At 43.8% G+C, this 72089-nt stretch overlaps 1 protein-coding gene across 2 annotated transcripts; it reads right to left on the reverse strand.

Moving 5' to 3' along the window:
• Positions 1-8991: 8991 nt before the first annotated feature.
• POMGNT2 (protein O-linked mannose N-acetylglucosaminyltransferase 2 (beta 1,4-)) lies at positions 8992-43487 on the reverse strand. Of its 2 annotated transcripts, none has more exons than XM_040353066.1 (2): positions 43018-43487; positions 8992-10949 (listed from the first exon to the last, which is right to left on the reverse strand). In XM_040353066.1, the coding sequence occupies exon 2, from the start codon at positions 10877-10879 to the stop codon at positions 9125-9127; it is 1755 nt and encodes a 584-aa protein (XP_040209000.1). In that variant the 5' UTR covers positions 10880-10949; positions 43018-43487; the 3' UTR covers positions 8992-9124. The 2 variants fall into 2 exon arrangements, with proteins under 2 accessions (XP_040209000.1, XP_040208999.1); XM_040353065.1 differs by lacking the exon at positions 43018-43487 and adding an exon at positions 17025-17151.
• Between the last annotated feature and the right edge of the window lie 28602 nt (positions 43488-72089).

Here is a 72089-nt window from a genome sequence, read left to right on the forward strand (position 1 = left end):
ACATGTTCGGTCATCTGTACGGGGCCTAAGACGACCCTTTTGTATTTAAAAATATGCCTCAGAACTCGGGAGTCGTCTTATACGCCGGTACCTTTATGCAGATTATCAGTCAGATTGTGGGCATCCATTGTTCAAAAGCCGCGCCTCCTCCTTGTGCTGTTCCTTGATAGGCGAAACACTCAGTTTCCTAGCAGAGCCTCTGTTCAGTGTTCCACCTATCACGGATGTCTTCTCATCCCCGGCCTCGGACGAGAGGACATCCGTGATAGGCGGAACACCGAACACAGGCTCTGCTGGGAAACTGAGTGTTCAGCCTATCACGAAACAGCACAAGGAGGAGGCGTGGCTTTTGAACAATGGACGCCCGCAAACTGACTGAGACTCTGCATGTCAGGGATAAGGTATGGGATCGTCGAGGTGAGGCATGTACTGGCACAGTGAGGCATGCAATGGCACAGTGAGGCATGAAAAAAGCTCAATAAAGCCTGTTCCTGTCAGCGGTTGTTCCGGCTACCCCTCAGCTTCCAGAGAGTCTAGTAGGAAGAAGGTCATCTTATACGGCAAGTATATCCCCAAACCAACATTTTAGCTGGAGAATTAGGGGGTCGTCTTATACGCCGGCAAATACGGTAATACTGCCACAGTCCTACCCCTCCCTCTCTGAATTCTTTCCTAAAGTTAATCTATCTCCTCCTATCATAGCATACAATCCAAAGTATCCAACCATCTCTTCCACATATTCTCAAATTTCACAGGACAGCACTCTATGCAAAAAGATATAATTTTCTTTATTTGTGTTCTCCACTCTGCTATTGTTGGTGGATACATTGACATCCAATTTTGTTTTATTAGCTAAAGAGCCTGGAATAGACTCACTGGGCCAGATTCAGATAGAATTGCGAAAGTTTTGGCGGGCGTAGCGTATCTCAGATACACTACGCCGCCGTAACTTAGAGCGGCAGGTCCCGTATTCAGAAAGAACTTGCGCTCTAAGTTACGGCGGCGTAGTGTAACTTGTCCGGCGTAAGCCCGCCTAATTCAAAGTAGGCATGTAGTGGGCGTGTTGTATGCTAATGACTCGTGACCCCACGTAATTGACGCTCTTAACGAACGGCGCATGCGCCGTCCGTGAAAGTATCCCAGTGCGCATGCTCCAAATTACGCCGCAAATAGTCAATGCTTTAGACGTGAACGTAACTTACGCACAGCCCTATTCGCGTACGACTTACGCAAACGACGCAAAATTCGACGCTGTCCCGATGCCCATACTTAATATTGGCTACGCCCTTATATAGCAGGGGTAACTTTACGCCGAAAAAAGCCTTACGTAAATGACGTAAATCAATGCGCCGGGTACACCTACGTTTCTGAATCGGCGTATCTAGCTTATTTGCATATTCTACGCGGAAACCAACGAAAGCGCCACCTAGCGCCCAGCGTAAATATGCACCCCAAGATACGACGGTGTAGGAGACTTACGCCGCTCGTATCTAGGCAACAGTGAGGCGTATCTGATTCTATGAATCAGGCGCAGAAATGCGATGCCTCACACTCAGAGTTACGACAGCGTATCTGGAGATACGCCGTCGTAACTCCTTTCTGAATCCGGGCCCTTGTTTTTGGGATACAAGTAAGACCTGGAATCCTAGATTCCTCTATCATATTTAGAAGACAGATACCAGGTTCTGTCGGCAACTCTGTCCCAAACAGATTAATAATAGAGACAACCCCCTGCCAATATCGGTGGCGTTTGGGGCATCTCCATAACATATGTATTCAATTAGCTGGGCCCCACTTACCGGTACATCTAGGACAAGGTATCTCTACGTTGCCATTTAAAATAGTTTCTCCGTGTATGATAAGACCTATGTAGGATAAAGAATTGGGTTTGTTTTTGCGTGGGAGATGAGGAAACCAAGGGTACTGTTGACATAGGCTTAGGCCCCACATCTCATACCATTGTGTCCCTGCTAGAATATCCACCGATTCTTGAAACTTATTATAAAGTACACAATATAGTCGAGATATGAGGCCTTGCTTATCATCCCTTTTGACCAACAATATTATTGTAGATTGGCTACATTTTAATTCATGGTAGTAGGCCTGCACCTGTATAGCATGCCTAAGTTGGAAAAAAAATTGGTTTGGAATTCCATATTCATTGCTTAATTGAGTAAAGGTTTTTATCACATCATCCTGAAATAATTGCACCATATATCTCAGCCCCTTAATCTTCCATAAATCAAACCCCTCCAATTTCATGAATTCTCCGTAATTGGAGTTTTTCTATATTAGAGTAAAAAGAGTATACCCAGTAACACTTGTAATGTTTTTCATTTCCTGACAGATTTTATCAAATAGTTTACCCGTTAAGTAACTTTTATCCCGTAACTGGATTCTTGTCTCCAGCAATGATATTAGTGAGTATTCACCATATCCCTTTAGTAGCAGACGCTGTAAAGGGTCAGAGTCTAGCATGGGGGACAGCAAGCCTCCCTTTATCTTTAGCCAACATTAAATTGGTCAGCTTAATACAGGGTTGTTCTTCCCACCAGATAAATTCTCTAAAAAGAGATTCCATCTTCTTAAACCAAAATGATGTAAGCCATATAGGGGAATTGTGAAGTATATAAAGCAATTGTGGGATCCAAATCATTTTAATAAGATTGGCTCTGCCAATCACTGTCAGTGGCAGTTTGCACCAGCTCCAGCATTTATCCATAAATGTAAGTAATAATGGTTTAAGATTCAAATCAATATAATTCTTTCATGTTCTCTCTACCTCTAAGTATTTCACTGTATGCTTAATTTGTAGTTGAGAAGCTAGTTCTTGTAGGAGAGTTTTCAGGTCATCTAGTGGAAGCAAAATAGATTTTTCCCAGTTGACCCGAAAATAGCCCAAATGCAGAAATGAGGCTCATGAGTTCCATTAATGACTTAGAGGTATCCCCCAAAAAGATAAGAGCATCATCTGCATATAGGGCTACTTTATCCTCTCTGCCTGCATGGCACCTCTTTAGTTGAAGGACGGTGCTCTTACCCAGGGTGGACTCTTGGAGTATGGAGGTGTTGGTGGCACACAAAACATTGATGTGAGGGTTGGCTCTGGGAAGACACTGTCATATGGCCTTGAATCAGCACAACATGACAATGGGGTTGATTTACTAAAACTGGAGAGTGCAAAGTTTGGTGCAGCTCTGCATTGAAACCAACCAGCTTTCAGGCGTTATTGTCAAAGCTTAATTGGACAAGCTGAAGTTAGAAGCTGATTGGCTATCATGTACAACTCCGCCAGATATTGCTCTCTCTCCAGTTGAGTAAAATTAACATATGTCTCGTTAAACATAACAGCTGCACCACCATGTTACAATTAGCAATAAAAATACTAGATATCCTATCCTCCTTACCCCAACGTCTTAAAGCGGAGGTTCACCCCAATAACAATTATATCAGACCAACTTCCTTATACTTGTAACAAGTTTTTTTAGGCTGTACGTACCTTGTAATCTATGTTTGCAACCCGGCTTCCGGGTAGTTCTCCCCGCGGGAGTAGGCGTTTCTCTGCCGAGGAGGAATGTCACCTGGGAGGTTGCCCAGATGATTAACGTCCGTTCCCCCCGGCGGATAAGGCCCCGCCCCCGTATTGCGTAGGCGTGCACGAGTCACGGCGTTTCCGAAAGAAGCCGAACGTGCAGAGCTGTGAGTCGGCTCTATACGGCGCAGGGGAACGGACGTCAATCATCTGGGTGACCTCCCAGATGACATTCCTCGACAGAGAAACGCCTACTCCCGTGGGGAGAACTACCCGGAAGCCGGGTTGCAAACATAGATTACAAGGTACGCACAGCCTAAAAAAAAAAAAATTGCGGACTGTACTTGTTACAAGTATAAGGAAGTTGGTCTGATATAATTGTTATTAGGGTGAACCTCCGCTTTAAGCTGGATACACACTATACAACATTTGTTGTTTGATTTCCTTTAGATTGCCTGATTCTATACATATTGAAAAAGTGTTTAGGTTTGACCTCATATTATATGGTTTTGGTAAATCTAAAGAAAATTGTATATAGTGTGTATCCAGCTTTAGTCTGGGAAATTAGTATGATCCCCTTTATTTCACATTTAGTTATTTTAGATATTATACAGGTGACCTTTGCTTCACTATTTTCACTTCTTCCCATGCATGTACTGTAATTCAATGTATACTAGGGCCGAAACAACTAATCGATTAATCGACAACTAATCGATTATGAAAATAATCGATTACAATTTTCATAATCGATGAATCGGCCAGTAACATAATGGGGTTAAAAAAATTAAATTGGCCTTTTTATAGTACAAAAAAGCAAATCGCTACTGTAAATATTACTTTCACTGTCCCACAGTAAAAAATGAACCCCTTACAGTAGCAATTATTTGCTCTTTTTGTATTTATTTTTGTTTTTTTAACCCCATTATGTTACTAAACATCTCAGGCCTGGGTCACACCTCTGTGTTTTTTGGTGCTTTTTGCAGAAACACACTGCAGTTCATTTACATGTTTTCCTATGGGACACGTTCACATCAATGATTTTTTTTTCAGCTGCTGCGTATTTGGAAAGGGCAAGGAGTTTTTAACACAAAACGGTGCTATTTTTTTTTTTTTTTTGGTTCAATATACTTCAATGGAGAAGCTGCAGAATAGCATGTAATGTGTTTTGTAATCTGCTCAACAACAAATTGGGCCCAAAAAAATGTCAAAATGCTAATGGTTTTTTTTTTTCAGGCTATTATCCGATTAATCAAAACAATAATCGGCCAACTAATCGATGTGAACATTAGTTGCAGCCCTAATGTATACTATACCTCCCAACTTTTTGAGGTGGGAATGAGGGACACCTATCAGCAAAAGTATGCAGGCATAGGACACACCCCTTGCCACGCCCCCTTAAAGGAGAATTGTACAAAAAAACAAGATTAGTTAAACCAACAAGTGCTTTTTTTTACCACTACTATTCCTTAATATTGGCTTTTGGAATTTACAAATGCAATTTAGAAATCAGATGAAAGGTTTAGCACTGAAAAATACTTTTTTGATAGATAAAAAATGCATTTTATATACATCTATATAGATCAGACCGAAATGAGGAAAAAAAAAAAAAGAAGGAATGAGGGAGAGAGGGACATTTCTCAAAATCAGGGACAGTTGGGAGCTATGGTATACCACACAATTTTGTCGATTTTTTTATTTTCTTTATTCTCCTCTGAGGCATGGTCTGATTGCGGTTGTAACCTGTTTTCCTGTTGTTTTTTGTATAATACTTGAAAGCTCTTAATAAACATATCTAAAAAAAAGGAAAAAAATTAAAAACACTAGCTATCAGGACTAAGTATATAGGGCCAGATTCACAAAGGAGATACGACGGAGTATCTCAGATACTCCGTCGTATCTCTCAGAGTATCTATGCGACTGATTCATAGAATCAGTTACGCATAGATATCCCTAAGATCCGACAGGTGTAATTGTTTTACACTGTCGGATCTTAGGATGCAGTTCCGCGGCCGCCGCTGGGGGGAGTTTGCATCGTAAACCAGCGTCGGGTATGCAAATTAGGAGTTATGGCGATCCACAACGGATTTTCGCGTTCGCTACGTCGCCGATAGTCTAGTTTCCCGTCGCAAAGTTAGTCGTCGTTTGGGGTGCCTTAACTTTACACAGCAATCGTATTGCTGTATAAAGTATGGCCGTCGTTCCCGCGTCGAAATTTAAAAATTAACGTTGTTTGCGTAAGCCGTCCGGGAATACGGAATTACGCTACGGGCGTCGCCGTTCGAAAAAATGACGTCACTTCGCGCAAAGCACGGCGGGAGTTACGAAACGGAGCACGCGCAGTAGGTCTGGCGCGGGAGCGCGCCTAATTTAAATGGCACACGCCCATTTAAATTACGCGGGCTTACGCCGGAGGCCGCCGGCGTAGTTTTCATCGCAAGTGCTTTGTGAATCAGGCACTTGCGATAAAAATTTGCGGCTGTGTACATTACGTGTGTACATTACGCCGCCGCGATTCTACCTGAATCTGGCCCAATATTCCAATTGTTGTCCCTTCTACAGTTTAACAGATGTCTGCACTTAAAAGCACACACAATGGGGGTTGTTATTTATTAGCGGAAAATCTACTTTGTACTACAAGTGCTGTCGCTGTAGATCTGAGGGAGATATGACTAAGCATTAGTTGTTAATGTGAAACGCGTCAGCTGTCTATCCCACTGTATGCTGTTGTGTGCTGTGCATTTTTTTCCTTTTTACAATAAAGAGCACGTCTTTTTTCAACAAGACTTTTTGGAGTGCGGCTGTCCATCCATTCTCCCACCTGCTTAATGCATGGAAATTTTTTTTTTTTAGCTTGTTCATGATTGGATGATAAATTCAGCAGAGCTTCCCTTTATTTCAGATCTTCCCCTCAGATCTACAGCGACTGCACCTCCAAGTGGATTTGCCTTTCGTAAATAACCCCCGATGTCCATATAACAGAAAATAAAGACCAAATGTAACATTTACATTTTATAATAAAAATCTATATTTGTTGTTCTAATGCACACAACAGCATATGAAACAAATTTTCGTAAAACTTAACACACCTACAATAAAGACTCTTGCAATGAAAATCTTATGTATAAATATACAAAATAGTTATACAATTTAAGATTACTGTAACAAAAGAAAAAATATTCTTTAAATAGATGCAAAACATATTTATTGACCTGTCCTATAATAACTTAACATACAACCAGAATTTTACATTAGCCACACTGTAACATACACTCTGTACACAATCTATATCAAAACATCTTAATAAATTATTCAATGATGTATATACACAATTTACATTAAGCACTTCGCCTTTTTATTTTTGCCATAGTGTCTAAATGCAACATTTATTATTTTAAATGGGACAAAAATTAACTAAAATCAGACATCCGAGATGTTTACACACAACTTTGAGAGCCCATTCACATCTAGGCGACAAAACGCCCGATGCCGGTCGCTTGTGCCGCTAGAGGGGAGAATTCCCATTGCTGTCTATGGAGATGGTTCACATCGCCGTACGCCTGTCGCCTGAAAAAAAGTCCCGGACCCTTTTTTTCAGGCGGCATTGGCGTTCGGCCATACAAAGCAATGGGAAGGCTTTCTGAAAAAAAAAAAAAAAAGTTACACACTCGCAGCAAAATACGCCGCGTACGCGCCGTATCTTGTCGCGGAGGTGTGAATGCAGCCTCAGGCAATGCACTTGTTGCCCTTTGCTGTCAATTTTATTTTTTCATGGACAGACTGATACATTGTACTGGGCAGAGATTTTTTTTTTTCTAAAACAAACGTCATAATAAAAGCATCATAAACAAATGTACTTTTAAAATAAGGAGGGAATACGAACGTTCCCCCTGCCTGTTCTGCCAGTAAGCTGCTCGGTTCAAAAGAAAAATTGAAATGTGCAGGAAAACACCACTCTGGGAGTGTCAAAGCCTGGGTTCCCCCATAGCTCTCAATGGTTCCTCCTGCTGTTCGTTTCACTACTACTGTAGTGACTGAAGGTCAACAAGAGGAACCAGTGAGAGCTTTTGAGGACCCAGGAGATCAACACAACTGGATATGTTTCCATAAAAAGAAGGTTCCCACTGAAAGGGACAGAATTTCAGCAGTGTAGAAGATACGTTTTCTTGATCTTATTTTGCAGGTACACTTCAAAAGGTGAAGTAGGGCCAAAGCTTGTTGGCCCTAGTTCTCCTATGGATCAAAATAGTGTAGTTCATTCTGCACTCCTGTGACCTGTTTTCAGCCAACAGCGGGATAAAAACTGCTGTCAGCTGACACCAGTCAGTCTATCCAGGCCACGGAAGGATTCTAACTTTAAAGTCGGGATCCACCCAGATGCATAGACTGGCAGCTGGCTCTCTACTCACTGAAGACTAAGAACTGAGCGATCAGTGGTCTTTGATCGCTCAGTTCTCAATCTTAGAAGCAGCGGGATCGATGCTACTACCACCTAGGAATATATATTTTTTTAACAACCCCCATACTTCCCTTTTGTGAAACCTACCATATTTATCGGCGTATACCGCGCACTATTTTGCCCTCAAAATCGTGGGTGCGCGATATACGCCGATACCCGCTTTCCCGTCGCGAGTTTGAATACTGCGCCGGCATATACCGAGCGCAGTACACTCGTGTATCTTCGGGCAGTCTCGGCACTTCTCGCGCTGACGTCCTGAGCGTACAGGACGTCAGCGCGAGAGTTGCCGAGCCTGCCCGACGATACACGAGTGTACTGCGCTCGGTATATGTCGGCGCAGTATTCAAACTCGGCGCGGGAAACGAGCGGGGAGGACGCGAGGACGCCGGACCCGACGAAGAGGACACCCGAAGCCGCAGACGGACCCCGGACCCGACGAAGAGGACCCCCGGAAGCCGCAGAAGGACCCGTACCCGACGAAGAGGACCCCCGGAAGCCGCAGAAGGACCCGTACCCGACGAAGAGGACACCCGAAGCCGCAGACGGACCCGACGAGGCCGCCCATGGACCATATACCGCGATAAATACGGTAATCATGACAGAGTCACTTTAAATGGTAACTACTATTGTTCCATTCATAAGCATATATATAGTTGCAAAATATAATACTGTTCTGTTGTAACCAACCCCATTTCTGCTGTCAGGGGTTTAAAATACTAAGGAGAATACAATTTAGTCTGATTACTTGCTTAGTTACTGCATTTTGCACAAAAGCCATGGCCTTTATTAAACAAAAGCCATGGCATAGGGAACATTTAAACATACAGAGTATGCAAGTCCAGGTTTTTACTATTGGGTACATATTACCAGTGCTCCAGCTGTATAGACCAGTGTTTCTCAACTCCAGTCCTCAAGGCGCCCCAACAGGTCATGTTTTCAGGATTTCCCTCAGATGAAACGACTGGGGTAATTACTAAGCCAGTGAAACTGATCAAATCACCTGTGCAAAATAATGGGAAGCCTGAAAACATGACCTGTTGGGGCGCCTTGAGGACTGGAGTTGAGAAACACTGGTATAGACCATGAAAGAGAGAGCGATAAATTCACAGACGGTGTTAGCCATATGTTCGGTTTTGTTATGTTTTACACACTAAAACTTCTGCAAAGGGACCGAGGAGAGTTTTATTGAAAATGCAGCGGATCCACACTAAATATGTTGTAGATGGTTTAATGTTTTCAGAGAACGTGTGGTTCTGATAAGATAATATATAAGGCATGTATGTGTTTTCACCTTGCTCTTGGATCCATACTTCATATTTTACATCTCTGACTTTCAAGTACTTGAGATTCCATGGAATCTGCCAAGACACGGACAGCTTGGTTACACTGGTGCCCGATGAAGAAGCCTGACACTTGCATTCCCTTACTCTGCCAGGATACAATCCATTTGCAAACTTTTGTTTCCGAGAACCGGGCTTTGTTTTAACAACACCTCTTATGACTTTGATAAGTGATGAAACGTCTACTTTTGTGTCCTGGTAGATACGGAAAAGCCACTCAGGATTACGGCAACAGAGGTGACGTGGAACTTCTTTACTCTTCGTTATTCGTTCCTGCTCAACGACGCTCAGGTGTGCAAGGCCACCTTGTTCCCAGGACCTTTCAGGATAAGTGACCGTATTCTTCTCCTCGGTGTTCTGCCAAGCGGCATACTGGAGTTCCATGCCTGGAAGGGTTGCTAGAGTTTTGTATGGTGTGTAATGATCTGGGTTTATGGCATAGGGGAAAAGCTCTACTACAGCTGCACCTCTTGGCAGAAAAAGGGACATAACCAACTGTGCCCCATGCATACTCACAAGCATAGATGCATTACTGATCAAACGCACAATTTCAGCAAATGAATTGTCTTCTAGAGAAACCGTTATTGTTCTCATTTGAAATTCCTGAGCTAAAGCAAGGAGTAATTCAGCCTCATTTACAATAAGTCTATTAATTGATCGAGTGAACAGCACTATGTAATCCTCTGTCGTACTCTGATCGGAACTTATGTTTAGCTTTCCCAACATGAACTTTGCAAAGTGTCTTATTTCGTTGCCGGAGACCAACATGTTTGCCTTTGGACCCTGCGGCTGGACAAAGCCATACTGATACCATGTTGTGATTTTCGTTAGTCCCACATAAGCTTTAGTAAAGCAGAGGAGCCTACCTAAAGACTTCAACTGCTCTTTCAACAAAGGCTGTTTGTTGCTCATAAACTTGTAGAGGTCAAAGTGTGAGCCTTCGCCCCATCCTTCCATAAAAAAGAGTCGAGAGTCCAGGTCTAGGTCTGGAAACTGCTGCATGGTGTAGAATATTGGTAGCAAATCATCATGAAAGACATGCATTAGGTTGTCTGGATTAAATCTATTCATTATGAGCGCAACGTCTGGCACAAAGACAGGCTTGGGCATAAATTTTAGGGCAGCAGCTGGAAGCTCTACAAAGTTGAAATATTGGGTATTGTGATCATCTACAGAAGATAAGTCTAAAAGAGCAGGTTGGAAGCGCCTAGCGCCTAGGTTTGGTAGCATAATCGATGCGTTGCTATGAAAAAAGACAAACTCTTCAGCTTCGGTGGAGAAACAAAGCGACTCGAAGCGACACACGCGGTCTGTATGCATCCTCCCAGTACAAACCATTTTAGTGCCATCTTCCACAAGTGCATATAAAGCTGCATGGTAGTCAATGCGTACTTGTGACAGCTCCTGGGACTGACGGGTGAGGTCCAACTCCTCCTCAATAATAGAAAACTGCTCCCAAAGCTTGACATGTTTCCACAACACTGCTGCCAGGATGGATACAAGCAAAGCATTAAACACTGCAGATATGTTCATTCTGTAGAAATACCACATTGAGATATCCAAAAAACAGCCTAGCAACAGTGACTGTCATCATTCAGGCAACTTAACATTGTAAATAGACCTGGTGGAGAAGAGAAAAAAAGAGTTTAGATTATCAAGGTTTCCATAGAATACCATGTCAGTGTTTTCAAACAATACAAACATGCCATAATGTACTGTATATGAGCTTAACCACTTCCATACTGGCCACTTACGCCCCTTCCTGCCCAAGCCAATTTTCAGCTTTCAGCACTGTCGCACTTTGAATGACAATTGCGCGGTCGTGCTACACTGTACCCAAACAATTTTTTTATCATTTTGTTCCCACAAATAGAGCTTTCTTTTGGTGGTATTTGATCACCTCTGCAGTTTTTATTTTTTGCGCTATAAACAAAAGAAGAGTGACAATTTAAAAAAAAAACACTATTTTTTACTTTTTTATTTAATAAATATCACAATTTTTTTAAAAAAAAACGTTTTTATTCCTCAGTTTAGGCCGATATGTATTCTACATATTTTTGGTAAAAAAAAATCGCAATGATCATATATTGATTGGTTTGCGCAAAAGTTATAGCGTTTACAAAATAGCTGATAGATTTATGGCATTTTTATTTTATTAATTTTTTTACTAGTATTGGCGGCGATTTGCGATTTTTTTTACTGTCACCGTGACATTGCGGCGAACACATCGGACACTTTTGACACGTTTTTGGCGCCATTCACATTTATACAGCGATTAATGCGATAAATATGCACTAATTACTGTATAAATGTGACTGGCATTCAAGGGGTTAACACTAGGGGGTGAGGGAGGGGTTAATATGTATACCTAAATTGTGTTCTAACTGTGGGGAAAGGGGGGTGAATGGGGGAGGTGACCGATGCTGTGTCCCTATGTACAAGGGACACAGATCCGTCTCCTCTCTCCCCTGACAGGACGTGGAGCTCTGTGTTTACACACAGAGCTCCACGTCTTGTCCCTGTAGCCGCCGATTCCGAGTGCCTGGCGGACATCGCGACCGCCAGGCACGCGCATCGGCATCTCGGGGATGCGCCGGGCGCGCGCGCTCGCGCGCCCCCCAGTGGCCGCAAGAATACAGGACGTCAAATGACGTCCTGTTGAATTTTCAGAGTAACCGTGGAGCCGTCATTTGACGATGGCCCGGTACTCTAGTGGTTAAAGGAAAAAAAATGTTTGCCTAAAATTAATGTCTGCAAGGTAGACAGACAGAATAGTGTAATGATTCTGTTAAAAAACAAGTAAATACCTATTAAATTCCTTCATCTATATCACCTCCGGCGTTCTAGTTTCTGTTCTCTCATTCACTTCCTGGTTTGCATCGCTCGTTCATGTAAGAACTACATTTCCCAGTATGCATTGTGGCACGCCCAGTAATTCACACCTCCTTAAAGTCTCTAACACGTAGAGAGTGTCCTGCCGCACAGATGTAGTTCCCAGGAGGGGGCGGGCATGTCACCGACCACCGCAGTAAAGCCTCCCTTCACGGTGGTGAGTAACAATCAGACAAGCAGGAAGTGAACAGAACAGAGAAGAAATAGAGCAACTTCTGAGCAAAAACGAACAATGAGGAAGTGAAAAGAGGAATGTCTGCAGGTAAAGGATGCTTATTATGAAAAAAAAAAAAAATCCTTTACAACCCCTTTAACCACTTCAATACTGGCCCATCGTCATATGACGTCCACAGATGGGATCTCTCATCCTGGGTGGACGTCATATGACGTCCTGGGCTTTGCGGGGGGGGGGATATCTGAATGATGCCTGCAGCTAGAGGCATCATTCAGATATCCATGTCTTCATCCGGTGATCCTGCGCACCATAAGAATGATCATAGTGGCGGTTCCGCCGCTTGATCGTTCTTATAGGCGGCGGGAGGCGACATCCCCCCCCTCCCGCTGCCATCCGGTGCTTCTCCGGGCTCTCCCGTGCCATCGGGGGCCCGGAGAAGGAATCGTCCGGTGCAGGCAGGAGGCATAGAGATGACTGGTGACCAGATGGTCACCAGTCATCTCTATGACCATCGGAGGCCCGGGCGCGATGTGATGACGTCACGCCTGGGTACCCGTAAGTAAACAAAGCCGCGATTGCGGCTAGTGAGCAACACTGATCATGAGATCAGTGAAAAAAATTTCACCGATCTCATGCTTTCCAGCCTGGAGGAGAGATGTGGGGTCTTATTGACCCTGCATCTCTCCACAAAGAGGACCTGTCACACACATTTCCTATTCCAAGGGAATTCCTTGTAATAGGAATAAAAGTGATAAAAAATAAAATAAAATAAATTATAAAAAAAGTGTAAGAAAAGAAAAAAAAATAATAAAAAAATTAAAACGCCCCTATCCCCGGTAGCTCGCGCGCAGAAGCGAACGCACACGCAAGTCCCGCCGACATATGTAAACGCCGTTTAAACCACATATGTGAGGTATCGCCGCGTGCGTTAGAGTGCCAGCAACAATTCTAGATCTCCTCTGTAAATCTAAACTGGTAACCTGTAAAAAATTTCAAAGCGTTGCCTATGGAGATTTTTAAGTATCGAAGTTTTGGCGTCATTCCATGAGTGTGCGCAATTTTAAAGCGTGACACGTTAGGTATCTATTTACTCGGTGTAACATAATATTTCATATTTTATAAAAACATTGGGCTAACTTTACTGTTTTGTTATTTTTAAAATTCATTAAACAACTTTTTTTTTTTAAAAAAGGCGTTTGAAAAATGATTGCGCAAATGCCGTGCAAGATAAAACGTTTCAATGACCGCCATTTTATTCCCTAGGGTGTCTGCTAAAAAAACATATATAATGTTTGGGGGTTCTGCGTAATTTTCTAGCAAAAGAATGATGATTTGTACATGTAGGAGAGAAGTGCCAGAATAGGCCCGGTATTGAGGTGGGTATAAAAGCCCTGTATTGAAGAGGTTAAAGGAAGTGTATAGACTTTTTCAATGCTTTATAGACATGTGTGTGAAGGTCATTACTCAATATGTTTCTGTAAAGAGGAACTAAAGCAGGGGTAGGCAACCTGGGGCCCTCTAGCTGCTGCAGAACTACTATCATGAATCCGGGAATAAGTGTAACTGCCAGCCTTGCAATGCCTCATGAGAAATGTAGTTCCACAACAGCTGGAGGGCCCCAGGTTGCCTACCCCTGAACTAAAGGAACCAAAAATCCCTCCAGTGAACCAGTGCATACAAAGTGTTGTCTCATCCCATTACATGTCACAAAATTAATTACTTGCCCACTGGGCACTTTTACCCCTCCCTGCCTTTAGTGCTGTTGCACCTTGAATGACAATTGCGCGGTCATGCGGCACTGTACCCATATGATATTTTTATTTAAAAAACAAAAATAGAGCTCTCTTTTGGTTGTATTTATCACCACTGGGTTTTTTTTAAAGTTTTTCTTAGTTTCTGTTATACAATTTTGCAAGCAGGTAATTTTTCTCCTTCTGAGGTTGCACTGATGAGCACTAATAGGCTGAACTGATGAGGCAGCACTGTTGGGCACCGATAGGTGGCACTGTTCACCAGGAAACTGCAAATACAAAGTTTGACAAATTTGCTTGGAATCTAGGAGCCAGCTAAAAAAGTTAGGAGCCAGAAAACGCGCCCGTCCCGACGAGCTCGCGCTCATGCGACGGTCCTCCCAGAACTAGCCAACCGCTCTGTAGCCATCATTTAGCTAAAGCGTGTTTGGCAAGTGGTTGTAAACCACAGACATGAAATATGAACAAAGCGTCTCCCTCTATAGTGTGTACTTGTCTCAATTCAGGGCACCAAATGTAATTTCTGTCTTCTGCTTCATTCCTCTGCTATCAGCATGAATCACATCTGACAAGTTTTCCTGACACTAAGAGAAAATGGTGACAGGGGTGGGAGCTCCAGCTAATCGATAGCCTCAGCTCTCTTTCTGTGTAAAGGGGAGCGGGGGGAGGGGGGTTCCTTCCAATTAGGTCTCAGAGCTGCGATATTCAGCCGCTAGCGGGGCAGTTTTACCCCCCACTAGCGGCCGAGGAAGGGTTAAAACCCTGCAGAGGTGCATTGCCGGCAGTATAGCCGTGCTGTCCCCATTGATTTCAATACACACCTCTCCTTCACCGCTCCAAAGATGCGGCTAGCAGGACTTTTTTCTCCATCCTGCTAGCGCACCGCTCCAGTGTGAAAGCCCTCGGGTTTTCACACTGGAGAAACAGCAGCAGCTGTTTAGGGTCGGTTTGCAGGCGCTATTTTTAGCGCAATAGCGCATTGAAACCGCTCCAGTGTGAAAGGGGTCTCATTCTTGCTGGTAGTTAGAATCTTTAATATTTGCAAACAAAATGAAATTTCCTATTTAGAAAAATAAGCTGTCAGGTTAATAAAACAGCGATATCAGAACCGATTCAATCATACAGTTTGTAGTGTACATAGATTTGCAAAACAATGGGATAAAGGAATGGTCCTGAACTTTGGTTCATCTCATGGTTACTGTGAAATTGTATGAATGCATCAATGCAGTGCATGTTATCTCAGCTTGCCGAGCTTGGATTCATTGAATGAGTTTACCAAAAACGTTAATATTGCAGAATATACAGCCTCATGCTACATAACCAAGCTCCATTTCATGCTGAATAAACTAAATTATTAATGTATCTAAAATAGATTTTTACTTCAAAAGCATTTTATTAAAATAAATTTGATAAAAAAAAAAAAAATCAGGATTTAACCACTTGACATCCTGCCCATAGTCATATGATGTCCAGAGATGGGACCCAATGCGCGTGCCTGGTGGCCGCGATGTCCGCCGGGCACCCGCGATTGCCCGCAATCACGGCAGGACCGTGGATCTGTGTGTGTAAGCACACAGATCTACATCCTGTCAGAGGTGAGGAGACCAATGCTGTGTTCCCAGTACAGAGGAACGCAGATCGGTCTCCTCCCCTTGTGAGTCCCCTCCCCCCTACAGTTAGAATCGCACATTAGGGAACATATGTAACCCCTTCAGCGCCCCCTAGTGTTAACCCCTTTCCTGCGACTTACATTTACACAGTAATCAGTTTTATAGCACTAATCGTTGTGTAAACGTGAATGGTCCCAAAAATGTGTCAAAAGTGTCCGATATGTCCGTCGCAATGGTAATGGTCACAATAAAAAATAAAAAAAATAAAAAAACGCAGATCGCCACCATTACTAGTAAAAAAAAAAAGCCATAATTCTATCCCCTATTTTGTAGACGCAATAACTTTTGCGCAAACCAATGAATAAACGCTTATTGCGATTTTTTTTACCAAAAATATGTAGAAGAATACATATCGACCTAAACTGAGGAAAAAATATATTTTTTAAAAAAAATAGTGATATTTATTAAATCAAAAAGTAAAAAATAGTGTTTTTTTTTTTCAAAATGGTCGCTCTTCTTTTGTTTATCGCACAAAAAATAAAAACCGCAGAGATGATCAAATACCACCAAACGAAAGCTCTATTTGTGGGGGAAAAAAACAAAGATTTCATTTGGGTACAGCGTTGCATGACCGCGCAATTGTCATTCAAATTGCGACAGCGCTGAAAACTAAAAGGTGGTCTGGGCAGGAAGGGGGTGAAAATGCCCGGTATTGAAGCGGTTAAGTAACGCAGCGGCATATCACAAAAAATTGCCTGGTCACGAAGGGGGGGGGGTAAATCTTCTGGAGCTGAAGTGGTTAATGGCACCCAAAACGTGGCCAGCAGACGAGCATTTCTGTGTGCGACAAATGCACCAAAACTGGCGGTTCATAACTGTCCACAAAGGTACATGCACTTATTTAACGTACGTAGGAAAGCTCAATCAAATGAATGAACTGTTGAATGCGGATAGCATGAAAACATGGCGAAAAAAATACACGCTTTTACGTAACGTAATGTGAATGTAGACTACGTGCACTTTATTTCTGTACACAATTAACTAACATCTACAAAATGACAGGTTCCCTTCACTCAGCTGCAACATCAGTGTTCTGGAACAACATGAGCCAGCATGTGGCAAGGCATCATGGGACTTGTAGTTCCACAAACACTTGGCGTCCCACAGGCTGAAAACACATTAGACGATACTGTTCTACATGGCATGCATAGAAGACATACTGCGCAGACTCCGATCCCCGCACTGTACTGAGAAGGAAATCATCTTACTTGTCTCCATAGAACACAACCACCCGGCTCTGAGCCTACAGCATGGACAGCATACATGGCCCCTCCCACACAGGAGGCTAGTCACGTGACGGTGATGTCACCGCAGGTCCTTGAGCTCTCTACAGTAGTGAGGGATGCTGGGAGTGTGTGAGAGGGGGGGTCACACCTACATCTAAGGAAGGGGAATGGAGGCACGTGGATGGAAGGCAGTGTCTGCCAGTGCCAGTCCATTTCATAAGCAGTACCAACCTACAAAAAGATCCTTTCTGTGGAAAAACACAATCGAAGTGAGACCTCCACTCTGCTATACAAGATCTGAGAACCCCCTATTAGTTTATACATTCAATCGTTTTTTTACTTATTAACCACTTGATCTCTGGAAGTAATGATCTCTGTAAATACCCCCCTTCATGACCGGGCCATTTTTTGCGATACAGCATTGCGTTACTCTGACAATTGCACGATCATGTAACGCTGTACATAAATAAAATTGATGTCCTTTTCACCACAAATAGAGATTTATTTTGGTGGTATTTGATCAACACTGGGTTTTAAAAAAATTTTATGCTATAAACAAGACCAACAATTTTGGCCAAAAAAATAAAATAATTTTTTACTTCCTGGTAGAAAACATCCAATAAAAAAATAGAAAAAAAAAAAAATCAAATTTCTTCATCAATATGTATTCTGCTACATGTTTTTGGTAAACAGAATCCCAATAAGAGTATGTTGATTGGTTTGTGCAAAAGTTATTGGGCCAGATTCAGAGACATTTAAGTTGCTCCCCTGCGACGTAACGTATCTGATTTACGTTACACCGCCGCAGGTTTTCAGCGTAAGTGCCTGATTCACAAAGCTCTTACCTGTAAACTTGCGGCGGTGTAACGTAAATGCGCTTGGCGCAAGCCCGCCTAATTCAAACGGGGCGGGCACCATTTAAATTAGGCGCGTTCCCGCGCCGAACGTTCTGCGCATGCTCCGTGTTTAAATTTCCTGACGTGCTTTGCGCGAAATTACGGAGCCCTGACATTTTTTTTGAACGGCGACATGCGTTACGGCGTTTCGTATTCCCGGACGTCTTACGCCAAAAAAATGTAAAATCGAAATTCGACGCGGGAACGACGGCCACACTTTAACATGGCTGATCTAAAGATAAGCCATGTTAAAGCAGGTGTAACTTTGCGGCGGGTAAAAACGACTAGCGGCGACGTACGAGATTGCGACGAACGCGCGGATCTTCGTGGATCGCCGTAACTAGTCATTTGCATATTCTACGCCGACCGCTATGGAATCGCCACCTAGCAGCCGGCCTAGAATTGCAGCCTAAGATCCGATGGTGTCCTTTCATCCTGCGTTTTTATAATATAAATCTGGTCACTTACTATTTTACAATCCGCCGCCGATCAGCATAGATATTCAAAAAAGAATGTCCACACCGTTGTCATTTTGCTTGTGAGCACCTACTTCCTGGAAGTCTTGGATGGGGAGTGATAATTTGGTAGCGCACTGCATCCTGGGAAATGATGACACGCATTTCCCAGGAGCATTAGAGGGAGATGATGTCAGGATTCTAGTTGATTCCAAAGGCAGATTTTTTGAGACCGCATAGCAACAGGCATTTCCAGATGAGTAAACATTTTTTTTTTTTTTTTTAGGTCTAATGAGCACAATAATGAAAAAAAAAAAATAATTGGGATGGAAACTCCACTTTAATCTTCCAGTTTAACTCTGGGGACCATTGTTAAGAAAGGTGAGTGGTGACATTTTCAACATTGGCCCAGGCCAATTTACAGCTTTTAGTAATGTCACATTTTGAATGACATATTACTCAGTCATGCAACACTGTATTCATATGACATTTTTATAAAAAAAATTTAGATAGATATAGCTTTTTTTTTTTATGGTATTTAATCATCAGAGGTTTTTTTTTTCTTTTTTGCTCAATACATTCAAAAATAATGTTTCTGTTATAAAAGTTTGTAAATAAGTAATTCTTCTTCTTCACTGATGGGCAGCTGCACTGATGTGGATGTGCACTGATGGGCACTGATGAGGCTGCACTGATAAGCTGCACTGATGGGACTGTACTAATGATCGAGGGACTGATTATCAGTGTAAATGCTGTACTCACAGATCGGCTCTCTTTTGCTCACACGTTGTCTCTGTGTGAGAAAAGAAGAGCTGATGGCAGCCATTAACCAGCAAAGTCTCTTTACATTTGTAACAGCTGTAATTGGCCCTTTACTCTGATCTATGATCCAGGGCTGTCTTAATGAGAGGGCACACCTGGGCACTGCCTAGGGGCCCCAGCTGCATGAGGGGCCCCTGCACTTTTCCCAAAGCAGCTGGTCCTTGAGCCCATGCTGCCCCGAAATGTGGGGCTCCATGATGGCACTGAGAGTGATAGATACACTGGGGAGGCAGTCTGCCTCCTACCTACTTGATGTCCGTTTACCTGCACTGTCATTGTTGTAGGCAGGGCCGATCCTAGGCAGGGTGCACAGGGTGCTTTGCACCCAGGGGCCTGCAGAGGTGGGGGTGCCGAAGTGGCAGAGTTCTCCCCTCCCTCCTTCTCTCCTTGTTTGTGTCCGTCCAGAACTGATGTGTCTCTGACCGTCTCCTGTACTATGTCTGCAGTCTCTGACCATCTCTTTAACCACTTGACCACCGGGCCTATTCTGGCACTTCTCTCCTTCATGTGAAAATCAAAATTTTTTTGCTAGAAAATTAATCAGAACCCCCAAACATTATATATTTTTTTTTAGCAGACATCCTAGGGAATAAAATGGCAGTCATTGCAATACTTTTTGTCACACCGTATTTGCGCAGCGGTCTTACAAGCGCACTTTTTTTGGATAAAAATCACTTTTTTGAATTAAAAAATAAGACAACAATAAATTTTGCCCAATTTTTTTATATATTGTGAAAGATAATGTTATGCCGAGTAAAATGATACCCAACGCTTAACCAATACTGTCACGCTTAAAAATTGCGCCCGCTCGTGGCATGGCGTCAAACTTTTACCCTTAAAAATCTCGATAGGCGACGTTTAAAAAATTCTACAGGTTGCATTTTTTGAGTTGCAGAGTAGGTCTTAGGGCTAGAATTATTGCTCTCGCTCTAACGATCGCGGCGATACCTCACTTGTGTGGTTTGAATACCGTTTTCATATGCGGGCGCCACTCGCGTTTGCGTTCGCTTCTGCGCGCAAGCTCGTCGGGATGGGCCGCTTTAAAAAAAAAAATTTTTGTTTTCTTATTTGTTTTTATTTAGTTTTATAATTTTTTACACTGAAATAAAAAAAAAAAAAATTGATCACTTTTATTCCTATTACAAGGAATGTAAACATCCCTTGTAATAGAAAAAAGCATGACAGGTCCTCTTAAATATGAGATCTGGGGTCAAAAAGACCTCAGATCTCATATTTAGACTTAAATGCAAAAAAATTAAAAAAAAATAAAAATGTCATTTTTTCAAATGACAAAAAAAAAAATGTTTCTTTAAGAGGCTGGGCGGGACTGACGTTTTGACGTCACTTCCGCCCAGCAGAGCTATGAGGACGGGTGAAGGAGATTTCTCCTTCAGTCCCGTCCCCGCTCAGCTGCCGGACACATCCGATCCCCTCCGCCGCTACCGACGGCTCCGGTAAGCGGCGGAGGGCGCGGGAGAGCGGCGGGAGGGGGGCCCTCTCCTGCCACCGCGAATCCGCCGCGGAGACCGCCGTTATCGTGTACACCACCGCCCCCTGAAAAGATGAATATCTCGATTGTGGCAGCAGCTGCTGCCGTTACCGAGATATTCAACTTTAAAAACAGGACGTCTTTTTGACATGGGGCGGTGGTCAAGTGGTTAATCATGTCTGTAGTATGTCTGGGGGCTCTTTCTAACAGACTCTCTAACAGAAGCCCTCTCTGTGTCCATCAGAGAGGCCCCCCCTCCAGGTCCCAAAAAAGTACTCTGCTTCTCTTCCTGTATTTTGTTTATTGTTAAGAGATCATGTAAGGATCCCAGGGTAATGAAGACTTTGTGGGGGAGCATCTCTGTGGTTGAGTCATTGCCATAGATACATTTGTAAAGGGGAGGAGTTAGTAAAATTACCACGCCCATGTGGGGGCGCAATAAATATTTCTGCACCCAGGCGCCTGTGACCCTAGGATCGGCCCTGGTTGTAGGGGCCCCAGAGCATTTCTTTGCCCAGGGGCCCATGATGCTATTAAGACGGCCCTGCTATGATCAGGACACAGCAGTCACAGAGGGTGACTGATGCACCATGGATGTCCCCCTAGAACTGGAGGCCCTTTGCTGTAGCACACAGCACGCATATTCCTTTAAAGCTGAATTACAGGTATCCTTTAATACTTGTATAGCAAAAATATCCATACCTGCAATGCATAGATAGATTGTGTCCATCCCTGTCCTACCATGCTGAAATCATAGGCATCATTGTTTGTTTTTTAACCACTTCCTACCGGACGGACGTCTATGGACATCCTTAATTTTGAGCTGGGATATCTGAATGATGCCTGCAGCTACCGGCATCATTCAGATATCGTCTTTTAGAGCCCGGCAATTCTGTGCACCGTAAGAATGATGCGCCACGTTTTTACGGGCGGCGAGAGGGGACGCCCCCCCTCCCGCCGCCCTCCGGTGCTTCTACCGATTTACCGCTGCGATCGGTGAGTCGGAGAACAGATCCGCCGGCCCCAGATGCCTACCATAGAGATTTTCGGCAGACCAGATGGTTGCCGGAGTATCTATGATTGTTCAGGGGCCGGGCGCGATGTTATGATGTCATGCCCGGCCTCTGCATTCAAAAAAACTGTGCCGCTTCGGCTGTGAAGCGGTGATCGTTTTTTTTTCCTGTTATTTCAGGCTTCCCAGCCTAGAAGTGAGATGTGGGGTCTTATTGACCCCCGTATCTCACCGTAAAGAGGACCTGTCATGCTTATTCCTATTACAAGGGATGTTTACATTCATTGTAATAGGAATAAAAGTGATCACATTTTTTATTTAAAGTCTCAAAGTAAAAAGTTTAAAGTAAGATTAACAATAACTATTAGCGATAGAGGAGATTAGGAAAAGTGGAGCCCCAGGTCTACTCCTAGCCATAGATGCCGAAAAGGCCTTTGATAGGGTAGACTGGGGCTTCATGCAAAATACTTTAGAATCAATGGGCTTTGGCCCGAGATTGAGAGGATGGGTAAGAGCTTTATATAACAGACCGACAGCGAGAGTCAAAGTCAATGGGTGTTTATCAGAGCTGTTTGAAATGAAAAATGGCACCCGACAGGGATGCCCTTTATCACCCATGTTATTCACGTTAGCATTAGAACCCCTCCTAAGAACAATAAGACAAAGTTCGGATATCGCGGGGTTAATATCCGGGGGCGAGGAACATAAGATTGCTGCTTATGCAGATGACATATTATTTTACGTTATGAACCCCAGGACCACGCTACCTAACCTGATGGAAATAATAAATGAGTATGGTAAATTATCCAATTTCAAAATTAACCCCGCGAAATCAGAAATTTTGAGTATTAACATTCAAAAAAAAGATAGAAGTGCCTTACAAAAAGATTTTAAGTTCGCCTGGAAAGAGGAATTAACATACCTGGGAATTAAGCTAGCAATCTCTAGAGAGAGCTTATATAAAATTAATTTTATGACGTTATTAAACGAGGTTAAAACCGAGTTAAATAGAATTGCTCCGGGGCAATTGTCCTGGACTGGAAGAATAAACATATATAAAATGACAATCTTGCCAAAGATACTTTACAAATTACAGATGCTTCCGATACCAATTCCCCAAACCTATTTTAAAAAATTACAATCACTCCTTGTAAGATTTATTTGGAGGGGGAAAAAACCACGGGTTAAAATGAATATACTGATTAAAGATAAATCACAGGGAGGGTTAGGGGCACCGGATATTAAAAAATATCACCAAGCAATTGTAATAACACGCCTCATGGATTGGGCAAGAAATAATACAGAAAAAAGGTGGGTACATTTAGAAATCACGACGAGTAAACTACCACTGGGAAAACTAATCTGGGTACCGGCACAGTATAGAGGAATTAATTTAGAAACGCACTATATTACGAGATATGCTTTAACTATATGGGATCAAATTCACAAAAAAAATAAATGGGAATATAACTCACCCCTACTCCCTTTAACGGATACACAGTATTTCTTACCAGGAGAAAAAAATAGGTTTGGAAAATGGATATTGCAAGAAAATATAAAACTAAAAGACGTTATGAGGTCTAACAGGCTTTTAACAATTCAGGAATTAAAAAATAAACAGGATATGATTCTTATTAATGAATGGCGCTATATACAATTAAAACATTTTTTTGATAGTCTTCCCCAACCAGTTAGAGCAGAAACAAATTTACTCCCTTTCGAAAATTTATGTGAAGGAAAAACGGAGAAGGGCATCATCTCTAAAATATATCAGATATTAAATGAAACAAAATCACAGAATGTTCTACCATATATCGCGAAGTGGGAGGAAGAGTTGGGATCCCGGGTAAATGATTTTGAGATCAATCAAATAATAACTAGGGTCCATGAAACCTCAATAAATAATGATACCAGGGAGCTAAACTATAAATGCTTGGTTCAATGGTACCTTACACCAGATAAATTACATAAAATTTCAAAATCTACCTCACAACAATGTTGGAGAGGGTGTGGTGAAGTGGGCTCAATGGCGCATGTTTGGTGGAAATGCACCAAAATAAAAACATATTGGAGGGAAATAAGGAAAAAGATCCAGGAAATTACAAATAATGACCTCCCAGATGACCCTTGGGTATGCGTATTACATGGATCACGAATTCCCACAAAACAATACTTGAAAACTTTGGTTCCACAACTCTTGAACGCAGCAAAACACCAGATAGCGCGTAATTGGAAGAAAAAAGAGAGCCCTTCCCTGCACGGGTGGTGTAACAGAGTGGAGGAAATTTATAATTTAGAACATCTAAGATTTAAAGATGAGGCGAACTGGGAAGAATTTGTAGAAAAATGGGAAAAATGGAAAAAATTTAAATACACAATAGGTTTCGTTGAGGCTATGGATATCCAGTGAACTAGGGGGAGACAGGTATGTTTTATGTTTTATGTTTTTTGATTCTTTTCTTTGGGTTTTTTTTTTTTTTTTTTTTTTTTCTCTCCTTTTGGACACGACTTGGATAAGCACGTACTGATAGGATTGATGTGGGAGAGACCATCCGGGCCCAAGAGATTCCGGGAGGCCTCTCGCACACATACAAGCAAGAACCAGGGCGCAAGGGACAGTGATGTAATTAAGAAAGGGAAGCTGGGGTATAATATTGGCTCCGAAACTATCAAATTAATAAATAGATACTGGCAGGGAAAGATGAGGGAGGGGGGAGGGGGGGAGGGTTAGGATGGGTAGTTTTTTCCCATACAGATCTCCAGAGTGATGTGGTTTCTCTGAAAATTAAAGTGGAAATGGAAAGGGAGGGAAAGTAATTTTTTCCTTTTTGAAATATTTAAACGGAAAGAAAAGAAAGAAAGGAGGAAAAAAAAAAAAGAAAAAAAAAAAAAAGAAAAAAAAAAAAAAAAAAAAAAAGATGGATAATATATATATATATCAAATAAAAGATTACCACCCACTTATGATGCGATACCATAGAGGAGATGATATCGGCATGTGAAGTATGGGCCAAGAGTCTGGCTCCCTCCTCGCCTAAAAGATCCTTTTTATCTTTTGGTGGAGTCTGAAGTGGGAAAAAAAGAAAAAAAAAAAAAAAAGAAAAAGGAAAAGAAAAAAAAAAGAGAAAAAAAAAAAAAAAAAAAAAAAAAAAAACAATAACAGAAGTGAACACATACGTAAGTCCCGCCCACATATGAATACGGTGTTCAGACCACACATGTGAGGTATCGCCGCGAACGTTAGAGCGAGAGCAATAATTCTAGCCCTAGACCTCCTCTGTAACTCAAGGCGATTTTTAAGTACCGAAGTTTGGTGCCTCATCTTTCACATTATGCAAAAAAATTGGGCTAACTTTAATGTTTTGTTATTTTTTAATTTATGAAACCATTTTTTTTCCAAAAAAAAAGGCATTTGAAAAATTATTGAGCAAATACCAATAAAAAGTTGCTATGACCGCCATTTTATTCCATAGGGTGTCTGCTAAAAAAACATATATAGTATTTGGGAGTTCTGAGTAATTTTCTAGCAAAAAAATATGATTTTTGCATGTAGAAGAGGAGTGCCAGAATAGGCCCGGTAAGGAATTGGTTAAAGCGAAGCTCCACCCTAAAGTGGAACTCCCGCTGATCGGAACCCTCCCCCCTCCGGTGTCACATTTGACACCTTTCAGGGGGGAGGGGGGTGCAGATACCTGTCTAAAGACAGGTATTTGCACCCACTTCCGGCCACACAGTCTCGGGCAGACTGCGGGCATGACGTCACCTCCCGTCGCCCCCCGTTGTGTTCTGGGAACACTCGGCTCCCAGTACACAGCGGGAGCCAATCGGCAGGCGTAGCGTGACTCGCGCATGCGCCGCAGGGAACCGTGCAGTGAAGACGGAGCCCTTCACTTCCTGGTTCCCTCACTGAGGATGGCGGGGGAGCAACAGAGTGACAAGCGATCGCTCGTCCTCTGCTGCGGACGGTGCTGGACTCCAGGACAGGTAAGTGTCCTAATATTAAAAGTCAGCAGCTGCAGTATTTGTAGCTGCTGGCTTTAAAAAAAAAATTTCAGCGCACATCCGCTTTAAGATAGTGCTGGCATTGTATGTTTCCTATATTTTATACATAAATAACATGCCTATTGTCTATAAATCGTATTCTCGTATTCCTAATGAACATAAATAATATTGGTAGCAAAAAATACATACAACATTAAACAATACAACTAAATTTTTTTTTTATAAAATTAGCTCAGGGTTTTCAATTTGAAAGCCACAATATCGTTTTTTACAAATCTGTTTTATATTGGACTATAAAGACAGATCATAGGCTATATCATGTAACAGTGATGATGGTCTACTAAATAATGCATCTCTAGCAATGTAATACTATTATTTTCTAGGGTTGGAACCAGCTAAAACACATTAATAAATGAACAAATAAATGCAATTTGGGAAGGAGATGGTGGAGAAGTGTATGATAGGCGAGGCAAAATGGAATATGTAATGTTAGACTCCATTAACTGCAGCAAAACAATATAGAGTTTAAAAATCTAAAATCCAAAATGAAAGTGGAGAATTGCCTGTAATTTAATCCAAATAGCCTAGAAGACAAAGCTAGGTGTTATTTCCTTTCTTGTAATGTGATAAAATTACTTGAACAATCAATACAAAATGACATAGTGATGAACACCCCTCCATGTTAAAAAAAAAAAAATATTCCATTCCAACAGCATTATGGCTAAACTAAATTGGCATCTGTGTTATTCGTTTTCCCCACGCTGACAGTTGACTGCAGTTTCTAACAGGTTGCCATTTTCATTTATGTAAAAACCCCCTCACTAGTGCTGTGTAATATTTAAATAATGGGCCAGATTCAAGAAGCAATTGCGCCTGTGTAACCATAGGTTACACAGCGCAATTGCTTACTTGCTCCGGTGTAGCGAATGCTCCTAATTCAGGAACATCGCTACGCCGACTGCAGCCTAAAATCTGCGTGGCATAAGGCTCTTATGCCACGCAGATTTTAGGCTGCATTCTTGCGTTGGCCGCTAGGGGGCGCTCCCATTCTGATCTGTGTATAGTATGCAAATTGCATACTAACACCGATTCACAACGTTGCGCGAGCCCTGCGTACGCAAATTACGTAGTTTGCGTACGTCGGGTTTCGCGTAAGGTTACACATCCTAATTCCCGCGTCGCAATATTTAAAATCGACGTCGTTTGCGTAAGTGAATCGTGAATGGCGCTGGACGCCATTCACGTTCACTTTGAAGCAAATGACGTCCTTGCGACGTCATTTGCCGCAATGCACGTCGGGAAAGTTTCCTGACGGAGCATGCCCTCTACGCTCGGCGCGGGAGCGCGCCTAATTTAAATGATTCCCGCCCCCGGCGGGATCATTTACATTGCGCGCGCTTACGCCGGGCAATTTTGCCGGCGCGCCCTCGCAATTTACGGAGCTACTGCTCCGTGAATCGAGGGCAGCGCAAAATATTTGCGGGGGCGCAGGGCAAAATCGTTGCCCTGTGCCTCCGCAAATAAAGCGCAAATGTACCTGAATCTGGGCCATTGATTACAGCTTGCTAGGATGCCCCTGCAACCATCTATTAATGCACAGTGTTGCAGTTGTCCACATTCAATTGTGTATAGTCCTGGAATGTTTGTGTCAAAATCTTGGCAGCCAATCATTTGCAAACCCAATAAGAGATAGTAGTAAAGATTACACTGGGAAGTGCAGTCACTTAGCTGGATTCAGGTAGGGTTACGCCGGCATATCAGTAGATACGCCGTCGTAACTCTGAATCTACGCCGGCGTAAATTTAAGCGTATTCTGGAAACCAGATATGCTTAAATTAGGCTAAGATACGAGCGGCGTAAGTCTCCTACGCCGTCGTATCTTAGGGTGCAATTTTTCCGCTGGCCGCTAGGTGGCGCTTCCGTTGAGTTCGGCGTAGAATATGCAAATGACTAGATACGCCGATTCACGAACGTACGTGCGCCCATCGCAGTAAAGATACGCCGTTTCCATAAGAGGTACGCCGGCGTAAAGATAAAGCTGCCCCCTAGGTGGCGTAGCCAATGTTAAGTATGGCCGTCGTTCCCGCGTTGAAATTTGAAAATTTTACGTAGTTTGCGTAAGTCGTTCGTGAATGGGGCTGGACGTAATTTACGTTCACGTCGAAACCAATACGTCCTTGCGGCGTACTTTGGAGCAATGCACACTGGGATATGTACAAAAACGTCAATCACGTCGGGTCACCACCCATTTACATAAAACACGCCCCCTCATCTTCATTTGAATTAGGCGCGTTTACGCCGGTCCCATTTACGATACGCCGCCGTAACTTAGGAGGCAAGTGCTTTGTGAATACAGCACTTGCCTCTCTGACTTATGGCGGCGTAGCGTAAATACGATACGCTACGCCGCCGGAAAGATACGCCGCCATACCTGAATCTGGCTAACTGTATCTTAGGCCCGGTACACACGAGCAAACATGTACGATGAAACCGGTCCGTCGGACCGTTTTCACCGTACATGCCTGCCAGAGGGCTTCTGTACGATGGTTGTACTAACCATCGTACAGAAGTCAGCGCGTAAACAATACGCAGGGCGTGTCCGCGTCGTCGCCGCGACGATGATGCGGCGATGACGCGGAGACGTGGGCGGGCCTGCCATTTAAAGGCTTCCACGCATGCGTCGAAGTCATTCGACGCATGCGAGGGACGGCGGGCGCTCGGACATGTATGGTAGGTCTGTACTGACGACCGTACATGTCCGAGCGGGCAGGATTCCAGCGGACGGTTTTAAAACACGTCCAGGAATATTTGCCCGCTGGGAAAAGGCCCGGCGGGCAAATGTTTGCTGGAATTCGGCCCGCTCGCGCCTACACACGACCGAACATGTATGCTGAAACTGGCCCGCGGACCAGTTTCAGCATACATGTTTGGTCGTGTGTACGGGGCCTAAGGGGTAGATCTGAAATGAGGGGAAGCTCTGCTGATCTTATTATCCAATCATGTGCAAGCTAAAATGCTGTTTTTTATTTTCCTTGCATGTCCCCCTCTGATCTACAGCGACTGCACTTCCAAGTGCACTTTACACTTGTAGTTTGCACTTGTAGTAAATAACCCCCATTATCTTTTACTTTTTGCTATAATAAATATCCCATTTAAAAAAAATATATATATATTTTTCCTCAGTTTAGGCCGATGTGTATTTTTCTACATAATTTGGTAAAAAAAAAAAGAAAAAAAAATTGCAATAAGCGTATATTGATTGGTTTGCGCAAAAGTTATAGGCCCGGATTCAGAAAGGAGTTACGACGGCGTATCTCCAGATACGCCGTCGTAACTCTGAGTGTGAGGCGTCGCATCTCTGCGCCTGATTCATAGAATCAGATACGCCTCACTGTTGCCTAGATACGAACAGCGTAAGTCTCCTATGCCGTCGTATCTTGGGGTGCATATTTACGCTGGCCGCTAAGGACGCTTCCGTAGATTTACACGTAGAATATGCAAATGAGCTATATACGCCGATTCAGAAACGTACGTGCGCCCGGCGCATTGATTTACGTCGTTTACGTAAGGCTTTTTTCGGCGTAAAGTTACCCCTGCTATATGAGGCGTAGCCAATGTTAAGTATGGACGTCGGGACAGTGTAGAATTTTGCATCGTTTACGTCGTTTGCGTAAGTCGTACGCGAATAGGGCTGTGCGTAAGTTATGTTCATGTCTAAAGCATTGACTATTTGCGGTGTAATTTGGAGCATGCGCACTGGGATACTTTCACGGACGGCACATGCGCCGTTCGTTAGGAGCGTCAATTACGTGGGGTCACGATTAATTACCATACAACACGCCCCCTACCAGCCTATTTTGAATTTGGCGGGCTTACGCCGGCCCATATACGCTACGCCGCCGTAACTTCAGGCGCAAGTTCTTTCTGAATACGGGACTCGCCTCTCAAAGCTACGGCGTCGTAGCGTAACGCCCGCCTAAAGATAAGCATTTCCTTCTGAATCCCGGCCCTAGCGTCTACAAAATAGGGGGTACTTTTATGGCATTTTATTATTATTTCTTCCTGTCCCTCAGTCACTAGGACAGGGACTGAGGGGAAATCTCCCTAATTGGGAGACAGAGCAATACAAACTTGAAAGAGGTTCTATCTCTTCATCGCTCTGTCTAAAATAAAAAAAAATAAAAAATTGAGCTGGTCTTAAAGTTCAGTTAGGTATCAGGGAATCATTTCGATACTATCCGGTCTATTTATGAAAATTTATGAATGTCACGCAGCATTCTCACAGCAGTAATAATTACTGTATTTATTGGCGTATAACACTCACTTTTTCACCCTGTAAATCAGTTGCAAATAGTGTGTGTGTGTGTTATACGCCGATACTGCAATTTTGGCTGCCTCGGAGAGAACAGGGTGGGGGGCGGGACGAGCGCCGTCAGATTACATACAGCGAGAATCTCCTGTTTACTCAGTGGCCTCTGTAATAGGAAGTCCCATCTCCTGGGCCAGCATTGGACCAGTGTTCTGTCTCTCCTAGAAGCCGGTCCAGTGAGGCAGGACTTTGTATTAAAGAGGCTGTCGAGTTAAAGGGGTTGTAAAGGTACAATTTTTTTCCCCTAAATAGCTTCCTTTACCTTAGTGCAGTCCTCCTTCACTTACCTCACTCATCCTTCCATTTTGCTTTAAATTGTCCTTATTTCTTCTGAGAAATCCTCACTTCCTGTTCTTCTGTCTGTAACTCCACACAGTAATGCAAGGCTTTCTCCCTGATGTGGAGTGTCCTGCTCGCCCCCTTCCTTGGACTACAGGAGAGTCAGGACACTCTCTACATTGCAAATAGAGAAAGGAGCTGTGTTAGTGGGCATCCTGACTCTCCTGTAGTTCAAGGGAGGGGGCGAGCACAACACTCCACACCAGGGAGAAAGCCTCACATTACTGTGTGTAGTTACAGACAGAAAAACAGGAAGTGAGGATTTCTCATAAGAAATAAGGACATTTAAAAGCAAAATGGAAGGATGAGGTAAGTGAGGGAGGACTGCACTAAGGTAAAGGAAGCTATTTAGGAAAACAAAATTGTACCTTTAAAACCCCTTTAACCACTTAACCCCCGGACCATATTGCTGGTCAAAGACCAGAGCACTTTTTGCGATTCGGCACTGCTTCGCTTTAACTGACAATTGCGCAGTCGTGCGACGTGGCTCCCAAACATAGTTGGCGTCCTTTTTTCCCCACAAATAGAGATTTTTTTTGGTGGTATTTGATCACCTCTGCGGTTTTTAGTTTTTGCGCTATAAACAAAAATAGAGCGACAATTTTGAAAAAAAATTATATTTTTTACTTTTTGCTATAATAAATATCCCCCAAAAATATAAAAAAAAACAATTTCTTTCCTCAGTTTAGGCCGATACGTATTCTTCTACAAAAAAATTGCAATAAGCGTTTATTGATTGGTTTGCGCAAAAGTTATAGCGTTTACAAAATAGGGGATAGTTTTATTGCATTTTTATTAATATTTTTTTTTTACTAGTAATGGCGGCGATCAGTGATTTTTTTCCGGTACTGCGACATTATGGCGGACACTTCGGACACTTTTGACACATTTTTGGGACCATTGGCATTTTTATAGCGATCAGTGAAGGCGTTAACACTAGGGGGCGGGGAAGGGGTTAAGTATGTTCCCTGGGTGTGTTCTAACTGTAGGGGGGGTGGACTGACTGAGGCAAATGACAAATCGCTGTTCATACATTGTTTGAACAGGCGATAGGTCATTTTCCCCCCTGACAGGACCGGGAGCTGTGTGTTTACACACACAGCCTTGGTCCCCGCTCTGTAACGAGCGATCGCGTGTGCCCGGCGGCGATCGTGCCCACCGGGCACACGCACAGGAGTCGGGGGACTGCGCGAGAGCCAACGTATAGCTACGGGCTCTCGCGCAGGGGGGAGCCGACCTGCCGCCGTAAAATGACGGTGGCTGGTCAGCAAGTAGTTAACAGGAAATTCTCGCTGTATGTAATCTGATGACGCTCATCCCGCCCCCCTCCCTGAGATGCAGGCCCGGATTTCCCACAAGGCCACTGAGGCCAGGCCTTGGGGCGGCAGGGCGCCAAGGGGCGGCAGTGGCATGGAGTCCCCCGACGCCCAAAACATACAGTTAAGGGCGGTAAGTTATGGGGGAATCCGCTCGCTCGTTAACAAGTGATTGCGGCGATGTCCCCGAAATCACTTGTAAAATGTGTGCTCCCGTCTGTCCTCCCCTCTCCCCCACCCCACATACCTCTCTCTGCTGGCTCTGTCTTCGGGACTCCGTCCTCCCCCCGGCCACCGAGTCTGTCTCCTGTCCCTGCTGCCGATGTACACAGAGAGAGGGGAGAGCTGTGCTCTTCCCATCTCAGCTGTGACAGGAGTTCTAGCACAGTGTTAGGACTCCTGTTTTGGAGGTGACAGGGTCAATAAAGAGAACATGTCACCTCCAATTGCTATCACACAGGGAATTGTTTTCTCCTGTGTGATAGCAAAAAAGTTAAGTGAACAAAATTGATAAAAAATAAATAATAAGAAATAATAATTAAATTAAATTAATAAAATAAAAATGTAAAGAATAGGAAAAATAATAAGGAAAATAATAAGAAAATTATACAAAAATTAAAAAAAGTAAGCGACAAGCTACGAAAAAAAAATAAAAAAAATTTGAACTAACCGTGCCGCCCATTCTCTGTCGATTTGGGGGGGGGGGGGGGTTTGGTTGGCAGGGAGGGGGTGCATTGAAGAACCTGGCCTTGGGGCGGCAGGGAGAGCAAATCCGGCCCTGCTGAGATGGGCATTGATCAGGCTGCATTAATGGCAATGGGGTGGCTGCAGATGGGCATCGATCAAGCTGCATTGATGGGCAATTGTGAAGCTGCAGATGGGCATTGATCAAGCTGCATTGATGGGCAATTGTGAAGCTGCAGATGGGCATTGATCAGGCTGTATTGATGGGCACTGACCCTTATTTTGCTTCACGTTCTTTATTTAAATTTTAAGTTCTTAAAATGAAGGTGCGTGTTATACGCCTGTGCGTGTTATATGCCGATAAATACGGTAATACTCATAATGATTTCCAATGATCATCAGATCCATCCAGTAGCAGTAATTTGCAGCATTTTCACAATTGATGTATTCTGCATTTTGACCACCAGATAGAGCTGATGATCATAGGAAATAAACGTAGTAGACACAGTTTAGGAGTTCTTCATGACAGCTGAGCAAATGCCGTCACATTCCTACAGCAATATTTTTTATAAATAGACCCCCAAGTGTACAACTTACTTTGGCCCTCACAATGTAACATAAATTTACATTTATTAAAATTAAATAAACAGTATTTCTTCTGATTGAACTGTAACCATCTGTTCATCTGTTTTTTTTTATCCAATCTCATCCATGTGTTTCACACTTAACAAGTGAACTCATGGTGACGGTAAACTTATTTATGAATCATTACCCTTGCCTACTTGATTTACTAATCATTATATAAGGTAATATAAGCATTTAGTTCACCATCAACAGCTATAGTTGTTTTTAAAATGGCATACACCTCTTTAGTCTAGACCTTCAGCAGCGAGGTTCATGCACCTCTATGTACAAATTTGAACTCAGCAGATATCAAATAATAAGTCATGCCATGCAGTTGCAGGAGCAGAAGTACGTACCGTGTTTCCCCGAAAATAAGACGTACTCCGAAAATAAGCCGTAGCGGGATTTCGACGCAAGATCGAAATATAAGACATCCCCCCGAAAATAAGACGTAGCGATGGCGTGTCGAATCCCCGAAAATAAGACGTAGCGATGGCGTGTCGTATGCGTAGCGGCGCGGGCGGGAAAACAAGACGTGATAGGCGTACTGTACTGGTGCGGAGCTCAGGAGCTGTAAAGAAGTCGTGCAGCCCTTCTTATCTGCTCCACAGTATCTCTAAGTGACCGGAGAGGTGTCGGCAGCCCCATAAATATGGTAAGGTCGGCTCCATACTGTTGTACCATACTTGCCGGTAAAAAAAATAAGACATCCCCCGAAAATAAGCCATAGTGTGATTTCTGGAGGAAAAATAAATATAAGACGGTGCCTTATTTTCGGGGAAACACGGTATATGCGTCTTCTAATTTCTCAGGGAATCTGCCAAGTTAGGAAAATACAAGTGGATACCATGGACCATGAACCTTTTTAATTTTCTGCTTTGGTGCTTTGTCCTCATACTAGCTTTACCTTCTATAAGACTCCTATCAAATATGTAGCCAGTGAATGTGAAAGCTCCCAATCTGAATACTTATTCCAGGTTAGTAGCTCACAAAACCCAAGGTTTAGAATGGCAGACAGGTACCTAACCATTTAGGAAGTTGATCAGAAATTGCAGACACTATTTCTTTCCTGTACATTGAGGGACACAAAAAATCAGAAACAGTTGGGGTATACTACCACCTTTAGGAGGTTGGGACAGAAAATTGTAAGCTAGCCCACATATAACCCCTCCTATACACAGCATGCCTCAGTTTTTTGCTAGTGTCCTATGATGTTGGTTGCCTAGGACATGTATGGCCAGCCTTATGTATTGGGGTGTTATATATAGGGGTGACTTTGATGTTAAGAGGGGGCTTCCATGTATAGGGGGGCCTCTAATGTGATTGCGGACGTCTGATGTGAAGGGGTGAATTATATTTTATCTAGGCTGTTGTGTGTATCGTTCCAGACTTGAGTTTTCCATTGATAAGTAACATATACAAATTTTACAATTTAGACTGGGGTGCCTTTAAATGCTTTTAAAGCATGCTGTGACTGACAAAAGTTTGAGAAATGCTAATCTAGACCATGACGGCAATTGGACAAAATATAGTGTTCCTGAAACCTGTTGCTCGTCAGGTACTTTTGCAGGAGGCCTTAAAATGATTTAGTGGTCTGATGTTTTGACATTGTTACCTATTGCTTTAACCACTTGCCGCCCGCCAATGACAGATTGACGTCGGCAAAGTGGTTTCAATATCCTGAGTGGACGTCATATGACGTCCTCAGGATATTGAGCCGCGGCGATTGTTGTTGCAGGGTGTCAGTCTGACACCCCGCAACACCAATCTAGGTAAAGAGTCTCTCACGGAGACTCTTTACCACGCGATCAGCCGTGTCCAATCACGGCTGATCACGATGTAAACAGGAAAAGCCGGTAATCGGCTTTTCCTCACTCGCGTCTGACAGACGTGAGTAGAGGAGAGCCGATCGGCTGCTCCTCTGACAGGGGGGGTTTGTGCTGATGCCCGAGGATGCCCACTGGACCACCAGGGATGCCCACTGGACCACCCGGGATGCCACTAGACCACCAGGGATGCAAAACCAAAACACAGGTATGCCAGCCTAGACCACCAGGGATGACAATGACACAAATAATGGATGCCAATAAGTGCTCGCAATGGATGCCAATCAGTGCCCACAATGGGCATCACTGATTGGCAGGCATTGTTTGGCACTGATTGTCATCCATTAGTACAACACATACGATAGTGCCACCTATCAGTGCCCATCTATGCCCATCCGTGCCACCTATCAGTGCCCATCCATGCCGCCTATCAGTGTCCATCCATGCCACCTATCCCTGCCCATCCGTGCCGCCTATCCGTGCCCATCCGTGCCGCCTATCAGTGACCATCCGTGCCGCCCATCAGTGCCGCATATTAGTGCCCATCATCAGTGCCCATCAATGCCACCACATCAGTGCCACCTCATCGGTGCCCATCAATGCCGCCTTATCAGTGCCCATTAGTGAAGGAGAAAGCTTACTTTTTTACAATGTTTTATAACTTTTTTGAAGGAGAAAACGTACTTATTTACAATGTTTTATAACTTTTTTTTCTAAATTTTCTGTCATTTTTTTATTTTTTTTGCAGAAAATAAAAATCCCAGAGGTGATCAAATACCACCAAAAGAAAGCTCTATTTGTGGGTACAAAATGATAGAAATTTAGTTTGGGTACAATGTAGCACGCCCACGCAATTGTCATTCAAAATACAACAGCACTGAAAGCTAAAAATTGGTCTGGGCGGGAAGGTGTATAAGTGCCCTGTATGGAAGTGGTTAACAGCATTCTGTTGTGGCATCATCTTTAATGGATCTTAGAGGGCTTTTTGGTATACAGCCCGATTGGTCATAGTTATACTTCCACTTAACAGGACTCATTTTATCTTACTACCATCTGTCTAAAAAGGGTTTCGAAGACTCTACGGAGGTGCATCACTTCCCAGTATATTTACCCTAGGTCTGATGACATTTTCTCTTGAGACTGAAATGTAGATAAGCCTTTTCAACTTGTGTTCATTTATTAATGTATTCCTTGTTAAGTGATAGAATATTCAGTTTGCCTGTAGTGTTCATATCATCTAATAGCACTATGATGATGACAGCCAAACTTGCTGAAAGATTTCTAACCTCCAGCACAATCATTCTGTATTTAAATTATTTTCAGCTATATAATTGATAAGCATATTTTTAACACATACTCTGCAACCATGTAGCACTACCATGCTTAGGCCTCATTTACAACCCCCACCGTCATTGCACAGGTTAGCACAGTAAAGCCTCGTACACACGATCAGGCTTTTGCCCGGCCAAACTCACATCGGAATTCCATCGGAGTAAATGAGAACATGTTCTCTATCTAAACTCCGATGGAATTCCTCGGAAAAAAAGATTTTTATTGAGATCAACAAAAACAAACAATCCAACACAGTGGTTCCAGATAAAACATTGTCAATGGCAATTGGTCATGCAATCACAATCCACTATTTAAACAACAATTATATTTTAACTCAGTTTTTCCTGCCTCCCCCTAACCCATGTAATGCACCTTTCAATAAGAGTAGTATGTCCACTCACAACTGGTATACATCATGGGTACAATCCACGTCTATATTAACCACTTGCTTACTGGGCACATAAACCCCCTTCGTTCCCAGGCGAAATTTCAGCTTCCGGCACTGCGTCGCTTTAACTGACAATTGCGCAGTCGTGCGACGTGGCTCCCGAACAAAATTGGCGTCCTTTTTTCCCCACAAATAGAGCTTTATTTTGGTGGTATTTGATCACCTCTGCGGTTTTTATTTTTTGCGCTATAAACAAAAAAGGAGCGACAATTTAAAAATATATATATATATTTTTTACTTGTTGCTATAATAAATATCCTATTACGTATTTTTGTAAAAAAAAAAAAAAAATCGCAATAAGCGACTGGTTTGCGCAAAAGTTATAGTGCCTACGAAATGGGGGATAGATTTATGTTTTTTTTTTTTTTTACTATTAATGGCGGCGATTTGCGATTTTTTTTTTTGTCAGGGCTGCGATATTGCGACGGACATATCGGACACTTTTGACACAATTTTGGGACCATTCACATTTATACAGCGATCAGTGCTATAAAAATGCACTAATTACTGTATAAATGTGACTGGCAGTGAAGGGGTTAACACTAGGGGGTGAGGAAGAGGTTAAATGTATTCCCTACATAGTGTTCTTACTGTGTGGGGGGAGGGGGGTGACTGGGGGAGGTGACCGATGCTGTGTCCCTATGTAAAGGGACACAGATCGGTCTCCTCTCTCCCTGACAGCACGTGGAGCTCTGTGTTTACACACAGAGCTCCACGTCCTGCTGTGTTACCGGCTGTGTTCCCGACGATCGCGAGTGTCTGGCGGACATCGCGGCCGCCAGGCACTCGCATCGGCTCCCGAGCGATGCGCCGGGCACGTTGTTTCCCCGCTGCGCACCCCCAGCGGCGCGCACAGGGAACAACAACAGCAGGACGTCTATGGACGTCCACCCGGCACTTGAGAGCCGCGCTGTGGACGTCTTTCGACCATAGCGCGGATCTCAAGTGGTTAAAGTAGTAAAACCACCTAAACCACAGGTGTCAAACACAAGGCCCGTGGGCTGAATCCAGCCCTCCAGGCCATTTCATGTGGCCCCTGCACATCTCCTGCAGCTGCAGAAGAGCTCCAGCCCTCCTCTGGTCATCCTCCAGACCCTCACTTTCTGCTTTCAAGCAATGCATCCAACTTCTTCCCAGCAGCATAAGGAAAGGGGGGTGCACTGTGATGTAAGGGAAAGTGGAGGACTCAACTTCTGATGGTGGGGTGGCTCTTGACATCTAACTTAAGGGCAGGGGATGCACTGGACATCTAATCTTACAGATAAAACCAGCCCTTTTGAGGGCAATCATAATGCTGATGCGGCCCATGATGAAATTGAGCCCCTGATCTAAACCATCCAAAACCAAAAGCCTGGAGTGTATAGCCATGGAGACCAAATGGCATTGAACTTGGTAGGGTGACCATGGTGTTGAAAGATGTATTTTTCCAACCTTAGGGTGTCCCCCATTTGGTTAACCCATTCCCGTAGGGTAGGAGGGTCTGTCGCCTACCAATGTCTGAGGATAAGCTTAAGTGCCTGCAAGAGAGCCCTAGCTATAGCTTGTTTGGGATAATCCTCAATGGGACGGTCATCTAGGATTCCCAATATGCAGGGCTTGGGATCCAACTGGATATTGACCTGAAACACCCTGTTAATGGTTTTAAAAACTCCTGACCAGTAGAGATGTAGCTTAGGCCAATGCCACTAAAGGTGGATGAGATCTCAATGGTCCCTGGAGCACCGAGTATACTCCCATTCTATATAGCCTTGCAAGCGTATGTGCACCCGCAGAACAATATAGAATTGGGACAGCCGCTGTACCACATTAAGAGAGCACAACTCCCAATGCTTGTCCTCGAACGTGCCCACGTCTCCTTCCCAAGTGGCCACCACTTTCGCTGGGAAACCTTTCAAGTGTGTAGACAGGAACATAGAATAACATTGTGATATAAATCCCTTGTATTGGGAGACTTCTCTCATATAATGGAATATGGGGGCCAGGGACTGCACCCACAATACATATAGTCTGTCTTTAAATGTAAGTCCAGGATTGGATTGAGTGGGGACGGTTTACACCCCTATCAGATTTATAATACTATCCGGGGCTCTGTTAGAAAGTGGGCAGAACTCTTCAACAGCAGTACTGACACAAATTGCCCGTCAGATTAGGTAAGAATGCGATGCATACTAGCTCATTATGCTTTTACTTTGCAGGGGAATAAAGAGGAAGTAAAACCCATCAGGGTTTACTTCCTCTTTAACATTGTATAAAATAATAATAAACAAAATACTTCAATACATGATAAATAAACATTAAAACCATTTGCATTTTAATGCACACCTTTTAGCAACTAGTCACATTTTAGCACTTTAAGCTGACCATACACTGATATATTTTTTGTTTCAGCATGCAGACTGAATGGGAAATCCTAAAAGACTACTCCATCCACGCCGTACAGTGCGGATGGACAAATCTGCAGTGCTGGCTATTGTATTCTGACAGCTGATGGCTGTGGGAATACCCGAACAATGACTGCATCTGGTTGGATGCAGTTACTGTTCAGCCAACAGTTTTCTGTTTGCCTCCTTAAATTTTTCAATCAAAGGATATTGGGTGGGAAGGTGTCGACAGGGCTACTCGTGAAGAAAAAAACAATTCATTAGGCCTGCTCCTCCTAATGATTTCGCTCACTGTATGACCAGCTTTAGAAACAGTAGACTCACAAATCTGGTTTGTAATTGGTTATTTGGGGTAACCCCATACCACTGCTGTTTGTACTATTGGCCTGACAATGCCTTGAGGGATAAACCATTTCAGAATAAAAATCTGATCGTTACAGATCAGTGCGGACTGTATGAGATAATTCTTCCCTAAGGCTGCATTCACACCTTAGCGCAGCGTTTTGTACCGCGATTTGCCGCGACAAATTGCGGCGTTTTTTTACCGCGATTTGCCGCGACAAAACGCAGCGTTTTTTACCGCGGTTTTCGCTGGAGGGGTGATTTACACATTGTCGGCTATGCCGAACGCCGAAGCCGCCTGAAAAAAAGGGTCAGGGTCTTGTTTTGAGCTTCAGGCGTACAGCGTTTGGGCGTTCGGCGTGGAGATGTGAACCATCTCCATAGAGAACAATGTTAAAGCACCCCTCCAGCGTATTTCAGGCTGCAATAGCGTCGGGCTTCAGGCGTTAAAACGCCTAGGTGTGAATGGAGCCTTAGACCACACTTTCTTAACCAAAATTCCATGGAACGAGAAGGTTTCTCCAGAGGTTGTCAGGGGTTCCTTGAACAGCAAATGATTGATCTACTACCTGATGGTGAATGCTTCATTCTGGGGGCCAAAGATACCTGGGCAGCGTCAGTGGCATGACATCAGGGATTATTTTAGCTGTCTGTAATGATGGCATTGATCCCCAATGAAATGGTTAACTCTTTCAACTTATCTCAAATGTAAGGGGCATTCCTCCTCTCACCAAACATAGCATCTCTCTCTCTTTTTTTAAAATTATTTTTATTAGAAATTTTCACTGTGAAGGTACAAAACAAGGCAATTGGGGCATACTCCGGTCAATTGGTGCACATAGCCATGTGCATAACAGCGTACAACTCACTGTCTATCTAAAAACTAAACATCACTAACTATAACTAAAGAACCAAAACAAGCACATATTCGGTACCCAGGTTTCACATGTTAGGATGATGATAGGAGATATCTTTTTCTGTAGGACTTCTCGTCCCTCTTATGCCCCGTACACGCGATCAGGCTTTTGCCCGGCCAAACTAACATCAGAATTCCGACGGAATTCCTTCGGAGTGAAAGAGAACATGTTCTCTATCTAAACTCCAATGGAATTCCTCGGAAAAAAGTCCGATGGGGCATACACACGGTCTGAATTTCCAATGGAAAAAAACTGTCTGACTTTTTCCATCGGAAATTCCGGTCGTGTGTACGGGGCTTAAGCATCTCTCTCTCTTTGACCATATTGTAAAGGTGCTCCTCTCCAACAGACTACAAAATAAAATGGCATTTGTCCACTGACCACCAATGTAGAGACTGTCGGCAGGTTTTTTTCTGACCACTATGACAGGAAAAGGGGCAATTATAGCCCCCTTTTCCTCATGGGAGAGCGACGGGGGACAGTATTTGGCTTCTGTTTTTTTTTTTTCTTAGCCCCCCTGTGAAGAAAGTAGATTATTTAGCCTTTGGGTGACCTTTCCTGGGCCTGAATAGAATGCCCTGGAAAAGTCAGTTTAAACTTGCTCATTTGTCCCCCAGGTGACCTTTCTGGGGGATTTTTTGGCGGGCTCTTTGAACTTTGGGTGACCCTTCCTGGGCTTCTGGACAGAAAGCCCGGGAAGGGTCAGTTCAAACCAGTCAGAACCAGTGGGTTTTAGCCAGTTTTTGGGCTATTTAAAGCGGGTTCCATCCAGCCCAGGCTCATTCGCCTCAGAAGACATTGGAGCTGTGGTGTTCTTCCCCTTCCACCCCCCCCCCCTCTTTTCAGAAGATATCTTGTCGCGGTTGTTTCTTATGTGGTAGTGTCACCTTTGCTTTATATAAAAAAAAAAAAAGAGAAAGAAGAAGGTTTTTTAACAGCAAAGGGGGACTAGCTATGCTCATATTTATTTGATTATATATTTATGTTCAAAATATCTTTTGTGAAGTTGGGTACTAGTGTGCTAGCTGGGTAATTGTGTTGGCAGCCTGAGCCAGTGCTAGCTGGCTAGGTTAGCTTTAATGCTTTACGTTTATGCTTACCGTATTTATCGGCGTATACCGCGCACTATTTTGCCCTGAAAATCAGGGCAAAATCGTGGGTGCACGATATATGCCGATACCCGCTTTCCCGCCACGAGTTTGAATACTGCGCCGGCATATACCGAGCGCAGTACACTCGTGAATCTTCGGGCAGTCTCGGCGCCTCTCGCACTGACGTCCTGTACGTACAGGACGTCAGCGCGACAGTTGCCGAGCCTGCCCGAAGATTCACGAGTGTACTGCGCTCGGTATATGCCGGCGCAGTATTCAAACTCGTGGCAGGAAGGACGCGAGGACGCCGCAGAAGGACGCCGGACCCGCCGAAGAGGACACCGGACCCGCCGAAGAGGACACCGGACCCGCCGAAGAGGACACCGGACCCGCCGCAGAAGGACACCGGACCCGCTGAAGAGGACACCCGAAGCCGCAGAAGGACGCCGGACCCGACGAGGCCGCCGATGGACGCCGCGCAAGACACCAAAACCGTAAGTACAAAAAAACAAAAAACTTTTTTTCCACAGGATTGGGGGCCACTTTAGGGGTGCGCGGTATACGCAGGAGCGCGTTATACCGCGATAAATACGGTATTTATTTATATTTTATATATATGTTATATTATAAAATATGTTATATTTTATATATATGTTATATATATTCAACAAAATATAAATACATTTATCACAATATTTTGTAACCAATATTAAATATCCGCGGCCTTTAACATCCAACAGTGGTCTGCTGTCTTTTATTTATTTATTTATTTATGTATTAAAGTGTTAAGGGTAATTCCCGTCTGCTATCCCAGGATTATTTAAATTTGTAAATAATACTTCAAATCATTTTATGATAAAATATGATCTACCTTGGGTGTCAAATACTATAGGTTGTCACATTTGTTATCCTTTCATTTAATTCATCATTATAGATACACAACATATTGGGCTTGCTAAGGTCTAGTGAGCTGTTGATATAATCATTTTTAGCAGGGGTTTCCTGACACCTGAAAATTATTTTAAGGGTTCCTCTGGTATAAAAAGGTTGAGAAAGGCTGTGTTCCAATTAAGATAAACCCAAATAATCGGAAGCGTATGACACCGTACCTAATAGTTAGGTAACTCCTTTGCATAAACAGCACAAGGTCAATACAAATAGGAGAATATACCGTATACTTGTTATGATAAACCCTCTAGCGATATCTAGATCTAATTATCCCAATCAGCTCATATTTGTTGTATGTCATTTTTTGTCAGTGTAACACTGTAATGAAGGCTGTTCCCCCTTTGGGGAGGCCTGGACTTTGCTAAAGCCATGAGAAAATGAGGTCACACATGTATATTTGTTGCATGCAGTTACCAGAATAGATTATGCTCTATAATAATATATGCATTAAACAAGATGATTACCTGTCCAAAATATGTCTTATATGCTAAAAATACTCTCCTTTTCCATACAGTCAGTGTTACACATAATAAAGCAGAAATAATGCAATTCTTCCTGAGGAATGATTAAGATATAACTAGCTGAAAGCAATCATGTTCAGTAGCAGAACATAAAACGTAGCCATTATTTCTAAAAATTACAATGCAAGCCATAATGGCTAAATGCTGCCATTAGCACTCACCATAAGAACATGCTGTTCATGACTCCGGTACAGCTGCAGACTTCAGAGGCTGCTGTGGATGGGAGATCAGTACTTCAATAGTGTGCATAGCTTACATTGCTACAAAAGCATAACAAAAAGCATCTACTGTTATCTGGAGTTCCCCGTCTTCCTTCTTGCTGAATAAAAATGGTTTAAAAGGGTTCCTATTGTCTCGTCTCTGATTGGAGAATTGCAAACAAATCTCAGCAAGGCTGTTTCATTCATATGATAATAGCTGTTTTCATTGCACCATCTGCAGACTGAGCTGGCATTTGCTGCTCTCCCCCTTTCTGCTTCTGAGCATGCTCTGTCTGTCATCGGTGTCCTATCGCTCTCACTGGCTCACCTCAATTTGTTAGTGTCCCAGAGGTCATCATTGAATGCAACATGATTTGCTGCAATGGCTCTGAAAATTCCCATATGGCCTACAAAAAAAGAAGAAGCAGAAAAGGCAGCGTTTGTAGAGCAGAGCATGTTGGAGGAAGTGAGGAAAGCGAATGAATAGAATTTGCTGATAATCTGTATACAGACATATATTGCATTGACGGTTTTAAATCTGTATTCAGCCATGTGCTAAAATTACAATATCATACCAACAATATAGAAGGGAGGGTGCACTTCCTACTTGTCATTTGCTACAAAGGATCTGACAACTGCCTTTTCTTGAAAAAAAACATTGCAAGATGCTTTGAATGGTTGGGATTTTTGACCTTCGCACCAGATAAAGCCAAGCCAAGAGAAGGAACTTGGCCCTGGTTTAGCTTAAAGCGGTCCTCCACCCTAAAGTGGAGTCCCGCTGATCGGAACCCTCCCCCCCTCCGGTGTCACATTTGACACCTTTCAGGGGGGAGGGGGGTGCAGACACCTGTCTAAAGACAGGTATTTGCACCCACTTCCGGCCACACGATACGGGCGAAAGACGGGCATTCCGTCACATCCCGTCTGTCGCCAGTTGTGTGCTGGGAACACTCGGCTCCCAGCACACAGCGTGTGAGCCAATCGGCGGGCGCAGCGCGACTCGCGCATGCGCCGTAGGGAACCGGGCAGTGAAGCCGCAGCGCTTCACTTCCTGGTTCCCTGAGCGTGGATGGCGGGGGGAGCAGCAGAGTGACGAGCGATCGCTCGTGCTCTGCTGCGATCGGCGCTGGACTCCAGGACAGGTAAGTGTCCTAATATTAAAAGTCAGCAGCTGCAGTATTTGTAGCTGCTGACTTTTAATATTTTGTTCCCATGGCACATCCGCTTTAATTTATTCTCCCAGCTATTCTACAACACATTAATTTCTTTATAGGTTCATTCAATTCCATTCTCTTCATAGATGACATAATTATATTATATTATTTCAGTCAACTTAATTTCTCAATTACTTGTCGTCAAATAGCTGCCATGAAGCTATGATTATGACACTTCAGGTTACATCATTTTATCCTACAATCCGCTAGGTTATCTATTTTCTAGTGCTGTCAAGCGATTAAAATTTCTAATCGCGATTAATCGCATTAATGTCATAGTTAACTCACGATTAATCGCGCGATTAAGGAGGTTCACCCTTTAAAACATTTTTTTTTTTTTTGGTTTTCTTATTTATTTATTTATTTTTTATAATATTAAATTGTGTTTTTTTTTTTTTTTTACATTTTGATCACTTTTATTGCTGTCACAAGGAATGTAAACATCCCTTGTGACAGCAATAGGTGGTGACAGGTACTCTTTATGGAGGGATCGGGGGTCTAAAAGACCTCCGAGCCCTCCTTTGCACTTCAAAGTATTCAGATCGCCGAAAACGGCGATTCTGAATACTGTGTACTTTTTTAAATCCGGCGCTATTGGCAGCCGAGAAACCCGGAAGTGACGTCATGACGCCGCTTCCGTGGTTTCAATGCGGAGACTGAATCAAAGCAGTTTACGGCTTAGGCCCCGTACACACGACCAAACATGTATGCTGAAACTGGTCCGCGGGCCAGTTTCAGCATACATGTTCGGTCGTGTGTAGGCGCGAGCGGGCCGAATTCCAGCAAACATTTGCCCGCCGGGCCTTTTCCCAGCAGACAAATATTCCTGGACGTGTTTTAAAACCGTCCGCTGGAATCCTGCCCGCTCGGACATGTACGGTCGTCAGTGCAGACCTACCGTACATGTCCGAGCGCCCGCCGTCCCTCGCATGCGTCGAATTACTTTGACGCATGCGTGGAAGCCTTTAAATGGCAGGCCCGCCGACGTCGCCGCGTCATCGTCGCGGCGACGACGCGGACACGCCCCGCGTATTGTTTACGCGCGGACTTCTGTACGATGGTTAGTACAACCATCGTACAGAAGCCCTCTGGCAGCCATGTACGGTGAAAATGGTCCGACGGACCGGTTTCATCGTACATGTTTGCTCGTGTGTACCGGGCCTTAGTGTCAGTCTCCGCCTGAACACAGAACGCGGCGGATGGAGGATCGGGTCTCCCGGTGGGACGGGAGGCCCGGACAGAGCAGCGAAAGGCGGCGGGAGGGGGGGGGTGTCCCCTCCCGCTCCTCCGGCATAACAACCGAGCGGCTTTTAGCCGCATCGGTTGTTATGTTTGGATAGCCGATCGCCCGCTCTAAACAACGGTACTGGGATGATGCCTGCGGCTGCAGGCATCATCCCGGTATAACCCCCGAACGCCGCCTCGTTAATCGCGCGATAAAAAAATTTACGGCGTTAACATGGGTTTGTGTTAACGCCGTTAATAACGCGTTTAACTGACAGCATTACTATTTTCATTTACATTTATAATGCCCTGTACACACGATCGGTTCATCTGATGAAAACGGTCTGATGGATTTTTTCATCAGATATCCAATGAAGCTGACTTTCATCAGTCTTGCCTACACACCATCAGTTAAAAAAACGATCGTGTCAGAACGCGGTGACGTAAAACACAAGACGTGCTGAGAAAAATTAAGTTCAATGCTTCCAAGCATGCGTCGACTTGATTCTGAGCATGCGTGGATTTTCAACCGATGGACGTACCCACAGACGATCGGGTTTTCCTATCGTTTTTTTAACCATCAGATAATTTTAAAACAAGTTCCTAGTTTTTTAACCGATGGATAAAAAAAACGATGGGGCCCACACACGATCGGTTAGTCTGATGAAAACAGTCCATCAGACCGTTTTCATCAGACAAACCGATTTTGTGTACGCGGCTTAAGAGTTACTTTCCTGAATGATTACGCCTTTTTCTACTATATTATTGTATATGCTCTGTTAATGGAATTTTCTTGATAATTATAAAATTCAATAAAATCTTTAAAACAGAAAAAAACTCTGCAGAGTTCCAGGTCAAATCTTCACTCAACAGTTCTCCTACCAGGAAAGATATTTCTGAATGAACGATATAGGACAATTCCCGCATTATGGAATATTTTTTACAAATCTCCCACTATATCTTGTGTCTTTAGTTTTCCTCTCAATTAAAAAGTATAAAATGTTTGGGCAGAAAAACAGCGCATAGTAGAATGTTAACAATTAATTGTCCTACGATTGTGAAAAAATCTGATTGCCTACATGTTTTTATCACTAACTGATAACAATATCGCTGAATGTTTCTGAATGATCCCTCTCTGATTCCATTTAATTTTGCATGAATAATTATTAAAGGTTAACTCCAGGAATTCGAAGACAATCTACCCTTATTGTGGAACACCCCCCGCACTGCTAAGCCAGAAGACTTTCGGTACATGTATACCCATCTTAACCACCTCAGCAACGGAAGGTTTTACCCCCTTCATGACCAGGCCATTTTTTGCTATTCAGCACTGCGCTACTCTAACTGGCGACTGCGTTCACATGTAACGCTGTAGACAAGTGACATTTATGTACATTTTTTTCACACACTGATTTTTTGATCACTGCTTTTTTTTTTTTTGTTTTTTTGTTTTTTTTTAAATAAAAACATATATGAGATCATGTAAAATATATCCAGTAAAAAATTAAGACATCAAATTTCTTCATAAATTTAAACCAAAATGTTTTCTGCTACATGTCTTTGGTTAAAAAGAAAAAAAAATATCCAACTAACTGTATATTGATTGGTTTGCATGAAAGTTATAATGTATACAAACTATGGTATATATGCTGGAATTTTTTTTTTTTTAATACTACTAATGGCAGTGATTTGCGACTTATAATAGGACTGCAATCTGACACTAACTGACACTGAGTGAGCACTGACTAACTACCACTGACATCACCAGTGACACTCAGGCCTTGTACAGACGAGCGAACATGTCCGATGAAAACGGTCCGCGTTTTCATCGGACATGTCCGCTCGGAGATTTCGGTCTGATGGTTGTACACACCATCAAACCGAAATCCCCGCGGACAGACAGCGCGGTGACGTGGCGGTGACGTTGACGCCGCCACGTCCGCAAACCCGGAAGTTCAATGCTTCCACGCATGCATCGAATCACTTTGACGCTATGCGCGGCTTCTTGGGCCAGCGGACATGTCCGATGAGTCGTACTGACCATCGGACATGTCCGATGGACAGGCTTACAGCGGACAAGTTTCTTTTCTTTGTCCGCTGGAAACCTGTCCGCTAGGCCGGGAAACTGTCCGGTCGGCCCAACACACGACCGAACATGTCCGCGGAAACTGGTCCCACGGACCAGTTTCAGCGGACATGTTCGGTCGTGTGTACGAGGCCTAATAGAGTGATTAGTGCTAATACTATGCACTGTCACTGAATTAATGACATTGGCTAAGAAGGGGTTAACATCTTGGGTAATCAAGGGATTAAATATGTGACTAACAATGTGTGGTGCTGCTTTTTTACTAAATATCTCTTTGTTTGTTATTCCTGCTTTGCAGAGATAAGAAAAAGAGAGATTACTCCCTCTGTACAGAGCCCTGTGTTGATTGTCAACACATGGCTCTTGGCTGTGATTCGACACAGCCAATCATCAGGTACTGACCATAAATCATTGGCTGGGACCTGCTGACAGACTCCTGCTGTGTACAATTAAAGGGGACGTCAGCTGGGGAGGGGGGTTCGCATGTGCCCGCCCTAAACAGTCTGCAAGTGGTTAAGTAATAACTACTGTACCTGTACACATAGAAAGTTTGTGTAGAAAGTTTGGAGACCCCTGTATTAGTTCATACTATTATATGGGCGTAGAAGTATGGCACTTTAATTAGGCATGCCATGCTGTAATGCTCTACAGTCATTGCATTACAAAAGCTGCCATTTGTCCTAAACGTTTCTTAAAGTGGAGCTCCGCCGTAAAAAAAATATTAAAAGCCAGCAGCTACAAGTACTGCAGCTGCTGACTTTTAATATATGGACACTTACCTGTCCTGGAGTCCAGCGACGTCTGCAGCAGAAGACGAGCAATCGCTCGTCTATCTGCTGCCCCCACCACCATCCTCGGTGAGGGAATTAGGAAGTGAAGTGCCCGATTCCCTACGGCGCATGCGTCGTCCTTACAGGTCCCTGCTGTGTTCTGGGAGCCGTGTGTTTCCCAGAACACAACGGACGGGGGCGGGAAGTGACGTACTACCCGCAGAATCCCCGCAGAGAGGACTCCTGGAAGTGGGTGCAAATACCTGTCTCAGACAGGTATCTTCACCCCCCTCCCCCTGAAAGGTGCCAAATGTGACACCGGAGGGGGGAGGGTTTCCGATGAGTGAAAGTTCCACTTTAGGGTGTGTAGGGGTGCAGACTGGCACTGATTGACTTAAGGCAGTCCCAGTGTGTTTGTTCGGGTGGCCCCCCGTTGAGAGAGATTTCAGTACAGGAATAGTAAAGACACAGGAACACAATGGGCCAGATTCAGGTACATTTACGGCGGCGTAACGTATCGCATTTACGTTACACCGCCGCAAGTTTTACGGGCAAGTGATTGATTCACAAAGCACTTGCCTGTAAAGTTGCGGCGGCGTAGCGTAAATCCCTCCGGCGCAAGCCCGCCTAATTCAAATGATCCGGGTAGGGGGCGTTGATCATTTAAATTAGGCACGTTCCCGCGCCGAACCTACTGCGCATGCTCCGTTTTGAAATTTCCCGCCGTGCTTTGCGCGAAATGACGTCACACCGACGTCATTTTTTGAACGTAGACGTGAGTTACGTCCTTTCCTATTCACGGACGACTTACGCAAAAAAAAAAAATCTAAATTCGACGCGGGAACGACATACTTTAACATTGCAAGTCTATCTATACGCCACGAAACAGCAGCTTTAACTATACGGCGGGAAAAGCCGACTAGCGACGACGTAAGAGAATGCGACGGCTGCGCGTACCTTCGTGAATCGCCGGAAAAAGCTAATTAGCATACCCAACGCGAAAAACGACGCAAACTCCACCCAGCGGGCACCGAAGTATTACACCTACGATCCGAAGGCATACGAAGCCGTACGCCTGTCGGATCGAAGCCAAAAGCCGTCGTATCTTGGTTTGAGGATTCAAACTAAAGATACGACGCGGCAAATTTGAAAGTACGCCGGAGTATCAGTAGATACTCCGGCGTACTTCTTCTGTGAATCTGGCCCAATGTTTCTGAAATCATTCTCTAACTTTACTGATAATATTAAGACAGTTATATGCATTACAAAGAGGGGAGGGGATAAAATACATTAATTTGGGTAAGGAATAAAGAATTATTATGTTGGCAATATGTGATTGGTTAATACAAATACTACATGTTCTGTAAAGATAAGATATTATGGCTTACTCATTAAAAACAGACTTCTATTCATTAAAAAAGCTTAGTAAGTGAAAAACAAAAGCTGCATAATATAATTGGGAAAGGAGGAAACATTCCTAACAATGTTTATGGAATATTTTACATGTGAACCTTAAATTTAAAATAATAAAGTACAAGATAGGGAAAATATAGATAAAAAATATATAATACAGTTCTAGCAATTAAAGCGGTTGTAAATCCGCATCAACATTTTTTTCTTTTTTTCTCCTGCAAGGCAAAAGTCATAATGAGCTAATATGCACCGCATATTAGCTAATTATGAAATACTTACCTCGGAACGAGGTGTGTAGAACTTACCTGGCGCGGGAGATTTAAATTCGGCAAGGTCTGGCGGCTGCCGGTCCTTTCGCCGTAGATCCCCCCCTGCGCATGCGCCGCATTGCGAGGGGAATATCTCCTAAACCGTGCAGGTTTAGGAGATATTCTCCTTACCTACAGGTAAGCCTTATTATAGGCTTACCTGTAGGTAAAAGTAAAAAAAGTGGGTTTACAACCACTTTAATAAGGAATGTCTCACATGTAATAGAATATATAAAAACAAACCTGTGAGAACAATAACAAAAAGGAAAAATACATTTCTAGCAATTAGTAAGGAATGTTTTGCATGTATAATCTTTTGTTCAGAGATAAAAAACTACAAGAAATTATGTATGTAAGGCCTTTTAGAATTCTACTAACAATGAGTGAAATAACACTGGCTCTGAAACTCTTAACCCCTTACAATCATATGTAACAGTTAAGGAAGGACACTAGCTTTAGAACCTTAAACCCTTACAGGGTGGAGCTCCGCTTTAAATGCAGTCACCCTGTTATGGTGCCAAAATATTGGATTAAACAATTTTACCTACCTCTATAGTGTTATGGAATCTGCCTTTTCTCATCAGAAGCAGAGATATGTTTCCCCTTACAACCTTGTACCTCCACTTTTCACTTTGTAAAACTCTTTCTGTTATACTTAAAACTAAAAAAAAGAATCTAAAAAAAATATAAGATTTTAAAGTTGTGTTTTATTTTAAAACCCTGATGCAGAGAACATGCTGCAAGTGGACAAGCTGCCCAGGTTGTTACATGCATCCCTAAGATTGTCCATGTCATGAGAGAAGATGAACTATGTGTGCCTAAAGAATGTTGTTAACTTTATAGACTGTGAGGGCCAGATTCATGTAGAAATCCGGCGGCGTAACCTATCCCATTTACGTTACACCGCCGCAAGTTTTCAGCGTAAGTGCTTGATTCACAAAGCACTTGCCTGTAAACTTGCGGTGGTGTAGCGTAAAGCTGTCCGGCGCAAGCCCGCCTAATTCAAATGGGGCGTGTACCATTTAAATTAGGCGCGTTCCCGCGCCAAACGTACTGCGCATGCTCCGTTTTGAAATTTCCCGCCGTGCTTTGCGCGAAATGACGTTGCACCGACGTAATGTTTTGAACGGCGACGTGCGTTACGTCCTTTCATATTCCCGGACGACTTACGCATAAAAAAAAAAATTGAAATTCGACACGGGAACGACGGCCATACTTTAACATGGGCTGTCTAATTTTACACCACCTAAATAGCAATCGCAACTTTACGACGGGAAAAGCCGACTAGCGACGACGTAAGAGAACGCTTACCTCATCCAGCTGACCTGGAGGCACATCTGGGCTCCTTCCGGACAGGTACAGCAAGATACTTAGAGCTGGCCGGCTCTTCAGGTATGTCATCTGACCCCTGCACACTAGCATGCACAGTCGCCAGGCCCCTGGCCAGGCCACAGATCGCGGCAGCCTCTTCTTTGCCACATATGTCCTTTATCTTTGCAGAGGGGATGCTAGGCTGCAACACCTCTTCACCTCTGGGGAGTGATCCCTGGGCCACTCCGGCCATCCGTGTTCTCCATGGCTGCGGTACACAAAGTCCTGTGAGCAGGTTCAAAGTGTAGTACTGCGGCTCCTGCTGGACGAGTCCCAGCCTGGTAAGTGGCTCCCCACAGTGGCCGCACCGGACCCAAACAGTTACCTCCGCCGTCGGAATCTGGCACTCGGGGCAGAGTAAACACAGCCGTTCTGCACCATCAATCACCCAAGGTGAGCCCTCCGTGTAGCTCCAGCCGGACACCATTATCCCACCAGTGCCCGCTCCTGCACATCAGGTAACCACTGCAATATTGGCATCAGCCGATTACCCTTTGCCATCTTCCGCTGCCTCATGGTATCTGCTGCTAGCTAGGACCTGTACATTTCCTCCAGGGCGTGGGTCCGCCCTCCAACTCCTCATCTGCTTGGCGCCTGAGGAACTGATAGGCAGGCTCCATTCTGCATGTGCTGCATTAACCCCTTGTTGAACAAGCAGGAGTTAGTAGGCATGCTGATGCTAGCAGGTTTTGCCCAGACATGTTGCTCAGAGCGGACTGCGCTAAAGTAACTAGAGACAGATAGCAGGTGTATTGTCCAGTGGTTGCCTGTGGCAACAATAAAGTCAATAGCCAATGCCTCCCTGTCAAGAACTGACTTAATATAGTGCTGCCCGCAGGCACCCCCAGGCTGCTTCCTATCACCCAGAGTAACAGTAGACATTCTCCGGCACACTTTACTGTCTTTAGGTAGGAGTTTAGAGCAAAGTTCAAGTTTCCTGTAATCCAGTGGGAAATGTCCACGCCGTACAGAGCACCGGACACATTTGTAATCCATGGGCGCGATTGCCCGCCGTGGTTGCCACGGGTGACAGCACATATTTTACAGTCACTGAATTACAGGATAGGTATGAGTGTAGCAGGAACAGCAATACTGACAATCCTGGATGGTTGCTATTGACAACGGCACTTTTTAAAGCTGAATTTCAGGCAAACACACAAGTCTTTTCCCTTAGCTGCAAAGTTCCCCCTCTTCTGTGTTGCTAGGGGCAATGGCCAGCAGGTTAACCGTGACGGTGGATCTCGTGGGACCTCCAAAACATAGAGGTGCCCCCCGTGGGGTCGCTGCATGTTCTAGCTTCACACATCACCCTGCTTGGTCAGACATCCATTTTTCAGGCACACTTTCTCTAGTCAATGAACAGTCTTTTACTTGTTTTTATTGTTTTTATTAGGGGATTAAACTTAAATGGGGCCAAATTTTTGTCTCAGTCCAGCCCTGCCCACCCCCAATAACCAAGTTAAGAGCTGCATGTGTGGTGTAGCAGGTAAAAGTAAGCTGAGATTAGGTAAATCAAGTGGGTTCCCTGACTTTATCACAATTGCAGTGTTTACTAAATATCATTAGAATGCATTTACATTTGCATAGAATGCATTTGCTCGAAGATGGGGTTTAATAATGTACACTAAAGCTGAGTTATTTATACTAATAAATGAGGTTGTAGAATTACATAGCTACTTTATCAGTGATGTCTATACATACAGTACTTAACTTGCAAATCTGAAGATTTTCTTAGTGTTAGAGATTACATTTTTTGTGGGCAATTTATCTATAAATACACCTGCGTTCTAAACCTATTGTTAATGGGAATTGATTTGACCAGACAATAGCATGTTCACTTCTGTTCTCTCTCTTCCTGTACTGAACACCTTTCTTGTTGTCTTTGACAAATTCGATGAGAAAGTTTTGCTAAACTTTCACCTTTTGTTGGTTGTCAACCCACATTTATGACCTTTGTGGTTAATCTTTTTTCTAGCTGTGGTTTTTAATGCAACATTAACATAATACATTTAGGACCTAGATTGTAAACCAGAGGCAAGTATTTAGCTGATATCTGCAGCAGCATTCTATGGTTCAAATGTTGTTTTAGCGATTTCATTTAATGGAAGTAATTCCTTTTTAGGTGTTAGTATTCTGTAAATTCTTGGTTATTTATAGTATTTTGTTCATATATAAAAATATATTTTGTTGTATCCAAAGAAGAGGAAAACATATTACAATACAGAGCCACCTGTGCATTTCCCAGCTCAAAGAAATACAAACATACAAAATTAAAGGCTAAAGGGGTTGTAAATGTAGCGCCCCTTTACTTTCAGAAAGGACGCTATGTTAAATTTAGTGGGGGAATGAGAGAGTTATGTTGCTCTCATTCTTGATTTTTGTTTGTCAATCTGGATTGTTCTGTGGGTCAGTCTGTGTTCCAGGGATGCAGTCTCATCTCTGGGCGGCAGGTGGCGCCAGAGAGGTCCAGGTGGAGTCGCTTCTTCCCAGCAGCCAATTAGAGGAGTTTTCCCTCACGGGGCATGCTGGGGAGGAGTATTTCTGTGGCGGAGGCCGTTGTTCTGGGTTCTTCGCGGGTTCCTGGTTCCGGGTGCGGCACCCACCTTTAGGGTGTGCGCACATCACGGGTCCCACCACTATGGGCCACCTGGCCTGGGGTCGCGTGCTATGTGAAGTTCCTGACTCTGGGCCCTCATGGCCTGGAGCAACTGATGCTACAAAGGGGCTGTCAGAACCATTGACGTATCTCGGCATAAAGTCTACACATACCATCAGAATATTTATTCTGAACTATAAAAATATTATTGTATTATGAAAATATGTATATCTGTGCTTTGGGAGAAATACAATTTTCCTACAATACAAGATATCTAAAATTCTTTTATCCGTGCTATTTTGAGGACAAGCAATACAAATGAATATTTAAAATATATATATTTATTAACTAAAGGTACAGTGCAAAATCTAAAATCAGGTACAATTCGTATTACAACAATTTTGATATGCTTCTATAATCAGAAATAAGCGATGGTTGAATGTTTAGAGACTATTTACAATATTATGACAAGGCATTCATAGCTCTCATATTTAAATCATCTTGGCGTATTTAAAACATTTTAGCTTTTAGTGACATAACCTTGACATTGAATTATCTCTTCTCAATAACAAACAGATCTCTTGCCACTGCTACATAAAACACAAGGACAAGATGTCCTGTGGACAGTTCTTGGTAATTTGGCCAAGAATGTCTTTTTAACACACAAGGCTATCTCTACTGCATCACCTGTTTAAACATATCCCAACATTAGGCCATTCCCTAGGACTCACAATGATATTGTGATCGATATATGTAATAACAAGTATCTATATACAGTACGTCTGTGCGTTACTTCTGTAATTGCCTCTGAAGTATCTCATGCTGCAGTTAAAGACATTCCAGATACAATTAACACTTGCTAAGATAATAGAGTGGCCCCAGTTGGTAACTGTTTAAACTACCTATTGCATAGAGGATGTAAGATCAAAATTATACATTACCAGTAATAAGAGATCTTTCTGTTTGAGAAGGGAAAGTCCTGATGAAGGACCCTCTTCATTCCCCTACATCTTTGCGGTCACTCTCTGCCTTTCCAGCTTCCTTCAGAGATCAGAGATCAGAGCAGCTGGAGTCATCTCCCATCAAGCTTCTTTCCATCAGCCCCCTCTCTGTCCTCAGTAATCACTTTTTATCTCTCCCAAGAAGTGGGTGTGTCACATCACTATCACATGACTGCCGATGTCACATAATAATATGTTTTGATAAGTCTATATTGAACCAATGCCGATATTAACCTGTAGGGGGCAGTAGCGTGTAAGGAATTATTCCTAATGATGAGGTCAAGCAGAGTTAATCATGACTTATGACCTCTCTAACTTGGGCCTATAAAACCCCCCCCATAAATTGTCCTGTATGTCAAACAATTGTCAGACATCTTGGCAATGTCTAAAGTTATGATTGAGATAAGGTTTTATGATCAACACACAGGCCTTGGAAAGTTCCTTTAAACTAATGTCGGGCTGTGATCAAGGCAGTCTAATACTTTGACGTTATTTTAGGATCTTATACCTGGGACCCCAGTAGTGTCTATGTATTAACGAGTAGTATTATGTGAATCACTGATATACATGTTGTTGTTGTGGCATTATAAAGATACAATACTATTTAAGATAGTATAATTTCACTGGGATTGTGAATAGCCCCCTTAGTCTCATAGTGCAAAGACAATGCTGAGTTTCGTGTCATGCTGTGCAGGCTTTTCATCTCCCATGAAACCAGAATTCCTCATCATTCTCTTATCTTCTAAGTGTTAAACCCCCAAGATATATGACCTTGGAGATGGCACAGATAGGCATCCAGTTTCTTGTGAAGAGATAGGTCATTCTGGGAACAAGGCCTTATTCACAGGTTTAAGACACAAAATGGCATCTCTTCTGCTAAACATATTATGAATATGGAACACTATGAAACATATCAAATGTGCGATCTTATGTGTATTCTTTTAACCCCAAATGTTCCGACAGGGCCCCAGTGACTTACTGGGTCCCCAATTCTACTGAGAAGATCCCAGGCTGTATGCCGTTCGATGGGGGATCGGCTTGAGGAGAACCCGGAGGCAGGTGATACAAAAGGGCTTGAACGAACAATGGGCTTGAACGACAATGTTGGTCGTGTTGGACCAAGAAATAAAGCATTCAGAAAAGAAAAAGCAATAATCGAATGTCCAGAGATTGGACATTCGATTATTGCTCTACTCACTACCTTCACCCCTAGACATCACATAGAGGTAACTTAATACGCCGATCCCAAATCAATCAGCGGCTCCTGAGGGGGTAGCGCTACATAAAGGTAAAAAAAAATTCCCCTAAATAGCTTCCTTTACCTTAGTGCAGTCCTCCTTCACTTACCTCATCCTTCGAACCACTTAAGACCCGGACCAATATGCAGGTAAAGGACCAGGCCCCTTTTTGCGAATTGGCACTGCGTCGCTTTAACTGACAATTGTGCGGTTGTGTGACGTGGCTCTCAAACAAAATTGGCGTCCTTTTTTTTTTTTTTTACCAATAGAGCTTTCTTTTGGTGGTATTTGGTCAACTCTGCGGTTTTTATTTTTTGCGCTATAAACAAAAATAGAGCGGCAATTTTGAAAAGAATGCAATATTTTTTACTTTTTGCTATAATAAATATCCCCCAAAAATATATAAAAAACACTTTTTTTCCCCTCAGTTTAGGCCGATACGTATTCTTCTACATATTTTTGGTAAAAAAAAATCGCAATAAGCGTTTATCGATTGGTTTGCGCAAAATTTATAGCGTTTACAAAATAGGGGATAGTTTTATTGCATTTTTATTAATATTTTTTTTTACTACTAATGGCGGCGATCAGCAATTTTTGTTTGTGACATTATGGCGGACACATCGGACAATTTTGACACATTTTTGGGACCATTGTAATTTTCACAGCAAAAAGATCTATAAAAATGCATTGTTTACTGTGAAAATGACAATTGCAGTTTGGGAGTTAACCACTAGGGGGCGCTGAAGGGGTTAAGTGTGACCTCATATGTGTTTCTAACTGTAGGGGGGCGGGGCTGGAGGTGTGACGTCATTGATCGTCTTTCTCTATATCAGGGAACAGACGATCAATGACAGCGCCACTGTGAAGAACGGCGAAGGTGTGTTTACACACAGCTCTCCTCGTTCTTCAGCTCCAGGGACCGATCACGGGACTCCCGGCGGTGATCGGGTCCGCAGGTCCCGAGGCTGCGGTCATGGAGCTTCGTTACAGACAGAAAAACAGGAAGTGAGGATTTCTCAGAAGAAATTAGGACATTTAAAAGCAAACTCGAAGGATGAGGTAAGTGAAGGAGGACTGCACTAAGGTAAAGGAAGCTATTTAGGAGAAAACATTTTTACCTTTTCAACCCCTTTAACAACATAACAAGGTGTAATACCAACCTACAAAAATTGGACTGCTCATTCACTTATAAGAATAAGTCATTCAAATAGAAAATGCATGACTTCTACTGTAAGTATGCAATAAGAGAGGGGGGGCTTGTGCACTGGGCTTAGGGTATTGGGGGGTTCAATGGAGAAAAGATGAGAGACTTAACTGGCAAGAGTGAAAAGGTAGTATTCAGGGACCTTCTGGGTTAGCCATAACTATTGGGTAGCATTAGTGAAGAGAGACTCCAGACAAATTTTTCACACTTTATCAAACTTAGCAATGCATCCACGGGTGTGTATGTGGTTTTATATAGGGGGGATTGTGGAATTAACCAGACCTCTCCAAAAATTTAGGGAGAGACCCTCCGGTTGCTTCCATTTAAACAATATTGCCTTACGTGCATAAAATAGCAAGAGACCTAGGGCTCTTGGTTGCTGTGCGGTGCGCCAGATTGCCCACTAAGCCCAACAAACAAATCGGTATGGTCTGTGGGATTGGAAATGTTAACAAAGAGGATATAAATTGCACTATGTCTTCCCAGAAAGAATGTAGCTTGGGGCAGGACCATATCATATGATGAAAATCTGCTTCTAGACTACCACATTTCCAACAATGGGGATAGGCCCCAGGATAAATTGTATTCAATCTTTGCGATGTTAAATAAACTGGGTGGATAAGCTTGAACTGGATCAAGTGGTCCCTGACCGCTACCAATTGCAGAAAGGGGTATTCCCACAGGTCCTCCCAATCTTCTGTATCCAGTTCTGGGAAATCCTCCTGCCACTTAGCCTGTAAAGTCTCTAGACCAGTATGTACTGACGGCAGAAGTGCCTTATATATAGTAGACAGGGTTTTAACCATCTCGTCTTCTAGCAATAGGGATTTCAAGTTAGATAGTTAGTATTATTGTCTGGGACCCAAATTGAGAAGAGAATGCGTGTCTGAGCTAAGGGTTCTAAAAAAGTGCTGATTGAATAAATAAAACTTCTGTTTAAGAGCATCAAAAGGAAGGATATCCCTGTTCTCACATATGTGCTCAATTATGGTGTATAGCACAGGCTATTACCCCGGGGCACGCTATCTGTCGCAGACACCACTGTGCTTATTGCTGCAAAGATCTTGGTGTCTTTTTTCCTTATTGGAAGCTGCTAATATTTTAGCGGTCTAATACAGCTACGGTAGATTTGGCCTATATTGCCTATCTATATGTTCTTTAACTACCCCGGAATTATACATCAGACAGGAGGCTCATATCTTATGCATTATCTTTCTTTAATAATGCCCATAGCAGAAATACAGTAAACATTTATTGTAACTTAAAAAATTCAAAGAACTACCCTTCCCAGCAGTCCCTGGGCCAGTGTAGCCCCTCCCAGACCGTAGCCTATATAAGGGACTGTCTGAGGTAACCTATTCCTCTTTCTTTCTGCTCATAGCCAGAACTCAGATAAGTACATTACTCTATGTTTATAATTTTTATGTAGGCTTGCTTGTTATTTGGTTATCAGCAGCCTTTTTAATTTGTGTAGATCCTAATGTCACATCGTCTTTCCACAGGGTGCTGGGGATCCCCCCCCGGCTTTTATTACAGCTACGGAGGTTTTTCCCTCCTCCGCTATTCCCTTCAACTTTCACCTGTATCTGTATATACCCTCTGATCCCCTCAGACCTTCATCTGTGTGTTGTTCTATCAACCTTCTGTCTTATGAAGCACAACTGATATTTCTTTTTTTTTTTTTTTTTTTTCCACTTCAGACTCTACCTCATAGAGTGCTTTTTTAATGCTCATGATCTGCGTGCCAGCCCATTGCATCTCTAATTTGGTTTTGCATCATCAGTGTCACTTTTCTACATGTGTTTTTTTTTTTTTTTTTTTATATATATAAGTGTAAATATATACGGGTATGTTTCCACTATCTGCTTACGCATAACAGACTAAGGAAGACCTCGCAAAGTATATCCTTCTCAGTTTATACTCCGCTCTCCTATTTTCAGTAGGATCTTGTATAGTGTAGAAATGGTTCCTTTGGTTCTTTCTATCGTGCAAATTTTTTCCAATTCCGACAACTGATCCTCTGATCTCAATGGATGTGGGAGATCCTGAATGAAATGGTTTAGCTGCTGATACCTCCATTCATTAATTTCCATTAAATTTTTATTGAATTTTAACTCCTGCAGTGTTTTAATGTGATCCCCATTCATTATATCCCTTAATTGTGCCGTGTCTTTTTTGATCCAGTGCCCCCCTATTTGTGTCTTACCCGGTGCGAAGTAATCGTTATCTTTCAGTGCTAAAAGGGGTGAATTATATTCCTTCGCCGTTTTTTTATAAACTATATCCCATATTTTGAGTGCATTTTTTGTTATCTCATGTGCATTAATATCTAGTGTCCTAAATTGGGGAGGGTTCCATATAATCTTATCCAACCTTACCTGTGTTATTTCGTTTTCTAAGCTTACCCACCTCTTTTCTGTGTTGACTCTGGCCCACTCCACCACTCTTGTTAACATAACCGCCTCGTAGTATCTCCTAACATCCGGAACAGCAAGCCCTCCCTTTTTTTTTGGTTGTCTTAATGTCTGAAGTGATATCCTATGTTTCCTATTTTTCCATATATAATTCATAATTAATTTGTTGATGGCTGACAGCAGCGTTCTTGGTAGGGCTATAGGGATCATCTGAAATTTGTATAAGATCTTGGGCATGATAACCATTTTACAGTAATTAATTCGTCCTATCCACGATATTGCTCTGTTTTCCACCCTTTTTGTTTCTTTCTTAACTTCATTTAACAATGGGATAAAGTTTATCGCATAGGTTTTTTTAATTGATTTAGCTAGTAGAATCCCTAGATACTTCAGTTTCCTTACCCAAGCAAAGCGATAGTTCTCTTTCAAGAGTTTTTCTTCTGTCTTACTTATGTTTATACTCATGATCTCTGTTTTAGTGATATTTAATTTAAAGTTAGAGAGTTCCCCGTATTCATTGCATAGATTTAATAGGTTAGGGATTGATGTTTTGGGTTCAGTTAGATAGAAGAGGACATCGTCCGCGAAGGCTGCGAGCTTATGTTCCTCCGCTCCTATTTTAGTCCCTTTTATTTTTTGGCAATTTCGGACCTTAGCTAGAAATGGTTCCATTGAAATCACGAACAGTAGTGGTGACAAGGGACAACCCTGCCTCGTTCCATTTCTCATTTGGAATGCTTGCGAAAGGCTACCGTTTATTTTTATTTTGGCCCTAGGGGACTGATATAGGGTATCCACCCAATTTCTCATCTCCTGGCCAAACCCCATGTCCTTTAGGGTAGCTAGCATAAATCCCCAGTCTACCCTGTCGAACGCTTTCTCTGCGTCTATCGACAGGAGTAGACCTGGGGATCTCATTTCTCTCAGTCTCCGGATTATCAAAAGTGTTCTTACTCCGTTGTCTCTCCCCTCTCGCCCTTGAACAAAACCCGTCTGATCTGGGTGTACCAGTTTAGTCATTACCTCCCTGACTCTCCCGGCCAATACCCTTGCGAACAATTTTATGTCCGTATTAAGCAAGGATATCGGTCGGTAGCCCGAGCAGCTCTCAATGTCCTTGCCTTCTTTTGGAATCACAGTGATAGTTGCCTCAGAGGCCTCCTTACTTAGTTTGTATTTTTTCCCTAGGCCATTAAAGTACTGGCATATCCTTGGTAGTACTATCTCCTTACATTTTTTGTAATACATTATTGTAAAGCCATCTGGGCCTGGGCTTTTGCCTGAGGCTGAGCTTGTCAATGCTCTTTTAATTTCGTTTTCCGTGATTGGTCTATCTATCTCCTCGGCCTCTAATTGACTAATTTTTGGAAGTTTTGCCTCTTTTAAAAAAGTTTCAATCTTTTTTTCTTTCTCTCCTTTCTGCCAGTTCTTTTGTTTTACTGAGTATAGTTTTTCGTAATATAGTCTAAATGTTTCGGCGATATCTTTTGTTGTATATAGTACCTCCCCTTTATTATTTTTAATTTTGTCAATATAGTTCCTTGATTTTTTTTTTTTTACCATCCGAGCCAGATGTTTGCTCGTTTTATTTCCCCATCTGTATCTCTCCCTTGCTATTAAATTGAATTCCTTTCTTGTTTCTTGATCTATGAGATCTTTAAGTTCGTTTCGTTTATTGACCAGGCGTAGGTATAGGTCTTGTTGCTTTCCATCTTTCTTATGTTTCTGCTCTAAGTTAAAGATCTCGTCTATTAGTTTTATTTTTTTACTAATCGCTTCCTTTTTTCTCCTTGCTCCTTCCGAAATCAAAATCCCTCTGATCACTGCCTTGTGGGCATCCCATAGGGTTGCTGCCGAGATTTCTTCTGTCTCATTTATCTTAAAATATTCTTCAAGTTCTTTTTTAACCCTAATTATACTTTTCTCTTCCATCAGCAGATCTTCATTTAATCTCCAATTTTGGTAGGACCTATGATTGCATGCTATATTTATTGATATACTAATAGGCGCGTGGTCAGAGATCGTCAAGGGTTCTATTCTCGTCTCGACCACATCCTCTAGCATTCTGTGTTCAACCAAGATGTGGTCGATTCGGGAGTAGCTGCCATGTACCTGGGAAAAAAAGGTGTAGTCTCGCTGGCTTGGATTGAAGATCCTCCATGTGTCTACTAACTGACTTCTATGTAGCCTTTCTTTAACTTTTCTTAATTGTGTACCCTGCGTTTCTAATGTTATATGTGACTTATCGACTTTCGGATCCATGCCGAAATTTAGGTCTCCTCCTAATATTATCTTTCCCCTACTGAAATCTTTTAATTTCTCCAATATTCCCAAAAAGTATTTCAGCGGGGAAGTGTTAGGCGCATAAACGTTTGCGAGGGTATACTCTTCCTCCTCCAACTTCCCCCTCAAGAAGAGGAATCTCCCATCCGGATCTGTTAGTCTATCTGTTGGTACGAATCTAGTTCCTTTAGCCAGCCCGATTGCTACTCCTCTAGCCCTCTTGGATATGGTATCTCCATAAAACCAGATGGGGAAGTCAGGTGAGTATATTCTTACATTAGATCCCAAAGTAAGATGGGTTTCTTGTAGGAAAGCAATATCTGTCCTATAGTATTTTAACTCCTTTAACACTTTATGTCTCTTGGACGGGTTATTTAAACCTTTAACATTGTATGAGAGGCATTTTATTACTGGCATCTTCGTGGGTTATAATATCTCCTTCCAATGTCCCAAGAACTGAGTCTACAATTTTCTTTTCTACTAGTTACACTTTCTTCTGATTGTCTGGGTGAGACGGGGCCCTCCCCCCAACCTCCCCAACTCTCCCCCCTCCTTCCCGTCCCCTCCCCCCAACCCACCCAATCCTCCCCCCTTCCCTCCCTCCCCCCTCCTTCCCCCCCTATCTGGTCTATTAAAGACCTCTGAACCATCTTCCATATCATGGTTCAGATCATTCCAGGTGGGGTCTGGGACCACCTCCCCCCCACCGGTTTTTCAGCCGGGAGGGGGGGAGGAGGGAACCAAGCCCGAATTTAGAGGAGAGACACAAAAGAGAATCTCACACCTAGCCCGAGGGGAAAAACACAAAAAGAGAAAAAAGAAGGAAAAAAGAAGAGGTGAAACTAGAGAGAGGGCTGAGGATGTGAGGATGGGGGGGGAGTTTCCCTTTTCTCCCCTCCTCCTCCTCCCACCTCCACCCTCCCTCCTACCCCCAGCCTGGTAGGTCTGGGACCTGAATGTCCAATTTCCTACAGAATTCATTTAGGTCTTCGGGGAATCTTAGTGTCGCAGATCTCCCCTCTTTTGTTCCAATTAGGCAGGCAGGAAAACCCCAGTTATACTTAATATTCAGGTCTATCATCTGTTTTAAGAGTGGTTTTAACAACCATCTCCTTGCCAGGGTTTCTGGGGCCACGTCGGTGAATATCTGCAGCTCCGACCCTTCGAACTCTATCGGGGGTTGTCCCCTCAGCTTCTTCCAAATTGCTTCTTTGTCTTCATAGAATCCGAACCTTATTATGACATCTCTTGTTCGCTCGGTGGTCACTCTTTTCGAATTTCCCACTCGATGTACCCTTTCAATCCTAATTGGGTTGTCTATTGTTCTTTCCAGTAGTGGATTAAATATCATCTGTGTTATTGTCCTGAGGTCCTCGCCCCTCTTCTCCGGTATGGACCTTATCCTTAAGTTTTGTCTCCGGCTTCTGTTTTCCTGATCCTCCAATTTGTAGAGAATATGTCTCTGTTGCAGTTGAATCTGATCCATCTGGGTTTTTAGTGTATTTGATTCCTTCTCTTGTTTCTCTACTTGTTCCTCTACTGTTTCTAATCTGGAGAGCATATGGCCGAGGTCGGTCCTTAAGTTCTGTATTTCACTTTTTATCACATTTTCCAATCTCAAGAGCATCTCCGCCATTTCTCCCTTTGAGGGGGACCGAGTGTCCGAGCTTCGTTCATCCATACTGCTGCTTTCTAATACGTTTCCAATGGGCCCCTCCTCTCTTAGTTCTATAGATGTTTCTCTGGAGTTATCACTTTGGGGTTTCTTATTTTCAACCTTTTTTGCTTTATTCCCTTGTTGTTGCTTTGTTGCTCCCTGGGCTCCAGGAACACGCGGACTTTCCCCTCTAGTTACAAATGGTCTTATTGAGCTTGTTGCTGTTGTGTTACTTGGAGTAGTTGGGGGTCCCCTTTTTGTTGATCTACTCGTCATTCTACTCATGTTAGTCTCCCTCTTTCTGATTCTCTTCCCCAGCTTGACCTCTTGTTTCCCCAGTTGATAAAGAAGTCAATATATAAAGGGATCAGCCGATAGCAAGTACTAAACTGGGTTGGGCCAGGGGTTTTTTTTTTTTTTTTTTTTTTTTTTTTAAAGGGATTTACTATTTTTGTTTTATTTTCTCCCCCTCTACTCCCTTTTTGGCTCCTACCCGACTAATATTATTTCAGCTGTTCTGATAATTTAAACGCTTATAGGTATACCAGTATATCCAGTATTTGCGTGCACAAAGGGCAGGAATAAAGTAGAGAGGATAAGAGGGTCTCCCTATGCTCCCCTATCTAAGGAGGCGTCAGGGAAAAACAAAATCTGAGCTTCCGATTTACCCCGAGTTCTATCTCCTCTTAATCCTCTATTTCCCTCTCTTTTCAGTCCAGGGGAGTCATATAGACAGTCGGTTCTTCTGATCGTCTGAGTGTCTAGGTATTTAAAGCCCTGGATAAGAAAAATGCTCTCGGGGTGCGCGTAGGCTATAACCCCTTTTCGGAGCCAAGGGGGTACCAGAGGACTCCCTAAGTATATGGTCTCCTCAATTCAGAGAGATAAATTCAATATTGATTCCAGTGTCCCCGCTTTGGATTGCACAGATCATATCATACCTTTGTGGGTAGGTTTTAGCCCCGGGTCCCCTTTATTAAAAGATACCCAAAGGGACCAAGGGTCCAAAACCAGGGGCGCCTAGGGGTTCCCCAAGGGCAAGGGAGCATGTAGGTTCCCCCTTCAAAGGAAAGAAAACCAAGCCAAATAAATAAATAATTAATAAAAATACAAGTGGCCGGGCTCCAAGCAAAGCATGCAGATATAGTTTTTAGATACCGAATGTATATGCCAGCTTTACCTATTTTAGGCTTTTCATATCCAGCTTAAATAGTCTCCTCAAATCAAGTAGTATAGGAAAAGTGCTACAGCGATCAGTCATTTATAGAGCCACATCATATCCACCTCTTTATACAAGTTCACATAATTTATACAGCTGGTTGTCTCTGGGTTCCCGTTAGCTTCTCTTATTCCCTTGTTGATCTTTTATTCACATGTGATCAAGATGTATTAAAATGTTCTATGTCATAACCATGTAATGCAGTTCTGATGCAGGTTCTAATAAAACTTCTCACAATAGAAAAATACCTCTCTCTTCTCCATAGATCTGCATTAAGTTGCTGTTTTTAAACATTGTTTTGCAGAAATTGTTTATTAGCAGCGAATGTACCTCTGGGTCTGGATCAGCTGAGAGGGGGAGTGTGGATGGTATCCCTCTAGGTTCAGCGTGCACGCTGTCTCGAGACACTCACCTCAGTGTGGGCTAAGGTCCCGGCTAGAGCCCCTGCGGTTGGCGGGTCCCGTCCTCCCGCTACTTACCCCGCATCCTGTATCCGTTTCCCAGAGCCACTACGCGGCCCCAATACATCGCCGCTCGCAGCCCTCCACACCGCCAGCACCGAGCGGGTCTGATGGATCAATGTAGCCGATGAGCAGCGTGTGCAGCGGCAGCGTAAGGGAGCTGCTATCTCCCTCTCTCACTCAGGTCCGGTCCGTCCTTCCTCCTAGCGGTCCCATCGTTCTTCGCTCCCCCACCTGTGAACGCCTCGCGTCATCACGTCCTCACGTGGACGCGCATCTCGAGTGGACAACTGATATTTCTAAAAATGATAAACGTTTAGTTTTTGCTGTATGCTTTTCCCACTTTGCTATCTGTGCCACCCGTTTTGTAGAGAACGCGGTTTCCTCTGATGTGTACATCTTACAGTCATTGGGCTTCTTTATTTGTTTATTTTACAATATACCGCTGCTTTGCTTCTTTTGTTTCCCCCCGGTGCGCTCTGCACACTGCTCGTTTTCTGACTGGAGGTAGGACGGCGCCATTTTAACATCTCGGCGCCTTTTTTCCTACCTCCCTTCTTCTCCTTCTCCTCAGAGCGTCTCATCTCTGAGGGGGGCGTGGCGGTGAGGATCTCCCTGCACCAATCGCGCTATTGTCGCGAATCGACGGCGCCATTGCTGCGGACCTGTCCTGGGGACCCCATCCTCCGTGTGCTAGGCCGTCTCTCCCCATCGCCGCCACGCCAGGGTGCGGGCGGCTGTATGGTTGGAACTCTGTGTAGATCTCACTGATCTATGCGAATCACGTTAGGCCGTAGTCTCGCGAGACTACGGCCCCGAGCCTCACGTCTAGCTCCCCTTGTGGTGGGGAATATCTCCCCTCATCTAACTTCTGTCACTCACACCTAGCTGGTGGGGAATTCCTCCCCTCCCCTGCTTCTGTCACTCCTTCACCTTCAGTCACATTAACATCAGTTCTTGTTCTGGGAATTTATTCCCCTGTAGTCTATTCTACATATAATGAATATATTAATACATGTAAATAAATAATAAATTTAAAGAATGAATAAATTATTGAAAATGAATATAAATAAATCAATGAACATAAATGTCTATAAATAAATAATTTATACAATCTATATGATTGAATAAATAAATACATATATATATATAAATAAATAAACAAATTATAACAATAATTGAATGAATTATAGAAATTACTATACAAGTTATAGTACATAACTTCCGTATCTTCCTGTGCTGCACGGCCGTGCTGTCCGCAGACAGCTGACTCTTCTCCTGTGGCTGGCGACAGATCCTTTACTCCCTACTGGTGCCACTGAAGTGGTGGACGCAGCCCTGGAAGGCCCTACCTACCTCAGTGCTGCACTGGTTCCTGAGCTGGTCGGTAGGTCCGTCCAGACTACCAGGGCATCGGTTGTTCCAACCCACATGCACCCCTATGTCCGGATCTCCCGGCAAGGCTATAACGCCCCTGAGTAGGGCATGGCGTCCCGTATGCGCCATCACATTAATGTGGCCTCCGTCTCCCCGGCAGGGGAAGTAATTAACATGCCCCAGGCAGTACCCTCCCAGGACTGCCGACCCATTGACTCCCCGACTGGGGAAGTAAATAACATACCCCAGGCAGTACCCTCCCAGGACTGCCGACCCACGGACTCCCCGGCAGGGGAAGTAAATAACATGCCCCAGGCAGTACCCTCCCAGGCCTGCCGACCCACTGCCTTCCCAGACTCCAATCGACCCCCGAGCCTCGGGGAGATGCACATGCAGAGGCAGCGATCCGCTAGACGGACTGAGCCAGACTCCTCGTGGACTCTTCCAGAGTCGTCCGCGGAGTACGAGGCGGCTAACACCTTTGAGTCTGAGGATGAAAATGATGATGATAATGATGATGATTATGTGAGCAGTGGGCACATGGCGCTCCATGACGACGCCAACCCTAGGTCCCAGGGTAAAACCTTATTGGACTCTTGTGGAGTACCATTTTCGATCAGGAGGTGATTGGCCACCCACACTCCGGTGACTGGGCACCTCTACCTGAGGTGATCCAATAGATCGAATGCTGGACCCGGAGATCGATCGGTACGCTAACCGGACAAGTTGAGGGTGGAATACTCACCCTTCCATTACCAAATACGGTGGTGCTCACTCCAGAGGTGGATCCCATAATCATTCAGTATTCCAGGAAGGGAATAGAGAGGGCCTTTGGGACCTCACAGTACTGGGTCTTAGATCTCTGGACCTATCACCTAACCCTATGCCTTAGTGAGCAGGCTACCGCCTCTGTAAGCCGGTTGACCTAGCACAATGGGATCACGCTAATTGATGATATCTTTAAGACGGTAGGACAAATGGAGTTATATTACCAGGCGTATACCTGGTTCACCATCCCATTCGGTTTTTCAAACCTAAACACCGTCCTAATGGACAACAGGTTGCTAGACCTTGGACCAAACAGCCGATAGTAGAGATGGACCCGCTCTCTTTGAACTTCCTCAACAACATCTTCCCGATCAGGAAGAAGAAAGGCGGTTTTTCGTCCGGTGGGAGCTTGAGAAATCTCACCAACTTACTGCCCTGTGGAACAAGGGTGAGGTTGAACATCTACTTGAACGACCTACTTCTAATGGCTGGTTCCCCTCGCCTAGCGAGCGAACACGCCTCCTGGATGGTCGGATCGCTTCGCGATCTGGGACTCCTCATAGATCACGAACACCTATTATCTCCTCATTTCAGGAGATAGAGTTTTTGGGGTTCTTGGTGGACACCAACCGAGCGACCCTTCGGCTACCCATACCCAATTAGCCGCCATCCGCAAAGACATCAGTATCATGCTGGGCAGCAGCGGGTGTCCTTACGCGGACTGACTCGCTTAGTCGGCCTGTTCCCGGTGTCAATCCAGGCCACTCTCCAGCCCCTCTTCACTGTCGAACCCTCCAGAGACTCGAGACTCTACATCTTCGCTAGGGGCTTCGCTATACAAACTAAGTGAAGCCATGGTGGACCTACGGTAGTGGTTACGTCATGCCGTCAAACGGAACGGCGAAACATTTTCAACTCCTCACCCGATTTCGTCATAGGGTCGGATACCAGCCGCCTCGGCTGGGGTGCTCGGTGCAGTCCTTCGTCCTCCGGTAGGACGTGGTCCGCAGAGAACCCTCGGCTGCACATCAACACATGCACCCCTGACGGCCTTTTTTGCCATCGGAAGTCTGTTGCCACGCACGTCCATCTGCTGTGTGCTATTGCGTTCGGACAACGTACCCGCAGTCCGGTACGTCGATCGCTTGGTGGGCCCCTGATCCAGAATCCTAGCGGCTCTAGTAAGACTTCGGGCACTTCTGCCTGGAATGCAACATCGTCCCGATTGCGGGATATGCCACAGACTATCCCTATAGGGTGGCAGATTGGATTCTCGTTACCTGACCGATTCCAACGATTGGCGACCGCACCGGTCAGGGTCCCTGATCCTCGCTCACTTCGCGGATCCTTCTCTATGGACCTGTTCGTTCCCCGTATCAACCACCAGTTTCCGCGCTCTTACAACCGGAGGCCGGATCCGGAGGCGCACCATGTGGACGCCCTCCACCAAACGTGGTCACAGGGGACACATTACGCGTTCCCCTGTTCCCGGTGACCCTCAGGGTCCTCCTTCACTTAGCGAGCCGGAGGGCATCAGTCGTGCGGTTCACTCCGTGGTGGCCGACGCAGCCATGGTTTCCCCTCCTTCTGAGGATGACGGTGGAACTCCCCAGGTTGTTTCCTCATTCCCCCCACCTCCTCGCTGGTCCGAACAGGGATCTGCACCCTCTACTCACGAAGCAAATCCTACCTCTCCTCACATGGTTAGTATCGGGGTTCCGGTCGCAGACTACGACCTTTCGGAAACAGCTAGGGATTCCCTGCCTTGGACTGGGCCCCGGGACTAGATCGGCATCTCGATCTACCTGGGGACTCTGGGTTACTTGGTGTGATCAACGACGGGTCGACCCCGTTCAAGCGCCAGGGTCTGTAATAGCCAATTATCGGGCGGACTCTTTGGATCCGTTGGTGTGTCAATTTTGAAGGCGTTAAGTTTAAATCGCCCAATGTACCAGCACACTTGGGATTTTTCCAAGGTCATGATCATGTTCTCGGGCTGGGGGACGTTGACACTCTGTTTTGAGGTTACTGTCTTTCGAGCTTACTGTCTTCTTGTGTCTAATTTCCATCATCGTGGGTCAGACGTCAAGGCTTTGGACATATCCAGGCGTCATTCCTCGCCTCAGAGACTTAAGTCTTTTTCCGTCGTGCGTTGGACCAGACAGTACTTCGATCGGTTTTCTACCCGTTCTTCCCCGCACATCCACAACTGTATGTGGTCCGCTGTCTACAGACTTATATGTCCTTGACAGCCTCGCTGCGATCTTCGCAAGTCTTTCAACTCCTCGTTTCCTACGTTAATCCTCTCTTCCCGGTTTCCTCTGTGACTTACTATAGCGGCGGACTGTTGTCAGCGACCGCTTTTCCGCCAATCCCGCTTTGAACAGGAGGTACACATATCTATGTCAGTGTTGTGGATTATTTTGATTGTTATTGGTCATATGCATTGTTATAGCTTTGAACTTGCATAAGATATGAGCCTCCTGTCTGATGTATAATTCGAGATTTTCCTAGCTTGTGACGGAAAATATTAATTATATGAAGACAGGAGGCGAGTATCTTCCCTCCCAACCCAACCCTGTCACGAGGTTGTCTCTCTCTCGTTCTAGACTGATGAACCACGCACCCTGCAATTCGGAGGCTGGTATGCCCCGGGAGTTCGTTTTCACTATCCCCGTTGGGATTGCTGTCCCTTTCGATCCATGGGTTTAGTTCACTGCAGATGGAGGTTCCTACTGTGTTCCAGATCCGGAGTCGGGATGCCGTTGACTAAATCCGTTGGTCCATGTTCCGGAGGACAACTGACCGGTCGGCTCCGAATGGTTTGGGTTTCCTATAGTCCCCGTTGGGATGAAGCTGGTCCGGATGAAGTTGATCCGTGTTGGCCTTGTCCTTCGTTTCCTCCAGATTCGGATGTTGTGTTCCGGTCGGAAGGTTCCCGGCAGCCGCGGAGATGTCTAATTGGACTTTCGGTTCCTGTTTACACTAATTCGCATGAAGAAAGAGGAATAGGTTACCTCAGACAGTCCCTTATATAGGCTACGGTCTGGGAGGGGCTACACTGGCCCAGGGACTGCTGGGAAGGGTAGTTCTTTGAATTTTTTAAGTTACAATAAATGTTTACTGTATTTCTGCTATGGGCATTATTAAAGAAAGATAATGCATAAGATACTCGCCTCCTGTCTTCATATAATTAATATTTTCCGTCACAAGCTAGGAAAATCTCGAATTAATGTTCTTTTGGCTTGATTAGATCTGGATTATTTACACATGAGATGTACTGTACAGTCGGTAGTATAGGCTGAACGATCTCCTTGATTCTTTTCGGATTCTTTGGGGACTTCTCTATTACATTAGGAACCTCCTTCCATTGTCTGTTCAATACATCCTTACTCCATTTGGAGTGTTTTGAGATAATTAAATATATTTTTACATTGTCAAATACCTTCTGCCCAACGGCAAAACGCATAGACGATGTACAGAGGATATTGTCTATATCATATTTTTATATGTTTTTTTTTTATTTTTGTTACTGTCTAATTTTCTATTTTTGTAATAAAATATATATATTTTTGTTATTCCCGTCTTGCCTTTAAAATCTCTTGGGTAATTGTTTTCTCTACTTGTCTTCCAATATTACGGATGTGGCAAATGTGAGTGCTCCCCCTTTTTCCCTCCTTTTTTTATTCTCCATGTACCCGGGTCACTCTACCTACCAACATGGAGACATAGCTCTAAAGGAGAGAACTCGACTGTCTAAGACAGGTATTTACACCCACTTCTGGGCATAGACTCCCGTGGGAGTCATGCCACATCCCCCCCCCCCGCTGTCTCCTGGGAAACTCACAGGTCCCAAGAGAGAGTGGGGACCAGTGAGGGCGCGCCGCGATACTCATGCATGCAAAGTAGGGAACCGGGCAGTGAAGCCGCAGCGCTTCACTTCCTGATTCCCTCACCAAGAATGGTGGCAGGGGCAGCCGAGAGACAAACGATTGCTCGGCCTCGGCTGCCGACATTGCGGGTGTGCTGGACAGGTAAGTGTCCATTTTTTAAAAGCAGATGCAGTATTTGTAGCTCCTGGCTTTTAAAAAAAAATTCGGGTGGACCTCCGCTTTCAGTTGCTGAGAAGGTCACAAGCTCCATAACCTGGTAAAAAAAAAAAAGAGAGAAAAAAAAAAACAATTCTCCTGTCTAATTTTAGGATTGGATAAAATAATGGGGATGGTCAAATCACTGTCAGAAGAGTGCCACGGTAGGATGGGGTGAACAGGAATAAAATAAGCATAAGCGTAAGCGGTCACCTCCCTCCATACGAATTATGAAAGTGTAATGGTCGACGTAATGGTCGACAAACAACATGTTTGAAAAGTGTATGGAGCCCAGCACCAAACTGGAGAAGAAATTCAGGCTTTAACGATCTGCGAGTGAT

The sequence above is a fragment of the Rana temporaria genome, chromosome 5, assembly GCF_905171775.1.
Source record: "Rana temporaria chromosome 5, aRanTem1.1, whole genome shotgun sequence".
NCBI lineage: Eukaryota > Metazoa > Chordata > Amphibia > Anura > Ranidae > Rana > Rana temporaria.

Coding starts and splice junctions, on each gene's coding strand:
- POMGNT2 (XM_040353066.1), bottom strand. CDS start 10,879: ATGTGGTATTTCTACAGAATGAACATATCTGCAGTGTTTAATGCTTTG.